This window comes from Gossypium hirsutum, chromosome A08, assembly GCF_007990345.1.
Source record: "Gossypium hirsutum isolate 1008001.06 chromosome A08, Gossypium_hirsutum_v2.1, whole genome shotgun sequence".
In the NCBI taxonomy this organism is placed as follows: domain Eukaryota; kingdom Viridiplantae; phylum Streptophyta; class Magnoliopsida; order Malvales; family Malvaceae; genus Gossypium; species Gossypium hirsutum.
The window spans coordinates 2,456,885-2,526,590 of record NC_053431.1 but is presented as its reverse complement, the minus strand read 5'-3'; the positions used below and the strand labels follow the sequence as shown (position 1 = coordinate 2,526,590).

The 69,706-nt window shown below is 32.5% G+C and overlaps 8 protein-coding genes and 2 long non-coding RNA genes across 18 annotated transcripts; 6 read left to right on the top strand and 4 right to left on the bottom strand.

Moving 5' to 3' along the window:
- Nucleotides 1-6,055: 6,055 nt before the first annotated feature.
- On the top strand, nt 6,056-6,474 carry LOC121204877 (uncharacterized). The gene is made up of 3 exons (XR_005900026.1): nt 6,056-6,093; nt 6,193-6,266; nt 6,355-6,474. It is a non-coding gene; the product is annotated as an uncharacterized lncRNA (long non-coding RNA).
- A 2,487-nt stretch (nt 6,475-8,961) lies between these two features.
- On the top strand, nt 8,962-13,806 carry LOC107926239 (formin-like protein 5). Of its 2 annotated transcripts, XM_016857030.2 has the most exons (7): nt 8,962-9,565; nt 10,301-10,979; nt 11,059-11,770; nt 11,853-12,055; nt 12,244-12,479; nt 12,577-13,449; nt 13,547-13,806. In XM_016857030.2, exons 1-6 carry the CDS (start codon nt 9,398-9,400, stop codon nt 13,420-13,422), a joined length of 2,844 nt encoding a protein of 947 aa, XP_016712519.1. In that variant the 5' UTR covers nt 8,962-9,397; the 3' UTR covers nt 13,423-13,449; nt 13,547-13,806. The 2 variants fall into 2 exon arrangements, with proteins under 2 accessions (XP_016712519.1, XP_016712518.1); XM_016857029.2 differs by having other exon boundaries at nt 12,577-13,806.
- On the bottom strand, nt 13,545-19,419 carry LOC107926240 (rab GTPase-activating protein 22). Its single transcript, XM_041075607.1, has 13 exons — nt 19,291-19,419; nt 18,926-19,120; nt 18,008-18,103; nt 17,777-17,880; nt 17,559-17,698; nt 17,379-17,477; nt 17,154-17,276; nt 16,892-16,980; nt 16,233-16,338; nt 15,855-15,952; nt 15,384-15,641; nt 14,737-14,820; nt 13,545-14,155 (listed from the first exon to the last, which is right to left on the bottom strand). The coding sequence occupies exons 2-13, from the start codon at nt 19,013-19,015 to the stop codon at nt 14,141-14,143; spliced, it is 1,302 nt and encodes a 433-aa protein (XP_040931541.1). The 5' UTR covers nt 19,016-19,120; nt 19,291-19,419; the 3' UTR covers nt 13,545-14,140.
- Nucleotides 19,420-22,147: 2,728 nt separating this feature from the next.
- LOC107926124 (protein disulfide-isomerase 5-3) lies at nt 22,148-34,878 on the bottom strand (the record flags this gene model as incomplete). The annotated part of the gene is made up of 13 exons (XM_041074668.1): nt 22,148-22,460; nt 23,284-23,361; nt 23,953-24,114; nt 25,118-25,339; nt 25,459-25,578; nt 25,689-25,755; nt 26,792-26,848; nt 27,091-27,165; nt 27,259-27,299; nt 27,694-27,751; nt 27,878-28,062; nt 33,733-33,790; nt 34,778-34,878. Coding segments are annotated over 13 exons (1,302 nt in total), but the record flags the coding sequence as incomplete, so codon positions are not given.
- Nucleotides 34,879-35,624: 746 nt separating this feature from the next.
- LOC107926125 (uncharacterized) lies at nt 35,625-38,481 on the bottom strand. 2 transcript variants are annotated; one of them, XR_001692153.2, is made up of 4 exons: nt 37,986-38,481; nt 37,403-37,576; nt 36,815-36,910; nt 35,625-36,322 (listed from the first exon to the last, which is right to left on the bottom strand). It is a non-coding gene; the product is annotated as an uncharacterized lncRNA (long non-coding RNA). The 2 variants fall into 2 exon arrangements; XR_001692154.2 differs by lacking the exon at nt 36,815-36,910 and having other exon boundaries at nt 37,986-38,480.
- Nucleotides 38,482-45,712: 7,231 nt separating this feature from the next.
- LOC107926276 (polyadenylate-binding protein RBP45C) lies at nt 45,713-50,553 on the top strand. Its single transcript, XM_016857085.2, has 7 exons — nt 45,713-46,174; nt 46,429-46,903; nt 48,833-48,888; nt 48,968-49,098; nt 49,188-49,284; nt 49,366-49,533; nt 50,190-50,553. The coding sequence occupies exons 1-7, from the start codon at nt 45,857-45,859 to the stop codon at nt 50,190-50,192; spliced, it is 1,248 nt and encodes a 415-aa protein (XP_016712574.1). The 5' UTR covers nt 45,713-45,856; the 3' UTR covers nt 50,193-50,553.
- Nucleotides 50,554-52,481: 1,928 nt separating this feature from the next.
- Nucleotides 52,482-56,911, top strand: LOC107926313 (heat shock 70 kDa protein 16). Of its 3 annotated transcripts, XR_001692184.2 has the most exons (11): nt 52,482-52,657; nt 53,102-54,372; nt 54,488-54,700; nt 54,777-54,872; nt 54,943-55,053; nt 55,278-55,478; nt 55,568-55,714; nt 55,804-55,932; nt 56,008-56,138; nt 56,243-56,374; nt 56,493-56,911. XR_001692184.2 is itself a non-coding variant. In XM_016857147.2 (10 exons), exons 2-10 carry the CDS (start codon nt 53,203-53,205, stop codon nt 56,316-56,318), a joined length of 2,274 nt encoding a protein of 757 aa, XP_016712636.1. In that variant the 5' UTR covers nt 52,482-52,657; nt 53,102-53,202; the 3' UTR covers nt 56,319-56,911. The 3 variants fall into 3 exon arrangements, 2 of the variants coding, with proteins under 2 accessions (XP_016712636.1, XP_040931540.1); XM_016857147.2 differs by having other exon boundaries at nt 56,243-56,911; XM_041075606.1 differs by lacking the exon at nt 52,482-52,657 and adding an exon at nt 52,763-52,847 and having other exon boundaries at nt 56,243-56,911.
- Nucleotides 56,912-59,511: 2,600 nt separating this feature from the next.
- Nucleotides 59,512-60,873, top strand: LOC121203196 (LRR receptor-like serine/threonine-protein kinase EFR). Its single transcript, XM_041074667.1, has one exon. The coding sequence runs from the start codon at nt 59,512-59,514 to the stop codon at nt 60,871-60,873; it is 1,362 nt and encodes a 453-aa protein (XP_040930601.1).
- Nucleotides 60,386-63,033, top strand: LOC107926172 (probable LRR receptor-like serine/threonine-protein kinase At3g47570). The gene is made up of 2 exons (XM_041075605.1): nt 60,386-62,229; nt 62,322-63,033. Exons 1-2 carry the CDS (start codon nt 60,945-60,947, stop codon nt 62,741-62,743), a joined length of 1,707 nt encoding a protein of 568 aa, XP_040931539.1. The 5' UTR covers nt 60,386-60,944; the 3' UTR covers nt 62,744-63,033.
- Nucleotides 63,034-65,921: 2,888 nt separating this feature from the next.
- Nucleotides 65,922-69,188, bottom strand: LOC107926108 (uncharacterized). Of its 5 annotated transcripts, none has more exons than XM_041075602.1 (6): nt 68,586-68,985; nt 67,356-67,780; nt 67,081-67,307; nt 66,761-66,998; nt 66,492-66,554; nt 65,922-66,110 (listed from the first exon to the last, which is right to left on the bottom strand). In XM_041075602.1, the coding sequence occupies exons 1-6, from the start codon at nt 68,917-68,919 to the stop codon at nt 66,048-66,050; spliced, it is 1,350 nt and encodes a 449-aa protein (XP_040931536.1). In that variant the 5' UTR covers nt 68,920-68,985; the 3' UTR covers nt 65,922-66,047. The 5 variants fall into 5 exon arrangements, with proteins under 5 accessions (XP_040931536.1, XP_040931537.1, XP_040931538.1 ...); XM_041075603.1 differs by having other exon boundaries at nt 67,081-67,289; XM_041075604.1 differs by having other exon boundaries at nt 67,081-67,289; nt 67,356-67,777.
- Between the last annotated feature and the right edge of the window lie 518 nt (nt 69,189-69,706).

The window sequence follows — 69,706 nt, the reverse complement described above, 5'->3', positions numbered from 1 at the left end:
AAGAATGAACCAGAAAATACAGACATTGATGATCCTCCTGTGAGATGAACCAGAACCATTGCTGACATTTACCATAGATGCAATGTTGCTATAGTTGAGCCTTCGAGCTATGAAGAAGCTGCAAGGGACAAATGCTGGAAAAAGGTTATGGAAGCTGAGCTTGAGATGATCAAGAAGAATGAGACATGGAACTTGGTTGATAGGCCAGACCAGAAGAAATTCATAGGTGTCAAGTAGGTTTTTAGAGCCAAGTTCAACTCTGATGGCTCTTTGAACAAACACAAGGTTAGGTTGGTGGTGAAGGGCTATAGTAAGCAATATGGCACTAACTTTATGGAGACATTTACTCCAGTAGCTAGGCTTGACACAATCAAGCTTTTGTTTGCTTTGGCTGCACAGAAACAATAGAAGATTCATCAACTTGATGTCAAATTAGCTTTCTTGAATGGTTTTCTCAAGAAAGAAATTTACATAGAGCAACCAGAAGGCTTTAAAGTCCAAGGACAAGAAGACAAGGTTTATAGACTAAAGAAATACTTGTATGGCCTGAAATAGGCACCAAGAGCCTGGTATGACAGGATAAACACTTACCTGTCTAGGCTTGGATTTGAAAAGAGTGTCAGTAAAGCCACACTCTATGTGAAGAGATCAGAAGATGAACCTTATTGATTGTGTCACTCTATGTAGATGATCTACTTGTGACTGGAAGCAAAAATGAACTGATCAACGAATTTAAAGAGAAAATACTGGAAGTTTTTGAGATGACAGACCTAGGAATCATGACATACTTCCTTGGTATGGAAGTGAACCAGTCTGATCAAGGGATTTTTATCAGCTAACATGCTTTTGCATTGAAGATCCTTGACAAATTTTGCATGGCAAATTGCAAATCAGTGAGCACACTAGTAACACAATAGGAGAAGTTGTCCAGTGATGGGAATGAAGCAAGAGTTGATGAAAAAGAATATCGAAGCCTAGTAGGTTGCCTGCTTTACTTAACAGCAACTAGGCCTGATATTATGTTTAGTGTTAGTCTCCTATCAAGATTTATGCTCTACTGCAATGTGATTCACCTCAAGGCAGCTAAAAGAATCCTCAGATACATCAAAGGGACTCTGAACCATTGAGTCATGTTTAAGAAGGAAAATGAGCTCAAGCTAACAGGATATTTTGATAGTGACTGGGTTGGTTCTGTTGATGACATGAAGAGAACCTCTGGCTACTTCTTTACTATTGGTTCAGGAGTTTTTTGTTGGAGTTCTAAGAAGCAACAAACTGTTACTCAATCCACAGCTGAAGCAGAATACATTGCAGCTGCAGCAGCAGTGAATCAAGCCATTTGGCTTAGAAAGTTGCTATTTGATCTAAATGAAGAGCAACTTGAACCTACTGAAGTCAAAGTTGACAACCAATCAGCAGTAGCTATTGCTAAAAATCCAGTTTTTCATGGGAGAACCAAGCATTTTAAGATCAAGTTTCACTTTGTTCGAGAGGCTGAGCAATCAGAAGAAATCAGTCTTGTTCATTACAGCTCACAAGACCAATTGGCTGACATTTTAACTAAGCCACTTGGTGCAACAAGGTTTGAGGTTTTAAAAAACAAGATTGGTGTATGTTGCATATAGTCCAAGGAGAAGTGTTGAGCATTGGCCTGTATTGCAACATGTAACCAGTAGCAAGACAGCAGCAACTCACCAGCAACTATGCAAGGGAGCAGAACCAAGTGCAACAGCATGATTTGTTCATTTTGTTCATTTTGTTCCTATGTAGCTTAGTTTGGTTTCTTTGTAACTTGTACTTAAAATCAATAGGATTAGAATTTGATTTGAAATTGATGTAGAAGCTGATATGCCAGCTTGTTTTTGTGTGTAAATCAAGTTTGTATTAGACATATTAGTGGGAGAAGTTATGTTAGTAGGTAACTGACTTATTTTCTTTGTAACTTACATGTGTTTTGAATTATTATCAATGAAAATATTGATTTTCTCTTCCAATCTCTTATTGTTCAAACTCATTATTCTCTCATCCATTTTTTTTGCTTCGGTTTCACCTGGTTTTATTTGCAAAGTCAAATTTGTATTATGTTTTTACTGCTTTGTTGCTGCAATGTTCCAACAGCTTCAACTTCTCAACAAAAGGAAACACGTTCTTATCAAAAATCACATGCCTAGATATCACAACTTTCCATTGCATGTTGATATGGTATCTAGTATGCTTCTTAATGTAGAGGCTTGTCAACAAACAGTAGCATTACCAGAGATTATGAGTGCAAAAATGGTTCAGTCTACTCCAAAGCAATCTTTGGAAGGGGCTTCATCACAAACTCAATATTTTCAACCTAGAGGGTTTTACCATATTATTTGATATTTGAGTTTGATTTTAATATTTAATTTAGTATTTTAGTTTTGATTTAAAGGGAAGGAATGTGGGATGGGGGACGATAGTGGTGGGTTGAGTGTTAACAGGGCTGTTGGACAGGAAGATGAAGGAAATACTGCACCTTTTCCACAGAGGGTATGGTTATATGCTTGTGGTTTTGGCTTGTCCATTATTTATGTATTTTGTTTCTTTGGTACTTGCTTGTTGATAGTTGTTCTTGTTATGGTTCCAAGCCACTATATTTTCTATTTAGCAATTTTTTGCCTTTTAACTCGTATTGATAGTTATCTATGCCTCTGTGTGTGTGAATGTGTGTGTGTTAAGTGTTGAGAGCCAATTACTTCGAGCCTTGTTGTCTACCCAACACTACTTGTTAGAGAGGAAGGAAAATGAGGGAAAGGAAAGGGCACTGAAATTGGTTTTATTATATTCATTTTGGTACTGTACAAGCCCATTTTGCCCGGGCCCAAATAACCCCCAAAAGCCAAACAAACCCAAACCTCAATCTGACCCAACTAGCCCAAATTTAAGGTTTTAAAATCTAAAACCCTAAATCACCTAATCCCATCGCCCCAATCACATCGCCAGTGCAAATGGCACCTGCCTCCACCACCGTTCGCCTGCAACATTAAAGGAAGAAAAGACAGTGTGCAGAAAAAGAAAAAAATACTTGTAAAAAGGGGCTATATAAACCACAAAGGGATCGGGTGTAAGGGGCCTTTTTTTGGTTCTTGATTTTCTTTCTTTTCGAAATATAAAAAGAAGAATAACATCAAAAGGCTTCGTGATACAAACTCAAACTTGCAGCAAGGAATATCAAAGACTGATCTAAAGGTCTATTTACCATTTTTATTTTATATTTTTTTGCTTTTTTTTTCGAATTTATTGGCACATATCATTCTATTTTATTAAAAACAACACACATATATTAAATAAATATAAAAAAATAAAAAAGGAAGAAAAAATATACCTTTTGGGAATTCCAGCCACCGCGTGTTGTGGCCGGCGACGGTGGCCGGCGGCGATCCCACGGTGGCTTCCTTGCCGGATTCTGGCTTGGGCCAAAGAGAACAGAGAACCCCCCTTTTTTTTTCTGAGGCAAAGAAAAAATGATTTTTTTTATAAAAAAATTTGCTTTTATAGCACTAAGGAAACAACAGCGTTTTGGGATACCCTCCCCAGATGCAAAACGACGTCGTTTTGGGGAGGGAGCCCGTGACCCGACCCGCCTGGGAAGAGATCCGCGTGTTTTTTTTAGCGGAAGGGTTATTTGCGCATTTAGCCCTTCCGCTTTTTCATGTATCTACAATCAAGTTATTTTTACTTTTAATTCGGCCCTAGAATTTGTCCCGCTTTTCAATTTGGTCCTCAGCCACGCGCTGCATTTTAGGATGGGGGAATATTGCATTTTCAGTACTTCTAGGTTGCGCGCATGTTGCAATTTGGTCGTTTTCTTTTTATTTCTTTTGAAATTAGCCCCAAAATTTGTTTTTGTTTCGATTTTCGTCCATCTTTTACTTTTTCTCATTATTTTATTTTAATTTTAATATTATTCATACTATTATATTTTATTATTGTTATTATTTTTATGTTTTTTTATTTATTAGCATTTCATTATTATTATTTTTACTTAATACCTATATATATATTATATATAGTATTATTAATAGTTTTTGATATTATTGTTTTTGTTAATATATTCGTATGTCATATATACATCCTTTTAAGACATATATATTATACTCCATATTATACACTTGTATATTAATATTATATCACGTATATCATTTTTTAATATTATATTTTTATATATTATGTATATATTGTTAATATCATATTTTTCATACACTTTATTATGTATATTCTTTTATAACTATATTATGTACATATTTCATATATATGTCATGTATATATATTTTTAATATTATATTTTTTATGTATATTATGTATATATCTTTAATATCACATTATTCATATATTTTTTATATTATCCCATGTAAATACTTTCAATACTATATTATGCCTATATTTTCGTCTATATTAGATATATACTTTTAATACTCGATACTATTATTATTTCTAGTACGTATATATTATGTATATATTTTTAATACTACATATATATTTTTTTATTTCTATTATTACGTATATATTTTAATACATCTATGTATATATTTATGTATCGTTATTATTAGTCATTTTTATATATTATTACTGTTTTCAATAAATATCGTATATATTTTTTAATCTAGTATTATATATTTTACATATATATGTTCCCTACTATTTCATATTTACATTATTACTATTATTATCATGTTTAATACCATATGTATTATTATCGTTTTATACTATTATTATTTATATTATTATTATTATCGTTTTCGTCACCATTGTCATTTTTATTTTGCCATGTTTTATTTATTTTTATTTATTTATTTACTTATGTATTCAATCATTTCATTTTCCTCATGTATTTGATTATATTTACATATTACTAGCTTTGCTATTATTTCATCTGTTATAATTGCTCATATTATTGTTTTTGACACTGTCGCACCTATTATGTTATTATACGTATTAATACCATGATTCGCTTTTATCTTTTACTATAAATCACATTATATTTTTTACTCAATACATTAAAATAATTCTTTCATAAAAGTAATATTTCGTATTTGGTAATTTGAGACAATCGTGCCCTAACTTAATGGGTTTCGATTCTTCTCATTTAACCTAAATAACGGAATATTCTTTTAAATCACAATACGAGTTTTAAAAAAAATACTTACTCTCGGAGATACGAGATGTAATGCCTTAACTTACCGGGTATGACATTTTGTTACCTCGAAATAACATTTCTCGCAAGTAAAGGCAATATTCGGTATTTGGGAAATTCAAGAAAACATGCCCTAACTTACTGGGTTTCGACTTTTCTCGTCCACCCTAAACGACCAAACATCCTTTTAAAAAATGGTTTCGACATACAAAGGTTAGCTCATTCTCAAAGTTCGAGATGTCGTGTCCTAACTTACTGGACATGGTGTTTTGTTAATTCGAGACGAGAAGGTCTTTAATATTTGAGCCTTTTTTACAAAGAGGGATCGTATTTCAAAGTCTTTCAAGTCTTTAATCTTCGACACTAAGACACTAATTAATCAACTAGGTACCAATTTTTGGGCGTATCGAGGGTGCTAATCATTCCTCGCGCGTAACCGACTCCCGAATTCATTTTCTGGTTTTCGTAGACAAAAAATTATCGTTTTAGTAAATCTTAACTTTTATTAAAATGATTAATTTAAGGTGACCCGATCACACCTCACTAAAAAGGATTGGTGGCTCCTCTATTCGTTTTCATTTTCAAAATCTAAGTCGATTTTCGTTTTTCAAAAAATAGTTTGGACAGGTACAATAGATGGAAAATGGGAGGATGGAAAAGGATTGAGTAAACATGTAAACGATGTGATTGCACCTGTGGAAGGGTTGAATTTTGAGGGAACGAGAGAAATGTCCACCTATTTTCCCTGCCTACTCCTAAAACACTCTTTCCAGTAATCTCTGTGTCCTACCATTATAATATCATTCTTTTAGTCAGGATAATTGGATAGGTTCATGGTAAAGAGAAAACTAGGTAAAGGTGGATTTGGTCAGGTGTTTGTTAGACGACGTGTTAATGGTGGAAATGAACGTGTAACCGATTCTGCTGCCATGGAGGTAAACCATCTTTTACTGTCTCAAGCCCATAGGAAGTTTCATATGATCATAATTATTTATATTAATATCAGTTCTGTTACTATTTTTGCCATCTTTTAGGTTGCTCTGAAATTTGAGCATAGAAACAGCAAAGGATGTAATGATGGTCCTCCGTATGAATGGCAAGTTTACAAGTAGGTGGCTCTATCTCGTTTCTAGTTGTTCTTTGGAACTCTTCTAAGTCGTGACTATATCTGACACTGTTGATCTTGTTGTGAACAGTGCTCTTGGTGGCAGTCATGGAGTTCACAAAGTACACTACAAAGGGAAGCAAGGAGACTATGATGTGATGGTATGAATTGATCTACAGCTTGTTTTCTATTTGTGCATCTATCTTAAATCCATGCTTGACTTGTACTTGTTCAGTGACATGTCTTATTACCTTGTTAACACTCCATCCCTGCCCTGCTTCCTTTTTCTTATGGTTTGCTTTTTCGGAAACGAGAGATTATAAGAAGAAGTTTAGCTTTGTCATTAGACACAGGTCGAAGAACCAGAAATACTCCCTTACTATTTACCATTTCTTCTTTCCTAAGTTATTAGGCGGTTGCCGGTTGGGGAGCTATGTTCAGGCGTGGAGGCAGAAGTTTTTTTCAACGTGTCAAAATTAAATCTTAATTTTTAATTTTTATGATAATAAAAATGTAATTTCACCATTTGAATAGTTTATATTTTTATAGTTTTTATAGAATTAAATTAAAATTTTATCCGTTTTAAGGGTGATCAAAGTATAATTTTACTTAGGGATTGGTTAATAATTTTTTAAAATTTCAATTATCGGTTAATTTAGTTCGAAATCGAGTAATTAACTAAATTAACCGAAATAAATAATATATATTTATATAATATATTTTTTTATATTAGAAATGAATTTTTTTAACTATTATTTTTTATATTAATGGAAATAAATAATATATATTATATACAATTTATCTTTTGAACTGTTAAAAGAAAACATTAGCAATATATTTTTTATATGTTTTATATTTATTTTAACCAAAAATTAAAAATATATAAATTTAGATTAATTCGATTATCCGATCGAATTAATCGAAATATTTCGATTCGGTCAATGTATTTAAAAAAAATTCAATTCGATTAAAAGTTAAAAATTTTTACATTTCGAGCAATTTAATTAATAGTAATTCAGTTCAATTAATAATTGAACCAACCATTTAAGCACTCCTATTTATCATTAAATTACTATGCCCACTTAAATTAATATTAATATAATAAAAGAATTAATTAAAATTAATTTATATAAAATAAATATAATATTATTTATAAATCGAGAAACAGTTTTGAAAGACAGCCCACCTTTATAAATGGTGAGGCCCACAAAGTCTTAACGCGTCCAAAGTAGGAAAATAAAAAGAAATTACTTAATGGTGAAAATAATAATTTTTAAAATTTAAATTTAAATATATTAAAACGGACGCGTTGCTTTTTCTAGGGTTTTTTTTCTTAATTGCTTTACATTTGTCTTATGAAGGTGCTAAGAAATTAGGGTCAACTTTGACATTTTCTTTTATGAAAAATTCAAAACATTACTTTCTTTCTAGAAATTATAAAATAAAATAAAATTTAAGGAAAAATTAGCTGAATTTTTGGAAAAAAATTAATTAGCTAAATAGATAATTTTTTTTAAAAATTTAGGGAAATGAGTTGTTTTCAAAGAGAGTATAAAATGCGTCTAGATGGGCGCATTTTCTTTTTAATTATAAGAAAACTGTTTAGTTGGTTGTGCTTTCCCTGACATGTCAGTAGGAAAGCTCGTTCAATAGGAGCATTCAAACGGTTAACTGAATCAAATTAGTATTAATCGAATTAACCGAACTTTTTAATCATTTAATCGTTAATTGAACCGTTTTTTCAAAAAAATTAACCGAACCAAAATATTTTGGTTAATTCGGTCGATTAACCGAATTAACCAAAATTTATATTTTTTTTGTTAAAACAAGTATAAAACATATAAAAAAAAATTTTATTTGATCGGATTAACCAAATTAACCGAACTAGTAATAGCCTAATACATATAATATATATAATATTATTTATTAAGTTTGGTTAATTCGGTTAATTACCTAATTTCAAACTGAATTAACTGCTAATTAAAATTTCACAAAACTTTTAACCGACCTCCAATCGAATTAAATCGGTTCAATCGATTAATTCAGTTTTAACCAAAGTTTGAACACCCCTATCGTCCAGTTAGGCGTACTTTCACAAGCTCTCTAAAAAAATAACTTATTTCCCTGAATTTTAGAAAAAAGCAACCTATTTTGTCAAATTAAAGTATTTTTCGACATATTTAACTAATTTAACCAAAATTCAATCCATATTTTTCTAAGGATATTTAGTCTTTAGATTAAATTTAAAAAAATATTTTATCCAAATTAAATATTCTTTTAAAATGTAAGAAAAAAATCATAATGAATAATTTGAACCTTATTTTAATTTCATTTTATTTGAAAAAAAAGTATTCAAAATCCAAATCATAACAAAGTGAGATTTTTTTCTTAAGAGTAAGATATTTTCATATATTTATGGTTAAAAAAAAACTAACCTTGTTTGTTTTAATTTTGAAAAAAAAATCAAATCTTTTCTTTCAACAATAAAATCTAATCTATCCTTCTAAAACAAGTAGTAAAAAAATTTCAAATTAATTTCAAAAATCTCAAAATAAGAAACTAACCTTGATAAAATAATTAAAAAAAATTGTACTTTGTCACCTTACTGTAATAATAAAGGCAAAAAAAAATTTCCCGGTCAACTTTTTTACATGCCGTATAAGTTTTATATGCATATTTCTTTTTTCCTTTCCAATGAGTTGCCTGCCATTGATTGTATATGATTCATTTATGATAAAAAGGACCCATCTTTGTCCTTTTCATGTGTTCAGATCTTGGGGTTTTTTCAATTACTAATATTGAAAAGTTGGTAAAGTTACAGAAGAAATTTTTTTGAAATTCATTGTGTCTTCTTTTTTTTATTTTTCTCTTCTTTTGAGCTTCCTTTTTAGTTTTTCATTCAACATATATATTTCTTTTAGTTCCAAATTTTGATTTTTTGATCCATTTTTTTGGCTTTGTAAAGGAAGATAAATTCTGGGTTTTGTTTGTTCTGATTCCAAGTTTCAATCTTTCATTAAGTTTTTTTAGCAAAATCTGCTTGTTTTCCTAGCAGATTTCAAGGGTTTAAGGTTTGACTGTGGAGAGGGTTTTGGTTATTGATGAAATGAAAAAGAACCCATTTTGTGCTTGTGATGATGGCGAAGATACATGGTGTTGTAAGAACAACTTGTTTAGGGTTTTTGGTAGCTCTGCTTTGTGTTTCATTGACTTGCAGCTTAGATTACAGTAAGGTTAAAGAAGAAGAAGCATTTTTTAACCAATTAGTAGATCCAGTAACTGGAGAGATTGATGAGAATCTGGTAAAGTTAATTGCTTTGCTTTTGTGTTTTACATCAATGTTTATTGATTTGCTTGAACCAATATTTTTTTATGGTCTAAAAGTAATTATACGTTTGTTTATTATTAACAAATAGTTCATATTTTTATTGAAAACTATGCTTTAATCATTTTTTGTTAGAAATGGTTGATAGTTTGTTTAATGGAACCTTGGGGGAATATCTCGGAACCATACTTGAGCATCGAATTCGAGCATTTTAAACTTTGTATTAACATGAAATGATCTTTCAATGATTAGTTTCAGGTATTAAAGTAGTTCTAGTGATTCCATATCGTTTTGTTGTATTTTTTCAGATTACATGTTTGTATGTTGGGTAGAAGCGGGGAAAATGAAAACCGTACCCATATGCGAGTATTATGTGCTTATGAATTGAAATATTTGCTCAATTTAGAGGGTGTTTTCATGAATCGGTAGCTTGAATTTATGGACGGATAGTGCATTCCTATGTTACTGGACTTGGGTGCTAGTGTTTGTAGTTAAAGGATCAAATACGGGTCATTATCTCATACCCATGTCCCGATATTTGTTGGGCATGGCTGTCGCACATTGTTACTTAAAAGAACTTATGCATTAGGTGCACTCTGCATTATTCTTAACCATGTCCCAATATTCTTGGTCATGGCTTATTAACAACATAAGTGAAAATTCTCTTTGTAAGAATTTTTTTTAAAATGACTATTCAATTGTTTGCTTGCAGGCTGAGTTGTTGTGGATAAGTTGTAGACAAGATTTGAATGGTTTAAATGAAGCTTTTGGAGATCCGAACTTATATCTTCTTGGGGAAACGTTCAGTACAACCAACGATATTACTACAAAAGGTTACTCATTAGCAAAAGAAAACAGTCAGTACTTGATTAATGTTCTCCATCCTGAGCTTAAACAAGCTATTTCTGACTGCATAAGAAAGAATAATCTTTTATTCCAAGTATCCGGAGAAGATTGTGGCCTTAAGACTTGGTACATTCGATATATTGATTCACTGTTTCATTGGCATGATGTTCCTAGAAGGACTTTAGCTACTCAGAGCAATGCAATAGCCCCTGCCCCGAACTTAGGCCCATTTATAGCTCCGGCTCCTTCTCCTACTTCTTTTTTTCCTCATTTGAGTCCAGCTTCATTGCAAAGTCCAGCATCTTTATCCTCTCCACTCCCTTCTACGAATAATCTTCCGGAAAGTACAAGTCCAACCAACGTAGATCCGAGCCACAAGGGGAATGATAACAGTAGGACAATTATTATTGCTTGTGTTGTGACTGCAGTAGTAGCATCGGTTGTTGCAGTGTTGTTCTTCATTTTATGCTGTCGTAGAGGATCGGCATCTAAACAAAATGATGAGAGGCCCCTTCTCAGTTTAAGCTTAAGTGATTTCTCCGGTGGTAAGTACTTTCCCCATTCACTGTTGTTTTCTAGAAGCTTTTGAGAAGTTTTTGATTGAAACAAATTTTGTTTTTCCAGGTTCTTCTCATGCATATGCTTTTGGAACTAATAAAGAAGAGAAGCTAGGACATCATCAATCATTAGGAAATGAATCAAGCCTACATAAAAAGACCTCGAGTTACGGGAATGTCTATGTTGAATCTAATGCTCAACAAATCTCCTTTGATGGTGGGAAGTCATCATTCGGAGGTGTTGGTGCTGCCAACAAAGCCTCAATTGAATCTTTTGATACTATTCCACCGCTACCATTGCCTCCAGGAAGGGTCGGTGCTTCCCAACCTGGATTACCTCCTTTGAAGTCTACTCTTCCTCCAGAACCTCCTGCCCCGATTAGAGCTAGTTCTCCTCCACCACCACCACCTGCTGCCCCAATTAGAGCCAGTCCTCCTGCACCACCACCCTCTATGAAACCTGCTTCTGCCACTATGGCCCCCCGACCTCCTCCACCACCTATGCCTCCAGGTGCCAAACCTGGTCCCCGCCCACCACCTCCTCCAAGTACCGGTATCGGTCCTCCTAGGCCACCTCCACCAATGCCCTTAGGTTCCAAGGTGCCTAGACCACCAAGTGGACCACAACGAACAGCAAATGCTATCTCTGGCGAGGGGTCTGGTTCAGTGGACGATATCAACGCTCCTAAAGCTAAACTGAAGCCATTTTTCTGGGATAAAGTTGCAGCTAACCCTGACCATTCGATGGTTTGGAATCAGATTAAATCCGGATCATTCCAGTACGTAACAGTTCTCTTGTTTTCTCTTTTACTCTCTACGCCAATGGATCAGTGTGGGATACATTTTATACTATATTTGCAGGTTCAATGAGGAGATGATAGAAACCCTGTTCGGTTATGCATCTGCTGACAAGAACAAAAATGATAAAAAGAAAGATGCTTCTACACAGGAATCCGTGCCTCAGTACATTCAACTCCTTGATCCCAAGAAGGCACAAAACTTAGCAATCCTTCTGCGGGCATTGAATGTGACCACAGAAGAAGTTTGCGACGCACTCCGTGAAGGTGATTTCAAATCCTCCCATCCTTTTTTGTCCTTTCAAATATGTGCTTATGAGAAACATATGCGTAGAATATGTGTGGCATACATTGTTGGAAAGGGCAGCTGAACAGAGATGAAGAATAAAAAAAAGGGTAGTAATAATTTGTTTATTTTTCAAACATGATATTCTAACCTGTTGTTTTTAAATCAGGAAATGAGCTCCCCGTTGAACTCCTTCAAACATTATTGAAGATGGCCCCAACGGTGGATGAAGAACTCAAACTCAGAATGTTCAATGGTGAAATTTCTCAACTCGGTGCTGCTGAGCGGTTCCTAAAAGTTTTGGTCGACATTCCTTTTGCTTTTAAACGAATGGAAGTGCTGCTTTATATGTGCTCTCTTTACGAGGAGGTTACTTTTGCTAGAGAGTCCTTTGAAACATTAGAGGTGGGTCATTAATTTTACTTTGGATGACTTTCTTGAATCACGATTGATATTTAGGTCCTATAATTCATGGAAAAACGTGTCTTTGCTATTTCGGCAGATTGCATGCAAGGAACTCAGAAGTAGCCGCTTATTCCTCAAGCTCTTAGAAGCTGTTCTTAAAACCGGAAATCGCATGAATGATGGGACATTCCGTGGTGGTGCACAAGCTTTCAAGCTTGACACACTTTTGAAGTTATCAGATGTCAAAGGAGTAGATGGTAAGACCACACTATTGCACTTTGTCGTCCAAGAAATTATACGTACAGAAGGTTTAAGAGCTGCCCGTGCTACAAGAGAAAACAAAAGTTCTCTTCTTGAGGATGTTTCCCCCGATATGGAAGAGCACTACCATAACCTTGGTCTTGAGGTGGTTTCACATCTAAGTAGTGAACTCGAAAATGTCAAGAAAGCAGCATCTATCGATGCAGAAACCTTAACAGGAACGGTTGCTAAACTTGGCCATGGACTCCTAAAAGCACGAGATTTCTTGAAGTCGGAGATGAAAAATACGAACGAACAAAGTGGTTTCCATGAAGCATTAAAGAGTTTTGTGCAGAATGCAGAAGTTGATGTCACGTCATTGCTCGAGGAAGAGAAGAGAATAATGGCATTAGTAAAGAGCACTGGTGATTATTTTCATGGTAACGCACATAAAGACGAGGGCCTACGCTTGTTCGTCATAGTACGCGACTTTTTGATAATTTTAGACAAGGTTTGCAAAGAAGTTAGAAATGCCCCAAGGAAACCGGTTAAAACACATAAAAAACATGCTTCCAATGCATCATCTTCTTCTTCCGAGTCTTGTCTTGCACCAACTTCTCCTGATCCTCATCAGAAGCTTTTTAATGCAATTGCTGAACGAAGGATGGAAAATTTTAGTTCTAGTTCTGATGACGAAAGTTGATACTTGATAGTGTTCCTTTTAAACAAGGTATGCTCTCCTATATGCTGAAACTTAAGATTCATGTGGCCTTAGATTATGTTGGTGGTGAGATCTAACTTCCGGTTTTCTCACCTGATATTAGCAGTTGATGAAAACCGGAATCGATTGAAGCATTTGTGCCGGGATTGTTCGATAAAGGGGATACATTTGAAGTGCCAGAAGAAAAGGGGTTCAAATTCAATGATAAAGTCTCATGAAGCTAACATCAAAAACTGCAGCCGAGACCATTGGTATTAGATTTTATAGTTGATTTTCCCCTTTTCAGCTCATCTTGTTGTGTATTAGTAGTTGGATTATTAAAGATTCTTTCATTTTTTTTCTTAAAATTTATAATCCTTCTGTTAATTCTCTGTTAATAATTTTTCTTTGAAAAAATACATATTATCATCAAGGTGGTTTTGGACCTAGAATTACCATAATTTTTAACTAATATTTTCGCTTTTATGAAAACACCATTGATGTTTCTCATGAAAAAGGGTATGAAGAATTTATACATAAGCAACTGTTTTCTTCTGTATTTCACTGAGATTTTAATGAGCAAACAAATACATTAAATACAACAAAATGGATTCGTATACAGAAATTGGCACGCGACAACACGGAAAATAAACCCAAAAAATAAAAATAATAATTATTTCTTGACTTGAGTTCTGGAAAATTTCATCTGTTTTACCAAATATTACGTCTTCTTTGCCTGTGGTCACAACATGAAACAAGAAAAATCTTAGAAATGCACCATTTCACGACATTGATGTTTACATGCACTTTAAGTTATGTTATCGAGACTCTTCATTCTCTACATGTCTGAAATATGTTCGGACATAGGCATGAACATATGATCCTAATCTTAGAAATGAATGCTAGGCACGAATGGATCGTTTAGTGATAACATTGACATGTAATGCATTTTAGATTCTCGATGTATATATCCGACATGAGTATAGAAAACTTAAAAGAAAACTTTTTGAGGCATGAACTTAGACAACTACTCCCATATTGGGGCCTGAACTGTTTTTTGTTCGAATTAGTCCCTGATATTTCCTTGAAAACCTTAGTTTAGGCCCCAATATCATAATAATTGCCAAGTTTAAGAATTAACTTGGACAAGGAAAAGAACGAACTCCAATGTGAGAACACTTACCAAATTTAGGGACTAACTAAAACCAAAACAAAGTACAAGCTCGAATGTGGAAATTGTTGCCAAGTTCAAATCCCGAATAATGAGATTTAACCTCCTAAATAATTGATGGGAGAATCGAAAAATAAAAGCAATACCTTTTTTAAATATTTCTTATGAAGTTTCATTGCCCCAATGCAGGCTTTCTTGGCATCCAAATTACCAGTCATGTCATTTAGAATCTGATTAAAAAAAAAAGAGGCAAAAGCGTTAAGACAACATAAATAATAATGCTGTTAATATAAATTTTGATATGTTCGTGTTTTTGTCAATGTTTCATGGTTTTGGAAGATGCAATGCATAACGATGGGTAAAAATACCATGGAGGTCCTTATACTAGGAGTTAGACTGCATTTTTCTTTTGCTCAAAAAAGGGCAAATTAATATTTATATATTAGATTAAAGAGTAAACTAGCCCTTCTATTAAAAATTTCATCTATTTCTACTATTAAAAACCGGCTTGATTGACAGAATAACCAGATAGTTAAACGTAGTGTGCTATGTGTACTTTATGCTAACATACAAGGGCCAGTTTTTTAACAATAAAAATGGATGAAATATTTTTGACTGCTCTTTGACCTAATGTACAAGGCCTAATTTGCCCATTTTATGAGTAAATGGGGCAAAATGCAATCCAACTCCTAGTACAGGTGCCTCCATGGTTCTTTTACCCATATCGGTGCTGTTATGGCTGTTATTCATCAAGTAATCAATCTGAATAAATGCTACAAACATGTAAGCTTACCTTAACTACATCATCGAGGCCCCGAGCTTCATGTAGTAGCTTCGAGCTCTTATCTTTTAAGACACTTGCAACAAGGAAAACAGAAATCGGGAGGGAGGCATCGGAGCTTTTAATTTTCATATTTTCTCTCTCGTACTTCCCACATGGACGTCCCGATTTTGGTTTCCCTTTATTAGAACCAACAGCCTTCGTAATATTTGATCCAGGTTCTTCATACAGAGAGAACAAGTCCGGATCATATTCGAGAGCCCACATCATCTGCAGAAAGTTTAGGTAGCAATACAAAGCAACTTTGAGTAGAATTCTTGTGAAAAATGTCAAGACACATAAGTAAGAATACTGTAATACAAACTGATTGTACTTTATCTCAATCTTTTAGCTATATTCCTCGGAAACCAGTCATCCTATAGATTAAAGAACTAAGTGTTTCATAATAATCGTCATGCTAGCATTAGTAAGTGTTGAATATACCTCCCATAAATACAATGAATCACAAAACGAGAACTCTCGACGAAACAAAACCATTAGCATCCGGAAAGCAAAGAGATAGTCACCTCCACCCAGTGTCTCTGTAAAACCGATATAAGAAACAAAACAAATAAGTCCCAACCAAGATGTTCGAAGAACTATGTTACTGGACTCTGGTGCAAGTATTGAACACGAGTATGTGTCCAACAAAGGGATGTTCAATCTTTTCCGAGATTTCCAGATATTTGGAGAATCCTTAGAGAACCATATCCTCAAACCCATTTCTGGATATGGGTCCAACATTGATACTTAAAGCAAAATGAGAAAGAAAGCACAATGCATAAACACCGGAGAATGAAAGAAATAAATTTCATTCCATACCAAAATGGTGATGAAGTTTCGGATCAATGACTTGAGTTACTGCGGCCAAATAACTAAGTTGTTTCTCTACCCCAACAGAATTCCCAGTGCATCTGAAATTTCCTCGCTTTAAGATTGAAAATAGGAAAATATATCACTAGAAACTCATTACAAAGTTCACAGAAAGAAAATACTAGAAAAGGAAAACGAAGAAACGAGTATCGTAAATCACGAAACATGTAACCAATCATACTAAAATACGCTTTTTATTCTGGATATCTATATATATATGCAAGCAAGTATAATGAATCCAAAGGACGGAAAAATAGCATTCTGGATACAAAGCATGTAGAACTGAGTAGAAATTCTCGGACTAGACAATCCCGAACACAAGCAGTAATTAAAGATATAATTGTCACATCCAATATATGTGAATCTCGAAAGGACCATAAAGATATTAGGGGTTACAATTCCACTTAAAAAAAGAAAAGAAACTGATATGCTCTCAACTCTAGAGATATGCTTAAACACATATTTAATCAAGTAGGAGCTCGAACTTAAGTCAGATACTCGAAAATAGACCTAGTGCATATGAAAAAAAATAAGCCATCACATTGCCATAGTTTTGCAATAAACAGAGCCGAAAAGATAAACAAAGCCAAAAAAGAAAGGAAAGGTACCAATCTACGCATAAGACGCTCAAAGCACCAAAATGCATCGGCTTCATCTTCGAGAAGAATAATCATGGGAGAGCAAAGATCACTCATTCCTGCTCAGCATTATAATTGAATTTAGCTTTCAGAATTAGTATTAGATTACAAATGTAGATAAAAAAATTTATTATTCCCTTTGTTACAAAAGAAAATTCGATTGATTGAGGCCGTCAACAAATAGAAACTATAATTATCGTTTTAAAAAGGAAATATTCGTGTAATTACTAACCTTGTCCATAGCCAACATCCGTATCTATCCAGGCATAAACAGAGAGAATATCCCAAAGTTTCGACAAATTATCTTGTTTCTCATAGAATACTAAAGTCCTGTCGGTGCGCATGACATCAAGACCTAGCAGAAACGTAAATACGAGAAACACAGGTCATGACTTAGAGAAGAAAGCAATGAATCAAAGTGAGACATGCATTTAAAGTCGAAAAACAACAAACAAACCTATTTGATGTAACGTAAGCAACCACTGGATTGCTTTCTTATCCAAAGGACCACGAGGGGTTAGCTCCTTCATCATTTCTGTATTATTACCATTCATACCTGAATTATCGATCACGTATGAGTTCCGGGTTTATTTCACTTTCAGCATTATAAAAAGGGGTAACAGTGCCTGTAACTTGCCTGGATTTATCTCTGAAAGTACAAAAGGGTCTTGAATCGGCTGACCATCTTCAGTAATAACAGGTGCTGTAATATATCTGCCACTTCCAATAACGGGGAAGATTTCACGACATTCATTTTTCCATCTAGCATATTGCACCCTTAGGTATAAAAATGAGAAAACAACACTTAGAACAAGCCCAGCAGAGAACTGATACAAGACGGGAACAATTTATTACCTTCTATGTTGCCTTATTTGATCCCTTTCATCAAATGTGCTCTCGGGATCGTAACAGGCAAGTAGAAACTCCCAAACTTCTCCTCTAATTGATGGATGAATCCCCTGTGTTTGCCAACAAAAATAAATATAGCCTTACACAGCTCAATATATGTTTATTTCAAATGAATTACTTCGGAAACTCGAAAACTATTCTACCAAGAACAATCATTCAAACATGACATGAACTTACCCCACGTTGGATTCGATGTAGAGTTTTTCCAATATCCAAATGCCCATCGAGAGAAAATGCAGCTTGCCATTTTCTTGCACTTAGAGTTTTACCCGGCTGCACAAGCAAATAAATGAGAAAAGCATCTTTTATCGAATCAAAAGCACCTCTTTTTATTAACAATTAATGCAAAACTCGAACTCGACTTCATTTACAAAATTAACAAAGACAATAAAGATAACACGAAAAGCATTGACTTGACAACTAATTTACACAGACTCGAGTATCAGTGGTCAACCCAACACATGCCTGAATGTTAAGACTCGAATTTGAACTTGCAAACACCGTATACCAGTGTCTTAAATATAAATATATATGAAAACAAATAATGCAATACCATACATAATAATGTTTATTTACTTCTATAATTAGCCATATAATTCTATATGAACACCAATATCAATCAATATACTTGTTGCCTATTATGCAACTCAATTTTCTATTTTCCTCCCTAATTATTACACATTTAAGCTCAAACAATCCATATGATGAAAAGGATGTACGGATCGAACCAGAGAAACAGTGGACCGATCTTCAACTCAAGATGAGGGTCGGATATGGGTATACCCCAAACATGAATATACTCAAATTTCTCCATTTTTTTGGCTATATTCGAAGATGTATCGGACACAAGTACAACAAAACTAGCACAGCAAAAGAATCATTGTAACAGTGATAAACAATGAATTGATCAAAGATAAGAAAAAACCAAAAATCTACATCAAGTTCATAGCCTAAAGAAAAACATTTGATAACAGCATTTTTGCATATGTATAATTCAATATCAGATCCAAATGAATTGGATAAATTCATTTAAGGCTAAAATTCAATCAAATTAGAATCAATAATAAAGCAAAAAAAAAAAACAACCAAACAAACCTTGATCTTAAATCTGGTTCTAGGAACATCAGTGCATTCAGGTCTGACTGCATAATAAGAATCAGCAGGTTCTGCAGGACCTCCCCACATTTACCAAGAACAAAAAAAAAAATTCTTTTTGTGGACTAAAAAAAAGGATTTTTCTTCTTCTTTTTTTCTTTTTTTGTTTTGCTGCAATATCACCAAAAGCTAGAACTTTTGAAGATAAAAATAAATACCCAGAAAATAAAATCAAAGGAAATGAAGGGTCAGTCCAGTCAAGTCAAGTTCTTTAAAGAACCCAACAACAACAAAAAAAATCCTATATTTTTCTTGGGGTCTTTTTACCCTTTCTTTAAAGAAAAATATAATTTAAAAAATCTTACTTTTTTTGCAGTTAATTATGGGTTTAGTTGGTGGGAGGTGGTGATGACTGCGGCGGTGGTAGCGGTGGTTGTGGTGGTGGTAGTGGCAGCCATGTTGGTTGGCATCTATGATATCTCTTTTAAAAAATAAAGACATTAAATGCGGTTTTATGCTTTTATTTTTATTAGTCTCCCTATTGTTTCTCTGTCTTTTTGTCTAAATTTTAATCACCACTTTTTTCATTGTAATTAAATTAAACTCTAAAAAATTATAAATACTGAATATTATTATTTTTATCCTAATTTTTTTTATTTTTTTAAGTTAATATTATTAAAATTTAGAACATTTTAGTTTGATGCAGTTTAAATATTTTTCTTTATACGAATAACTTGCATTGATCTTAAAGCTTAATATTTTTAAGCACCAATAAAGTTTTGCCACGTTATCAAATTTTAAAGACATTAAATTATTATTATACATTTATTTATATATAAATTATTTTATAGAACCTTCCCACCATCATATTATTCATAGTCATTTTTTAATTATTTAATAACATTTCAATAATTTTTTTCCATGTCATTGATAAATAATTTTGGTAATTTTTTATGTTAAATCTTGAACTCAAACCTGTAACCTCGAACTCTTGAACCCCAAACTTAAAACACAAACCCTAAACATTAAATCTCGAACCCAAACCCTGAATCTCAAAATTTAAGATTTAGAGTTCAAGTTCAAGATTCGAGGTTCAAGATAAAATAATTATCAAAATTATGTGTCTGATATGGAAAAAATTGTAAAAAAATTACTATTTTTTTTAAATTTGGTTGCACAAAAAATAAAAAAATATTAACTTATGAAAAAAATGATTAAAACTTGTAAAAGAATGAAAGATAATTGTTTATAATTTAAAAAATAAATTATTTTAAGTAATTTAATTAAAGTTAAATTAAGTTGGAGAATATATTAAATATAGATGAATATATAATATGATGTTAAAAACTATGGTTTTAAATATGATATCTTAATATAATTTATTTCCTATAAATAATGTAAAAAAGTGCATGGAATAATAAAAATAAAAATATTAATTTAGTAAAAAATTATTTAAAATTAGAAAATTTTATTATATTGATATTTTAGTTTTTTTAATAATTTTATACACAAATTTAAATTAAACAACTAAAAATCACTGTTTAAAATAAATAAATAAATAATCTAGAAATCGAATTTAAAATCGATATACATTATTCAATGAATTGATGAACATAATTTTTATATAGTAAATATTTATTTATATCTTATAGTATATCTTGTTGAATTAGTGTTACGGATTAAATTAAAAATAATTTAATAAATATTTTTTTTAAAATTGAGAAATTACTTACTTAAAAACTACAATGACATTTTTATCATTTATTATTTTAATATACAATATTTAAATAAAATAATTAAAAATATCTAAACATAATTTAGTATTAAATCAAGTAAATATTCTTAAAAATATTAGTTAAGTACGGAGAAAAGTATTATAGAGGTTTCTATATTAAGAATCGAGTTATATTTTGTCCCCTTAAAATATAATAAATTATTCCTTACATATTAGATCAAAGAGTAAATTGATCATTTCTGTTAAAAAATTCGATCATTTGTACTGTTAAAATCTAACGCGGCTGATAGAATAACTAAACAATGACATGTAACATGTCATGTGTACATTATACTAATGTACAATGATTAATTTTTAACAGTAGAAATGAATAAGATTTTTAACAAAAAAATAAATTTATTTTTTAATTTAATATATAAAATTTAATAAATTTATTTTTTAATAGAGAAAATAAAATATAATTTAATGTTTAATGCTAAGATGTCTATAATATTTTTACCACTTATGAATGCATATTGTGGAAAGGTGTTGACCATTTCTTCTTGGAGCCAAGTCAATAACCATTCTTCATGACCAAGCAAAACTGGTGAGCTTACCAATGAAAAAAAAGTAGTTGTACCTAAAAAAAAAAAAAAGTCAAAGGCAGTCTCTTCAAATTTGTTTTGAAGTTCAACATTATTAATGTAATTTTCCTTTGAAACAAACAGAAAATTAAAATTCCATTATATCTTTTTGAATTAATTTCTGCACAATTTGAAGATATTCATAAAACACTTGAAGATGAGTAAAATTTACATCAGCTTGATATTTTCATAAGAAGACTATCAATAAGTTTATCTGTCAAAATTAATTCCACCAAAAAAATATTATTAATATAAATTTTGAATCTAATTTAATTTAATTGATGATATAATTAATCAAATTCAAAATATTTATATAGAGTGATTTATATTTGAAATATTTCAAATTTGAAATAATTTTAAAAAAGATTTAAATAATTTGAATTAAAATAATTCGAACTTGAAATGATTTAAATATGAAACAATTCAAACTTAAAATTTAAAGTTTCTGTTTATTTCGATTTAAGGAATAATTCTGGATTTGAATCGCTTTGAGTTATAATTATTTTGAGTTTCAAATCATATTTTTTAAGTTAAGTTATTATGAGATCGAATTGTTTCAAATTCCGATTACTTTAAATTTATATCATTCTAAATTATTTAAATTTTTCCGGATTTGAATTGTTTCGAATTCAAATCATTTAAAATTCATATCAATTTTCTATTCAAGACAATTTGGAATTAAATTACTATAGATTCAAGAATTTGAGTTATACGAATTCGGATTGTTGCTCAGAAATGTTGAATATGAGTTAAAATTAATCAAATTAAATTTTCAATTTTGAGAAAAAACTTGTTCGAGGATAAGAATTGTACCTTCGGGTTGATTTCCCAGCAAATCAATGAACTTGAAGAAAAAGAAAAAGGTAAGAATCAACAATATTTTCTCAGTAAAAAACCATACATGGATTACGGTTGGGGTTGATTTCCCAGCAAATCAATGAACTTGAAGGCAAAAGTAAGAATGAACAATATTTTCCCAGTAAACAAGCAGAAGCTAAAATGGTTACATTTCAACTGTGTTTTTCCATAAAATCATCCTCATCACTCGTTACAAATCTTTACATAGTAACAAAATTGTCTCTCTTTTTTTGCTTGCCTGTCAAATGTTTTTGCCTATCTCCATTTTTTTCATCAGCCTTATTGTATTGTATAAGATTGAATCCAAAATCCCAGCAACCTGCAATCCGTGGAGAAGATTTATGAACACTAGAGTTAAGGTTGTAATTGAGTCTAGCTCAACTAAAATTTCACTAGAAATTTAAACTTGACTTAAATTTAATTTAATTTCATTTTTAAAGCTTAAACTTGGTTCAGATAAAAATCGACCTCCCTCAAACAGGCTGGATGAAACTCGTTTACCTATTAAAAAACCAGCTTGATGTTCATGCTCAACTTCAATCTCTATAGTTCACTAAAACCCAAGCTAGACTTCAAATTGAGATTTATCTAGAATAATAGATTAAATAATTCTCAAATAATTTGTTACTTTATTTTTATAATGTCATTAGTTAATTCAAATAATTAATATCAATAATTAATGATATTTGAATCGGACCGGAACAGTTAGTTAGACTAAAAATCAATCAATGTATCAGTTCAAAAAATGACATTAAACTGTTTGAATTAAAAACTGGTACGAATCAATTGAATTGAATTTTAAAAAAAAAGTTAATATTTTAGTCGGACTGTCGAACCAATAACTTGATTAGTCGACTACTGATCTGGTTCTAAAAACATTGCCATTAACTATTTTGATTAAAATAATAATACAAGTTTTCTTTTCTAAAAAAGGTCCTTTTAAATCATCCTACTAAAAAAGATTTATTGTTATTAAGAAAAAATATAAATTTATATTTTAATTGAATTAGTTAATGATATTAATTGTTTAGATAAACTATTAATATTATAAAATAGATAATCTAAATTTTAAACTAGAGTATAATAGATGAATCAAATAAAAGATTCCGAAAATGATCCAAGAAAGACTGTAAGATACTAACCGTGAAAACACCTCCAATTATAGCGCAAACATTGGTGAGAAAGTGTGACAATGATTTTGGGTTTTCGGTTATTAAAACCTGTGTAACAAAAAGGAAAGGAATATGTCAAATTTTGCTTCTTCTTCTTTTTTTTTTAAATTTAGTTTTAATTTTTTTGAGTTAAATTTGACATTCAATTTTTTAAAAAGAGTCGAATTTGATCATTAATCTTTTAAAAAAAGAGTTGAAATGATGTTTTTTAACAAGAATACAACTAAAATGTTAAATTTTTAAACACAGCAACTTAGGTAATACTCCACGAGTACTTCATACTAATTTATTTTGAATTTTTATAAACATTTTATGTACCTAAATTTTGATTTTTATAATTTTTGAATTATTTGTTGATGAAACCATGACGTGCACTTGAACTGTTATACGAGTTGTCAAGTCAATAACATTAAAAATTAATATTTTAGAGATCATTAAAAAATATAATTTGACTCTTTTATAAAAAATTAAAGGTCAAAATTAACTCAAAAAAGAATAAAAATCAAAAAAAAAATATAAACGTTGAGGATTAAATTTATTATTATACTAAAAGAAAATTATCCAACTAAAGAAAAAACCAGAAGGATTGAAGGTAAAAACCTGGTTAAATGTAATTAAGCAGTTTTGAAGAATAATTACCTGCATTGGAGATAACCAGAAATGAAATTTGGCAACAGGCATGTTTACGCTTTGTGCCAGACTGCTGTGTGCTGTGTACTCGTATTGCTCGATTAACGAACTTTCATGAGAAGATTTGACCGTAACCACCTCTGTTTTCACTACTTGAAGGTAATGTTCAATCTGAAAAAAGTAATTAAGAATGGTGATGCTTGTAAGTTTAAAGAGTTTTCTTCTAGTTCCTGTGGCTTATCTTTCAGATTTTACACCATATTACAAGGTTTTTTTCAAATCTATTCATTCTAAGTCTTTAATTTAATTCTAAAATTCAATCAAATCAATCAAAATACAAATTTGATTCAATCCAATTTTATTTTTAAAAAGTCAACAATTTAAATTTGTCTAATCTAAACTTGAATTAATCCGAACTCAAATTGTTTCAAACCCTAATTTGATCCAAATCTAACACAACTTGAATCTAAAGCGTTTTGAACCTAAAAGACATGAACATATAACCTGAATTAGAAGAGGGGACTAGAACATTAAATATCTGACTTATCATGACTAAATTCGAAAAACTCAAACCTCAAACCTAGTTGACTTGAATCTAAAAAAAATTAAATTCAAAACGATTTGAACTTGAAAAGATTTGAATTTAAAATTCACTCAAACTTGAAATGATTCAAATATGAGACTAACCAAAATGAAATGACCCGGAAAAATTAAAACTCAAATTGGATTAATATAAATTGGCCCGATTTGCCCAATTGATTAATCTAGTTTTTCTAACGGCTTAAGCTAAATTCAAAATGACTTAAACTCGAAAATATTTAAATTTAGAAATAATTCAAACTTAAAATGATCCAAATATGATACTAAACAAAATAAAATTTAATTTGAATTAATATAAATTAGCCCGATTTACCCAATTGAGTATCTAGTTTTCCTAATGGCAATTGCCATAATTTCTGCTGAAGAGTCACGCTATAGATTATAGATTCCTAACGAGTTCTTAGAATACAATATTGTTATTGTGGTTTAAATATGCACTTAGTATCTTACTCCACCAATTGATTGCTTTGTGGAAAAAGGTAGATAAAAAGAAGATTCACGGTCAACACATTGGCACTTAAAATGGAAAACGCGCAATTGAAACAGAAAGTATCATATGAAAGAATGAACTTACTGTAACATTTGCGTCTAAATCCTGGTGATTAATGAATGATAGACCGTTCAACTTGTCGTGGCTTCTACCGAGATACGGTATTAGTCGCTTCACATCACTTAGTACTCGGGGTGAAATTATTTTACCAAAGGAAAGATGGCCAATGACATGAGACATGTTCATTTGAGAAGAGTCAAAAGAATGGGCTCCTGAACGAGACGAAATGATAAGGTTGCCAGGAACCTGCATATTGCAACACCAAGTGCTTTCAGTTTTTAAGAAATAAATAAATGATTGGACAGACAAATAATACGTAAAATAAGTCCAATTGTCAGAATCTAATCTGGGATTGTAATTATCACCTTTTTCACACGCACGTATCCTTCAATTCTGCATCCTCCTGTCAATGGTGCTGGTCTATTCTTCTCTAAAGCCGGCTTCTGGTTCTCCAATGGAGTAGGTGAGACCAGTTCTTCCATTGCCTGGAAGAAACGACGATTGCAATGGTTCATGCATGCACCTTCATCTAATATGGTTTCTGAAACCGATCAGTAATTGGAAATAGCCATTTTAAATCAAATTTTAGGTGTACCTTAACCAGTGAGTCTGTATCACGATCTCCATAATAAGATTCATGTTCATGGTGTCCATCGTCATCCCTAAAGTACTTACAAGTCAGGCAAGGAAAATCCGCATACAGAAGGTTCAGCCTCATTAAATAGCTAGGAAGAAATAATCTTCTAGAATCTAGAGTTCGTGGTCAAATGAATGTGGAAGGTTAAAATAGGACATATACGAGCTTCATATACTCCTTTTTGGTTATTAATGCCTCTGGCAATAGTGGTGTCCGATTATTCCTTACAGAATCACTGCATGTGGAGAAAGTTGTGGAACTAAGCAAAATTGGCTAGTAAGATTTTAAGGCTTGCTCGATGAGATGTTTTGGAGAGTATGACTTGAGGCTCATATACAGATACTGTTATGAATTCTACTCCTTAACCCTTATCCAGAGTACAAGTGCTCTTTTTCTCTTCCTTTCCTCATTGATCAAACTATGCACTTACAATTAAGTTTGCAAGTATAGCAATTTTTTACAAAAATGAGTTATATAAGTGTAATTTCCATGAAACTACTATTATATCTACTATCTTCATAACTTCTCTCCCATTATACACTACAAATAAATGAACATGATTTCGTTCACTCTCATCACTCATAATTTATAACATGTTCTTGTGAATTAACCTATATTCCTCCCGTCACTTGTTTTATAACCATTCTTTGGGGTTAACTATTTTGGAAAGGCTATAGATAGAAGATTCAAAATTTTAAATTTTATTTAGGAGATTTCTTTTAATTGTTTAGCAACCTTAACACTCCAAAATTCTTTCTACAGCGTTCTTTTTACAATTTACAATAACCAATGTAATTCTTATCTTTCTCAGCCTCTTATTTGCTTCCATCATCACTGCCTGTCACCTTACTTATTTTTCATAAACTGCTCCAATCTTTCTCCATGAAATCTATTTTACTAAATTGTAACGTTTCGTACCTCTACCGAAAGAATCCTTTACAGTTTGTTGAGTAACAAGCAACGGTAAGAAAAGACAGAACCGGGGGGGGGGGAGCGGGAACAGGACATTAAGTCATTGACATAAGGCTAGCAAAGATATGTACAATAATATTATCTTTTACCACAAATCACTGCCTTTTCGGAAAATGCGAATGGATGGATACCCTTGAACGTGATGCCTGTAATGAAAAGAACACAGAACAAGGAAGCACACAGTAATTAGAAAACAAGAGAGAGAAAAAAAAATTAAACTTGTAGGAAAGCTATGGATAAAATACAACATTTGAAATAATTCTATATTAGAAGCAAAACAGTATTGTTTAAATAAATGAAGTGGTACCTCTAACACAAGTTAGTGGTCAAATAATGACATATAATCATATTCTAAGACAAAAAGTGTCAAAACAACAAAAAAAAATACCTCTTACATAAGTCAACTGCTTCGGTGCAATCAACTTTTGCCAAAATAATACGTCCATCCTTGTCTGGATCATACCTGTAAAAACAAAGGGCGCAAATTTCTGTGCTAAATCAAGAAACTGTGTACACACTAATTCTTTTGGAAAAAGAAAAATACGCCTGTTCAGACCTTTCTTTAATTATCTTTGCAGCTTTCTCCCACGATGATCTCTGAAACCAAAGAAACATTGTTGAGGAAACTTATAATAAGCTAAGAAGACACTCGAGCTCAAAATCCTAAAAAGGAACAGCTCTATGCTCATTATAAAGGAACAAGAACAAAAAACTAAGAAACACAAGAACAAAAAACTAAGAAACACCTTACATCAGAGAGGATAATAGAGGGTCATTACAATACTCACTTATCAAAAAAGGAAAAAAAATATATAGCTGGTCATAATATAAAAGTACATAATCACAACATTAGTTAATTGAAACAGAAGATATGGCAACTACATCAGCATCCTGTACAAAATTAGTTATGAATGATTCCTACACACAGCTGAAAAGCTAGACAATAATGCTTTCAGCTAGTACTTCAAGACAAAGATCATGCATGGATTACCAGGCGAGTGCTCCAATAGCACCAAGGAGCAAAAAAATTGACGACCAAAATTGGATGCCTGCAAGAAAGACATTAAAAGCAAGTAGATAGAGGTATTACCAAGATTAGAAATTAACAAAGAAAGCACCAAAGTGGGAATATACACACATAAATTAAATGGCTTGCGATTTTGTATTCAACTTACTCCTGTGAAAGTTTGGCAAAGCTATCACTATTCAATGATACGGAACCCTCAACAGCTTCATCATCAACTTCATCTCCGTGCTGACTGACGTGTGGAACAGGTTCTGAATGAAACTCAATAGCCTTGTGCCTTAATTGTGGATCTATAGAAAACTTTCGAATCGTTTTTGTTATATTCAACCTGTTCTGAAAACAGAAAGCACAAATTTAGTCATATGGACCGAAGTTTATATGTCAAAATGCCATCGAGGAAAAACATTCAGGCCTCTTGAAGAATGGAGTATGAATATAAATATTGACAGGAAAATATTTAAAAAATACTCAGGCATAGGCGTGTGGTATATTTCGTTTTCTTTAGCATAAAAATATTACGATATAAATTTACGAAAAAAATATAGGGAACAAGAATATAGCTTATCCAAAATTTTCCAGACATAATCTATGCCAGGCATTTGAACTTTGAAGTGCATTATTAAGTTTCCAGCCGGTAAAACATTTTGGAGCAAGGGCAAGATCCATCTTGTTGCGCGGAAGCGTGTGAAAGAGTAAAATTATTGTACTGAAAAATCACACTAAGTTCAATTCCCAGGAAAGAGAGGTGGATCACGAGGATCGCTTACATACCAGATCTTTCCTAGCCAGAATATCCCTCTATCGTAATTTAATAGCACAATAAATCACTACAATGACACTTGCAAAATATGCAGAACAAAAATAAAGAACACTAGAATTTTAACGAGGTTCAGCAAATTTTGCCTACGTCCTCGGGCACTACCAAATATATTTCACTCCAAAAATACAAGTGAAAGTTTACAAATAGGGAGAGAGAACAATTGCCTTAAGTAGAGAATGGCAAGTGTGGGATGAAGAAAGTAAGAAATGGTTAGGCTTATTTATTGTTGAGGTTCAAGGATCAACTTGCAATGTCCCTATACAATTAGGGACCAAAATTGCAATTATCCCATGCCAACTTTTAACCCAACTTGCCAACCAATTTTACTTTCTACTTTCGGTGCCCACCCTTTTTGACTTTTCAAACAATGGGTGGGTTCCAATAATCTCCACCTTGAAGATTTGATTAGGATAATCTTATCTTTACACAATTCTTTCTGCCTTTGACAACAATACTTGATAGTGCCTTCTTCAACTGTTAAACTTGCAGGATATTAATCAAGTTCAAACAATGTTCGAACTTGGTTGCTGTTACCACCTTGGTCATCATATCCGCGGGATTATTTGCAGTCTTGATCTTCTGAAGACAAATTTTCCCCTCTTCAATAATTTCCCGCACAAAATGGAATCGTACGTCGATATGTTTTGTACGTGCATGATAGACTTGATTCTTTGCTAAATGAATAGCACTTTGACTATCACAATACACGTTAATATGCTCCTGAACCAACCCCAAGGTTTTAGCCATACCTTGTAACCAAATAGCCTCCTTTACAGCCTCTGTTACAGCCATGTACTCGGCTTCTGTGGTTGGCAATGCAACTGTAGACTGTAGTGTAGACTTCCAACTTATTGGTCCTCCAGCAAGTGTAAACACATAACCGGTGGTTGATCTTCGCTTGTCCAAATCACCGGCATAGTCAGAATCAACGTACCCAATAACACCTTTACCAAGTGTATTATCCTGCTTGAACAGTAATCCAACATCCACGGTCTTCTGAATATACCGTAGAATCCATTTCACAGCTTGCCAATGTCCTTTTCCAGGATTATGCATATACCTGCTCACTATACTAACTGCCTGTGAAATGTCGGGTCTTGTACACACCATTGCATACATCAAGCTACCCACTGCATTAGAATACGGAACTTGCAACATGTATTCTCGTTCCGTATTCGTCGAAGGAGATAGTTGTGCAGAAAGCTTGAAATGAGAAGCCAACGGGGTACTTACAGGTTTGGTCTGCTCGTTCATGCTAAACTGCTGTAGTACTTTCTTCAAATACTGCTTCTGAGACAAGCTAACTCTGCCATGAGCTCTATCTCTACATATTTCCATGCCAAGAATCTTCTTAGCTTCACCTAGATCTTTCATCTCAAACTCGAGATTGAGTTGAGTCTTCAATCTCTCAATCTCAACTTTGCTCTTAGATGCTATCAGCATATCATCAACATATAAGAGCAAGTATATGAAAGTTCCTTCTTGTAGCTTCTGAAAATATACGCAATGATCAAATTTACTTCTTGTGTACCTTTGCCCTTTCATGAACTGATCAAATCGCTTGTACCACTGCCTCGGAGATTGTTTCAATCCATAAAGCGACTTTGTCAGTTTGCAAACCCAATTTTCTTTATCAGCAACATTGAATCCATCAGGCTGAGTCATATAGATTTCCTCTTCCAAATCACCGTGTAAAAATGCTGTCTTCACATCAAGCTGAACTAGTTCAAGATCATATTGCGCAACCAAGGCTAGCAAAATCCGAATAGACGAATGCTTCACAACTGGAGAAAACACTTCATTGTAGTCTATTCCTTCTTTCTGAGCGTAACCCTTTGCTACCAATCTAGCCTTGTATCGAATTTCATTTTTACCAGGAAATCCTTCCTTCTTTGCATATACCCATTTGCATCCAATTGCCTTCTTTCCCTTGGGCAGTCTCACCAACTCCCAAGTCCTATTTTTATGAAGAGACTGCATTTCTTCATTCATAGCTTGCTTCCACTTTACACCATCAGAGTTACTTATTGCTTCTGTGTAAGTGGAAGGAACATCATCATCTGCAATTGGAAGTGCATAGGCCACCATATCATCAAAGCGAGCAGGCTTACGAATCTCTCTTCTTGGCCTCCTATATGCAATTGAATCTTGTTGCTGTAGAAGTTCTTGGGTCGAAACTTCTTCATCATTTGTTCTTTCAATATTAGCTGGATCATCATTAACCTTTTCAAACTCCACCTGCTGCAAAGTACTACTGGTTTTGTCATCCTTTTGTGAATCCTCGTTCTTCATCATGGTTGATTCATCAAAAGTTACATCTCTACTGAAAACAATATTCCTTGTATCAGGACACCAGAGACGGTATCCTTTTACACCACCAGTTATACCCATGAATAATGCTTTCTTTGCTCTTGGGTCTAACTTAGATTCTTTTACATGATAATATGCAGTGGAACCAAAAACATGTAAAGAATCATAATCAGTAGCAGGTTTACCAGTCCATATCTCCATAGGAGTTTTTCCATTTATTGCAGCTGATGGCAATCGGTTAATTAGATGGCACGCATATGTAACTGCCTCAGCCCAAAATTCCTTGCCCAATCCAGCATTGGACAACATACATCGAACTTTCTCTAGTATAGTCCGATTCATGCGTTCTGCCACCCCATTCTGCTGTGGTGTATCTCGAACAGTGAAGTGTCGCACAATGCCCTCATCTTGACATACTTGTAGAAATGGATCATTTTTGTACTCAGTACCATTATCTGATCGAAGTCGTTTGACCTTTCGACCTGTCTGAGTCTCCACCATCTTCTTCCACTTCAGAAATGCATCCAAAACTTCATTTTTTCTTTTCATTAGATACACCCATACTTTTCTTGAATAATCATCAAGAAAAGTGACAAAATAGTGCATACCTCCCAAAGAAGCCACTTTGGTAGGTCCCCACACATCACTGTGAACATAGTCCAGAATTCCTTTCGTATTGTGAATTGCTGAACCAAATTTTACCCTCGTCTGCTTGCCCAGAACACAATGTTCACAGAATTCCAATTTGCAAGAATTTGCACCTTTCAACAAGCCTTGCTTCGCCAAAGTCTGCAAAGCTTTTTCACCAGCATGTCCCAATCGCCTATGCCATAACCTGGTAGCCTCTGAATCTGCATCTTTCGCAGAAGCTGTTGATGTTGATCCAATAACTGTACTTCCATTTAAATAGTACAAGTTATTTCTTCTAGTGCCTTTCATCACCGTCAATACCCCAGCTACTACCTTTAGTAATCCATCTCTCAAAGTGATTGTGAGCCCTTTAGATTCTAGGGCCCCTAATGAGATGAGATTTTTCTTCAGGCTGGGTACGTAGCGAACATCTGTCAAGACTTGGATTGAGCCGTCGTGATTCTTCAATTGGACTGTACCCACTCCCATTGTCTTACAAGCACTATCATTGCCCATAAGAACAATTCCACCTTCTAGCTCTTTAAGACTAGAAAACCAGTCCTTATTAGGACACATATGGTAAGTACATCCTGAATCCAAAATCCACTCATCCGTTTGACATGCCATTGCCATGCCAACCAAGCTAAAGTCTGACTCCTCATCATGCTCCGCTACACATGCATTAGAAATAGCCTTGCCCTTTTGTAGCTTAGGACAATTCTTTTTCCAATGCCCTTTCTCACCACAAAAGGCACATTCATCTTTGGCGGGTCTCCCTTTGGACTTACCCCTTCTACCAGGTTTGCTGCTGTGTGAACGACCTCTTACTGTTAAGACTTCTGCAGTTGTATCTCTGTGATCTCTTTTATCTTTCTTTCGAGTCTCAGATCTATACAACGCACTACAGACTGCATCAAATGTGATTGAATCTTTCCCATGAAGCAATGTGGTGGTAAGATGATCATATTCATCAGGAAGGGAATTCAACAACAATAATGCATTGTCTTCATCTTCAAATTTCTCATCCAAATTTAGCAAGTCTGCTAAAATTTTATTGAATGAGTTCACATGGTCATTCATCGACATACCGGGTGCATACGTGAACCGAAAAAGTTTCTTTTTCATATAAAGCCTATTTTCAAGACTTTTCGTTAGAAACTTTTCTTCCAATGTATCCCACAGCTTCTTCGCTGATGTCTCCCTCATGACGGAGTACTTCTGCTCTTTGGCCAAACATAGGCGGATTGTACCACACGCCTGTCTATTGATCTTGGCCCACTCCTTGTCATCCATCTTGTCAGGTTTTTCTTCAAGGGCTATATCCAGCTCTTGCTGACATAAGACATCCAGGATCTCACACTGCCACATACCAAAATTATTGGTACCGTCAAATTTCTCTACTTCAAATTTTGCATTTGTCACAGTAGTCCTTGCTGATGACGATGCTGCTGCCATTTTTCTCCTCAGTCCCAACTACTGTATACGTGAACAGTCCCGTATACGTGAATAGTGCCGTATACGTGAATAGTACTGTATACGTGAATAGTGCCGTATACGTGAATAGTACCGTAAACGGTCGTATTCCCCAAGTACGAACCTGGCTCTGGTACCAATTGTTGCGCGGAAGCGTGTGAAAGAGTAAAATTATTGTACTGAAAAATCACACTAAGTTCAATTCCCAGGAAAGAGAGGTGGATCACGAGGATCGCTTACATACCAGATCTTTCCTAGCCAGAATATCCCTCTATCGTAATTTAATAGCACAATAAATCACTACAATGACACTTGCAAAATATGCAGAACAAAAATAAAGAACACTAGAATTTTAACGAGGTTCAGCAAATTTTGCCTACGTCCTCGGGCACTACCAAATATATTTCACTCCAAAAATACAAGTGAAAGTTTACAAATAGGGAGAGAGAACAATTGCCTTAAGTAGAGAATGGCAAGTGTGGGATGAAGAAAGTAAGAAATGGTTAGGCCTATTTATAGTTGAGGTTCAAGGATCAACTTGCAATGTCCCTATACAATTAGGGACCAAAATTGCAATTATCCCATGTCAACTTTTAACCCAACTTGCCAACCAATTTTACTTTCTACTTTCGGTGCCCACCCTTTTTGACTTTTCAAACAATGGGTGGGTTCCAATACATCTCTTATAAGATTTAGTGATAAACAGGAGCATAAGTTATCCTTTTCAATAAAGTTAAGCAGAAGAAACACATCTGATGATAGATTCTTACAGTTCCCAAGGCATCACTCACGTCAACAGATGCAAATTCACATGAAACAGCTGGAAAACTGGAGATCAAAAAGAATTGTCAGCCAACCTAATTATCTATCATTAAAAATAAAGCTTGAAAAATGTTAAAGGATATTGAAGAAATAAACATACATATTAAGATCACTGAAACCGTAGCAACCTATGACAGCTTTGAAGAAAATCAATTTAGTCATGTTCAAATATGCATGCATGGTTAATTGGCACGTAGCAACATAAAGCCAACGGTTACCAAAAATCTGTCTAGAACTCTCAAAAGCAGCAAAAAGTACCCCCTGGAACCACAATATGATGTAATCTTATCGTTTATTTGCTAATCAAGCAAGAATAATACAACAGTCTTTTCTTGCTAAGCTAAATTGACACCAAATATGAGATCAAGCGGAAACTTAAGTATCGTCATGTTCTCAACACCTGAAATTCAATACTTTTCAAGCCACTACTGCCCAGTACACTGTCTATAAAAGTATATATACAAAGAAATAAAAATTTATATAACCACCTGTTCGATCTGCAAAGTAAAAATCCCTCTGCTTCTAATTTGACGTGAAGTTCACTTGGACCTTTGATATAGTAGCAATAAACAGCTATTATCACAGTTCAGCCAGGAATCATCCATGTACATGTACATTCACATATAGTGTATATATATACACTAATAGATATACTCAACCTATTCTTTCTTCTTCATTTTTTAACTTTTTAAACAAGACCGGACAAACAACCATGACAGGCAACATGATGATGCCTGTCAAAGTACAAGGCTAACTCTCACAGGACAAAGATTACCTCAACTTATTCCTATTATCTTTAATAAATGAGATAAAGATGATGCATCCATAAAGGAAATTGGGGGAAAAAAGCCAACAGCAGCTGTTACTTCAAGACCCAAGATCAAGACTGTATGCTAGGACACTGCCACATAAACCTAAAGACTTTAACTACATAGAGGCTTTCCAACCTAATGAGAACATCAGATGAATTCAATGTACAGAAAATGAATGCACCTGATGTTAAAATCAATGCGTAAAAAGTCCCCATCAGAACTATTGTCAATAATAATAGATGTCGAGGTGCTGACTGTTAAATATTTATTCAGTTCCTGCAAAATATATATCGCAAATTATAATTAAGGGGAATGGCAACGACTACTGAGATAAAAATATGTCAGATAAATGTTGTTTGGATAAAAAAAATCAACTCTACACACCAACCACGTCAAATCAAATCGAAGTTGAAGAACAGAAAAGCTGCCTACCATTCCAAATAAAAATATCATAGCCAATGCAGTTGCAATGGACAACCATCACTACACCAAAATAGGCTTTTAGCGGCGCTTTTTTAGGCCTTTAGCGGCGCTTTTTAGCGCCACTAAAAGTATTTGCGGCGCTTGTGAATGCCGCTATTGAACACGTCGCTAACTTTTGCGGCGCTTCTCCCACAAACGCCGCTAAAGACCATGTTCTTTAGCGGCGCTTTTCCCATAATCGCCGCTAAAGACCATGTTCTTTAGCGGCGCTTTCCCACAAATGCCGCTAAAGACTATGATCTTTAGCGACGCTTTTTATCTCAAACGCCGCTATAGAACAAACCTTTAGCGACGCTTCTCGCAAAAACGCCGCTAAAAACATATCATGCAAAAAAATTATTTTAATTAAATAATATTTATTTTTATGATAAATATTATATTATGTTTTATTTTTTTAATTTGAACTTTAAATATACTTTTAAGGATAAATAAAAAATTTATTTAAATTAAATTTTCTATGAAAATGATAAAAGAAGGCAAATAAAGAAAGTTTAAATAATAATAAAAATTAATAAAAGTGAGAAAATATAAATAATTAATAAAAATTAAAAATTGTAAACCTCGAAATTTTAGTAAAATCAACACCAATGCAATTCAAGCCATTGTTGAGTCTAATACAAGTGAAGAAACTAAGATCCTAAGAAGAGAATCCTATTTTACTAACAGCAGTAAAATATCCATACTTTGTCCAGTATTTATATCGAAAAATCAGATCGGAAGAAGCAATCTCTTTGCACACCACTTCAATTCCTAGTAAGGCCTTCGAAAGTAGTTGATGAAAGCCGGCATACACATCCGATCAATCAGCTTTTAGTTTCAGAATTTCCTTGGCGGTCCTTAAATGAAAATAGGGAACATTCACAGATTCCTCACCAGTCCACCACCTATCGAAATCAACCACAAGTCGTGCGGTCCCTAAATTTTCTGGCAGTATGGGAAAGAAGGGAAGTTGGTTTTCTGCAATTAAAAAAATTTTCTTTGCTGCTCATAGCAATTTGGTGTGACTTTGTTTTATCGCTAAATTTGCTGCTCATAGCAATTCGATTCATACTTTAAACTTTACTATGTATATTTGTAAAGTTGATAATCACATTCATTCATACTTTGCTGCTCATAGCAAGCACCTGCTACAAGACACTTTAATGAGGAATAAATCAAGGAAAATATAACAAAGGTATCCACTTACGATTCTTCTAAATCAATAACTTTAATAGCAACTTACTTGTTCAGTTCCTTGTCAAACCTGAAAATCAGGAAAGGCATCAGCTATCCATCTCATTTTCATTAATCATGATTCACGATTTAAAAAGCCAGAGCATATGCAACATGATTACAGGTAAGAAATGGGCATATAGATGTGTTGCAGTACAATTAGAAGTAATATTGCTGAGTACAAGGGCTAAATAAATCATTGAACATTCCAATTGGCCAAGTAGATTTTACACCAAAGGAAGGTAAACCATTGCAATCACAATTCACAAGTAAAACATAGACAACAATAAAAAAATTCCAATTTTTGCTATTAAAATTCCAGACAATTTCTTTACATGATAAACAAGAATGCTAAATCAAAACATAGCATCTATGATAAGTTAAAATGTTAAAAGAATTATTAACACTAGAACAAATAGATATTCAGATGAATCACGTGTTACGAGACCCGATTCCTCACAAAGTTAACATAAGTTTTATCACTTAAAAACGTAGTTAAAAAACCACCAAGAGAAGCACACACTTGTTGCAGTTCAGCATGTTTCATTAGAAGCATTAAATCCCCATACGAATGAGATGTTTGTACAACATTGAGAGCACTTGCCATAGCTTGACCAGTCTGCCGACAAACATACAACTTAATCAATAATCTAGAAAACCCGACACTACATATTTTAAATCATCTAATAAAATTATTAATTTTTCAGTATTATTAAAGTAGAAACCATTTTAAATGCAGAAGTAAATGGTTTCAACTATAATTCAGACAGAAATTCAAATTTTCAGAGAACACATGAGAAAACAAAAGGACAAAAGAAAAAAATAAAAGAGTCAAAATTCCCAAGAACGAAACTTAAAATCTTCTCTTGACTACCCTTAAATTCCATTCTTTTATTATTAAAGTTGAATACCCAGTATGAAAAAAAAAGAAAATAAAAGAAAATGACAAGCAATAATTTGAGGAATATTTATTTTTCATCAGTAAAATTGAACACCCAAAAAAACCAGATTTGTTAATAAACCAAACACACATAAAGAAACAGAACACAGCACAGTTCTGGAAATCTAAGAAGTAAGGGAGAATCAACTTTCCTTTAAAAAGAAAACCAACCTTTCCAGCTTAAAACAATACTATTTGTTTTGTCCGTCGGAGGTAATTGATGACATTCTGCAAACCAGAATCACCATGTGAATCTGGAATAGAACTTTCAGCAAGTGCAGAACCACGGTCTTTCTCAGCAAACTGAATATGTATAGCTTCAATCCGGCTGTGTAATATCTTGTTCTGAAGAACATATGACAAAAGATCATATTAATAATCATAGAAAACTGCATTTTTCTACTCTTGCATTAAAATAAAACTACAAAATATATTCTGGTTTGCAAACAAATCAAGACTGCAAAAATAAAATAAAATAAAACATACCCACTATCACCTAGAACAATTACAGAAAATGTAGAAATATAACTTAGATAAAAACCAACCATACTCTCGAGCAGGATAATTTGCAGAAGAGATTTCAGCAGTTCGTTTTAGATTGTCTGAATGGCATATAGCTATAGGCTTGCATTTAATTTGTTTTTTTTTCTAGTTTTCCACGAAAAAAATGATCGGTTATTTCCAAATTTTTTCTTTCACTGAAAATAATCTCAAAAAAATATATACTGAAAGCAATAGAAATAAAAAAGAACACCTATTGAACAGGAGGAAGTGCGGCTCTTTTTAGTTTTTCTCTTGACATTTTCCCTTGATATCCTCTTTCACTTCTTGTTCTTCAATGGAAAGAAAGTACTGATTTTTCTTCTTCTTATTCAGAAGGATCTGATTTCTTTTTCCTTCTACTGATTTCTTATTCAATGGGAAGTTTCAGTCTTCTCTTTCACCTCCTCTTCCTCCGGTTTCTTGCCATCTAGGGTTTCCGTCGCCATAGAAATCACCAGTAAAATTAAAAGGAAACTATACATTCCCTTGAAAGCCTAAAATTAAAAGAAACCTTAACAGATTGAGAGAAAAGGAGTAGCGATGGTGAGTGAATTCAGTGCAGTGAAATGAAAAGGAAAAAGAAGGGTGATTGGCGTAGGTGTATTGACTTGGTGTTGCTGGAAATGGGAAAGTTGGGGGCAAATTTTGAGATAAAAAGGTAAAAAGAATTAAGTACAATCTTTTATTTGGGGGGCGCACGGAGATGAGAAGAAGAGGAGTAATGAGCGGGTAACCAAAATAATTTTTTCGGAATTGGGCGGGATTTTAATTAGTTTTTGCGGCGTTTTTCATAAAAACGCCGCTATTTTTTATCTTTTGTACCATTCGACAAAAATAATCTGTGAAATATTTTTTGTGGCGTTTTTAAAAAAAACGCCGCTATTGCTAATCTTTTGCGGCGTTTTTCTAAAAACGCCACAAAAAATTATTTCATTTTGAATAAAACGCCGTCATTTTGTTCTGTTAAAATTTTTTTATTTTATCAGCTAAAAATTATTAGTTAAGTAATTTTATAAAACATTTATTATTATTATTTATAAATTGATTTTTTATAAAATAAAAAAAACTAAGTACTCTCAAAATAAATATTTTATATTTTAATAAGAAAACAAATAATAAAATAACTGTAATTAATTATTAAGTTAGAATTATCCAATGTAAGCAATCACTCTCTCAAATATCAAATTTCTATTAAAGATTGAAACGTTAATCATGATTTCAAATTATTATTTTCCAATCTAATCTCCATTTTATTAGATATATTTTTTTCTAACTAAAATATAATTACTATTATTTTGCTTTTATTTATTTATCAATATAATTACTATTAATACTAACTAAAATATAATTACTATTATTTTACTTTTATTTATTTATTTATCATTATTTTTTAAATCTAATATTTAAATATATAAATTAAAAAACACCAATTAATCCTAAACCCTAAATCGTAAAATAGAAACTCTAAACCCCTAACCCCTATCTCCTAAACCCTAAATCATAAAACAAAAACTCTAAACCCCTAACCCCTATTTTACAATTATATAAGAACTTAATTGATATATAAATTAAAAAATACTAATTAATCTAAACCTTAACCCAACCCCGAATATCTAAACCCTAAATCACTAACTCTTAACCTCTAACATCTAACCCCTAACCCCTAACTACTAACCCCTAAACCTTATTTAATGCTAAAATCAATTTTCCAGTTTTGTTATGCTAAATTTTTTTTATAAATTAATTTTTATAAAAATAAAAAAAACCAAGTACTTTCAAAATAAATATTGTATATTTTAATAAGAAAACAAATAATAAAATGGTTGTAATTAATTATTAAGTTAGAATTATCCAAATTAAATAATTAACTATATATCCATATCATTTTTATTTTTGTATTTTTTCTTATAATTTGGTCCTCTCCAAATAAATAATTATACTTAAATATCCATATCAATCTATTACTTTTTTTAACTTATTTATTAATTCTATTTAAACTAATATTTAAATATATCAAATGGTTTAGATTAATTTTTTTTAAATATAAAAGCATTAATTAATTGTATAAAATTTTATCATTTAACAAATTTCAAGTAAACCTTAACCTTAAACCCTAAATTAACCATTCAATACATATAAAGTCTATCTATTATATATCTCTTAAATAATTTAAACTATATACTCATAATTTCAATATATTTGATTTATTATTATCTCTTTTACAATTATATAAGAACATATTTAAAATATAAATTAAAAAATAAATAATCTAAACTCAAAACCTTAACCTGACCCCGAATTCCTAAACCTTAAATCTCTAACTCTTAAACCCTAACATCTAATCCCTAAACCCCTGACCTCTAAACCTTAAATCCCAACCCTTAAACCATAAACGCTAATCCATAATCCCTAAATCCATACTCCCTAAACATTAAAATATAAACTCCTAAATCGGCCTTAAATCTTAAATTAATCATATACCCTAACTAAAAACCCTAAACAAATTTATTATTATCTCTTTTACAATTATATAAGAACATATTTAAAATATAAATTAAAAAAATAATTAATCTAAACCCAAAACTCTAACCAGACCCCCAAATCCCTAACTTTTAACCCCTAACACGTCTAACCCCTAAAGCCTTAACCCTCTAACCCCTAAACCTTAAATCCCAACCCTTAAACCATAATCTCTAAACCCATACTCCCTAAACTAAAAACCCTAAACTATAGTGATAATTAATTCAATATTTTAAAATTAATACTATTTCTTTTACGATTATATAAGAAAATTTTTAATATATAAACTAAAAAACAATTAGTAATCATGTACCCAAAAAACTTTAAAATTATTTTAAATAATAGTATTTTAATTTTTCCATGTGTTTTATTTCAAATTATTTCTATCTGTCATTATTTTTCTGAAGATTTTAAATATTCAATTAGAAATAAATTGAATTTCATTTAATATAAATAAACCAATTAAGATAAAATGCTTTTAGCGGCGCTTCTTAAAAAACGCCCCTAAAGACCAGAGCTTTAGCGGCGCTTCTTAAAAAACGCCGCTAAAGACCAGAGATTTAGCGGCGCTTCTTCAAAAACGCCGCTAAAGACCAGAGCATTAGTGGCGCTTCATCAAAAACGCCGCTAAAGACTAGAGCATTAGCGGCGCTTCTTAAAAAACGCCGCTAAATCGCTAAAAACTCACGAAAACGACGACGTTAGGTTTAGGTTTTTGCGGCGCTTTTTGTAAAACGCCGCTAATGCTCATTTTTAGTGGCGTTTTTAGAAAAGCGCCGCTAATACTCGATCTTTAGCGGCGTTTTTTATATAGCGCCGCTAATGATTGATTTTTAGCGGCGTTTTTTATTCAAACGCCACTAAAAACGCCGCTAAAAGTCTGTTTTTGTGTAGTGCATGCACTCGATACCGATGCCTCTGTCAAATCTCTAGGGAATTTCCTGCAGAAAAAGAAAATAATAATTGATGAAAATCATACTACCACGACACTTAACATTTACTTAACCATACAATAGATATCCTTGAAAAAAAACAAAAAACAAAAACAAAAAAAACTTTAAGAAAAGGAATTTTAACCAAGAATTTCAGCAGATGACTTATGCTATAATTGGTAACCTCAACGTGAAATTGAAATTTGAAATGCATGTATAAATTAAGGTTAAATTTTGAATTCATTGCTTAATGTATATATTAATGAATTTAAAAGGTAAACATAAATGTTATATTTACGTATATTTTATTACACAAATTACACTATTTTGAATTTGAAATTTAAGCTCTCAAAAAACTTAATCAGAGAGATAAACCTCAATATCTTTGAACGAAGAATTTCAGCTCATACGTCACATTACTAACGAAGTCTTAGCAACCAAACAAGAATTCATCAAATTCATTGAAACGGATAATAAACCGAAGCTAGCAGGTAGCTTTCATTTTCCAGTACATAAATAAATAAAAAAGAACTTTCAAACCTTATAAAATGCTTAGATCCATAAAAAAATTTCAAACTTAAATTAATTCGCATCAATCATCGTAAACTTTTAAAAGAAAGAATGCGATCTACGAACCTGTAAAAATCAACGGCTTTGAACTTGCTTGAAGAAATCATGGCTGATATTAATCATTCAAAATCAGATTTCAAAAGAGAAATATTTTTGAAATGAATATATATATATATAAATTAAAAACAGAAATTTAAATTCCAAGAAATCTGGCAATTGAAAAAGAGCATTCTTTCCGAATGGTTGTACGAGGGAGAAGCAATAGCGTTTAAGTCTCGTTCCTTTTATACGTGGATTTCTTCTTCTTCTTCTTCTTTTCATACTTTTATTATTTTATCTTTTTTTTAATACAGGTATTCTTTTATATAGCTAGCACTAATTAGACCGACTGGATTACCCATTCAAACCTAAATGTCACTCCAAATTTGATAAGGTTTGAGTAAAAATATTATATCAAAAAAATAGATTTGAGAAAAAAATTAGGTTCAATTAAAATATGAGTTAGACTCAAGCTTGAACATTTAAGATCCGGCTCGACCCATTTATAAGTTTATAATATTTTATATTATGCAATTTATGACACATTAAAAAAACCTATACTAAATACAAAATATTACTCTAATATAAACATTAAAATAATATTAAGATTACTATATAAAAATTTTCAATAAATAAAAAAGGTATAAAATTATTAAATATTAAAATAATATAATATAAATACTTTAAAAAATAATATGGACGAGCCTAAAATAGAATTAGGTTAGTCTTTTGCAAATATAGACGAGTTTGGGCAAAATTTTTTGCCCATGTTTTGGATCAGGTCGAGTTTGGACAAACATAAAGTATGTTATTCTCGTACTTAGGCTCGGCTTGAACCCGTCTCAACCCGGCACACGAGCACCTCCAACTGTAATTGACTACAAACAAGGCTAGCTACATTTTGCAGGAAAATCAAAGTGTTGTTCTTTAAAGTATGCTATGTAAGATAAATGAGGGCAAATATGAGTAATAATTTCTTTTTGAATATTTCAATATTTATTTAGGTTAATTATTAATGAAACTTAGTAAAAAAAAGATTATTAATATTTGAAAGGTAATGTAAGAGGTTGAGTTAAGGTAGTTAGTATTCTATTGATGGCTACATTGTTTTTTATAAGAATCAGTGCCTATCATATCGATCTGTTTTGCTGTATCGTTTTAAATTTATCGATATTTAAAAAATAATTAATATATATAATTAATATTTACAAATATCAAATGAATGATATTAAATAAATTTCAGATGTAAAATATTTATGCGTCAGTTGATCATGCACAATGTTCCTGACGGTGTAGTCAAAATTTGACAGAATGGGCCGGTGTGACCGACACAAGCCGAAATCCTCATTGGTGTGGAATAGAGATCAGTTGGGTGTTTTGTTTTACTACTTGAACAGTATGCATCGACAAGTGCAATTAAAATCGATGCAGAATCGATTACATTACGGTGAGTACTCGAATTGGGTTGTTGAAATTACTAAATGAAGCCAATACAATACAGTGGTAAAGCAAGGAACTTTGTATTGGAGGGTCGAAATGAAGTTAAAAATTTTTGGAAGGGCCAAAGTTAAAAAATATTTATATTAAAATGGTTGAAACTGAATTATTAATATTTAAAGTGGCCAATAATGCAATTTTTACATATAATTAAAAAGGGCAATATTGAAATATCTCTTATTAAATTAATTAAATTTAAAATATTTACAAATTTTTTTCTTACTTTTTCTTCTCTTTTTCTTCTTTAATGTCACATTTATTTTCTTTTTATTTAATAGGAAACATTGAGATTTTTTTTTCCTAAAAACCGGTAAATACATTTATTTTACTTCTCATTGTTTCTATATTTATCTATTAATTATTTTATTTTATTTTATTATTTATGATATATATATAAAACTAATTATTTATAATTTTTACTCAGTAAGTATCCATAGGACTAGTATTTTATTAAAAATAAAAAAATTAGGCCATAAATAAATATATTACTCTAAAAATAAAAATTGTGAAAAACGATATACCAAAATTTATTGATGTCGATAAGTACTAGTATTAGAATAAAAAAAAATATGTCCACCAATATAGTGTTAATAATCTTGAACACAAATATTTTAAACAAGACATGACGAATTATTTGGCTCTCAAATTTTACAAAAAAAAATATTTTAGCTCTCTATTCAAATTATCGCCTTTTTTAGCCCCTAAATATGTCTTATTTGTCAAATCACTCCAAAATGGATGAAATACTTAACTTTAGAATGTGGCATACATGTGGACTGCCACATGATGACATGTCAACATTTAAATGATTTTTAAAATTTATAAATTTCAAAAAATTATATTAAAAATCATTAAAATTACTTAAAAAGTATAAAAAATAAAAAAATATTTTTTAAATTTTTTAAAAATTCATTAATTGCTAATATGGCATGCACATGATAATCCACATATATGCTACGTTAGCAATGTTAACAAATGCTAATTTTTCTATCCATTTTGGGGTGATTTGACAAAAATGCAAATTCAAGGGTTATAAGAGGCGAAAAATTAAATGAAATGGCTAAAATTACTTTTTTTTGTAAAGTTAAAGGGTCTAAAAAGTCATTATGCCTATAAACAATTGTATGAACTTTCAAACAGACCTGTTCAAGGGAGAAGTTGCCTGCTTAAACTTGAAGGCTTGCTCGAAATTTGAAAGGGATCGGATAAAACTATTAAGTCCAAAAGATGGGGTTGGCCTAAAGATTTTAGCTCATTTAAATTATGGGTTGGACTCAAACTCCAACATTCAAGGCTTGAGTTCGGCTCAATCTATTTTATATGTTTATAATATATTATATTATATTGTTTTTATATATTACATAATTGGTAAACTACACCCATGGTCTCTCTAATATAGGATTTGTTCTATCTTGATAACTTCAATTTTTTTTCCAATTTAATCACTCTAAATAAGATAATTATGCAAATTAGCCATTGCCATTAAAATTTCCGTTTTCTTTTAACGGATTGTTAATGTGGGACATTAGTACATTGAGTGTCTGATGTGTGACATTTTTTTGTTGACTTTTGGCTAAAGTTTAAGGACCTTCTTATAATTAGTCCAAAACTTTTCCCCTAAACTTTATAGAGAGGTCTCGAAACTTTAGTCAAAAGTCAAGAAAAATACCAAGTGTCAGATACTCAATGTGCTAATGTGCCACATCAACAATCCATTAAAATAAAATGAAAAAAAATTAACGATCGTGACTAATTTGCATAATTAACTTATTTAGAATGATTAAATTGAGAGAAAAAAATTGAAGTGAACAAAATATGATAGACTCTATTATACTAACCAGGGGTGTAATTTACCTTTACGTAATTTATAACATACAAAAATTAAATCTATAGTAATGTACCATATTATAAGGTAAATATTTAAAAAATTAAATAACACATAGAAAATTTTAACAAATAAAAATATATATAAAATTTTAAAATAAAAATAATAAAAATATTATTTTAAAATAAAAATATATTAATATCATATTTAAACCTAATTCGATCTTTATTCGGCCCATCATCTCAAAACATTATCGGATTGGCTGAATCCAACCTAGATAAAGAAATTATTCTTTGGGTCATTATTTTGATTTATTCAAGTCGTTCTTATATTAACCTAAAAGAATAAGTAATATTGTGGTTTTAGTCTATTTACCATATTGAAATTTGACAATTTATTTTTATATTTTAATTTAACATAAGCATTTTCAATAATAAAATTAATTTATATAAATAATAAATATCAATATATATTCAAATTTAAATTTAAATTTAAAAATATAAATTAAAACTCAAATTTAAGTATACAAGAAGGACCAAACTTAGAATTTATCCAAAACAATAATTTAAAAGGAAACAAGAATCGCCTGTTTTTAAAGCAACCCTCGTTATAAAATTTCGATTACCAAATTAAAATTAATCTAGGGTTTTCCTCTTCTCTTCGTAGTCTCCCAAATATCTTTCCTTTGTCTTATCGAATATGATGCAACAACCAGCAGCTGGAGGCGTGGCTCCGCCACCTTCCATGGCGGCCGATCAGTCTCAGACTCATCAGTACCAGCAACAACCGCAGTCGCAGCCCTGGATGATGATGTCTCAACAACAGCAGGGTGGTCAACCGGTTCCTCCACCTACCGGTTGGACGCCGCAACCTGTTCCTCCGCCCACTCAGATGCAGCAGTACTCCGCCGGTTCTGCTGCTGCTGGCTCCGGTGAGATTCGATCTCTTTGGATCGGTGATCTTCAGCCGTGGATGGATGAGAATTACCTCATCAATATCTTTGCTCAAACTGGAGAGGTAATTGATTTGTTATTGATATATATATTTGAATAATTTGAATAAAAGTGAAAAGTCTTTTAAGTAAATAGAAAAAAAAACATGTTTAATTTAATTTAGTAAGGAGGTGCGGACATGCCATAGGACTCTAATATTTTCCGTAGAAGTCCTTCTGTATTTGAATGAATTTATTTTCTTTTGATTTTTAGGTAAAGCTTAAAAGTAAATAGAATTAAGTTATAATTCAGCAAAACTTTAATCTTTGGGTTTTTTAGGTGGTTTCGGCTAAGGTGATTAGGAATAAGCAAACTGCTTTACCGGAAGGATATGGGTTTATCGAATTTGTGTCCAGTGTGGCAGCTGAGAGGGTTTTGCAGTCTTATAACGGGCTGCCAATGCCAAACGCTGAGCAGAATTTTAGGTTGAATTGGGCATCACTTGGATCTGGGGAAAAGAGGCAAGAAGAGGGTCCTGAGTACACAATCTTTGTTGGGGATTTAGCAGCTGATGTTTCGGATTACATGTTACAAGAGACTTTTAAGGCTGTTTACCCGTCTGTTAAGGGTGCAAAAGTGGTTACTGATAGGACCACAGGACGGTCAAAAGGTTATGGATTTGTGAGGTTTGGTGATGAATCTGAACAGATGCGTGCCATGACTGAAATGAATGGGATGTATTGTTCAACAAGGGCAATGCGGATTGGACCAGCTTCTAATAAGAAGCCTGTCACTGGTCAGCCGTATCAGAAAGGTACAATCTTGTGGTTTATATAGTGTTCAGTCTTCATCTTGGTTTCCATATGAATTTGCTTGGTTGTGTACAGGATTCATTGGCCTTGATTTATGCTATGGTACTTTGACTTGCCACGTTGAGTGCTAGTTGGTTAACTTTTTCTTGTGGTTTTTACTTTCATAAGGTGCAGTTACACTTAAAAGTTCAAATTCTTTCAGTTATGCACTTGAAGATTGGCTGAATTTACAGAAATTCATTTCATTCCAGTTTTCCTTTGTAAACTTGGGCACATTTAATTATATTAAAATAGGCATAAACTTATATAAAACTCATGTTGTCTTAAAGCAGGACATCGAGAGGCTCTCATTTTGGGGGGCCTGGAACTGATATCAGCTGAAATGATTCCACTTTAATGCGTGGCCTCATTTTAGGTCAGTTACTTTGTTTTTGTCGTAAGCTTCTTTTTCTCGTGACAGTATTTGTCCTACGTTCGCAAATTAATTTTCCAGTTCCTTATTAACTTTTCCAGTCAAGTTCAATTTGTTTCAGTTTCCCAACATGTTTCCTTTATCTCTTGTTTTACTTTTTTTTTACAAGTCTTGAAACTTTTTTCGTCATGGATCAGTTACCTTTCTATACTTGCATATGTTTACACACTCCTTTTTATTTCCTTTGAAGTCAAGCTGTAATGCTCAAAACTAGGTGAAGCAGCCATCTGTAAAGTTGTCATGGATGTCATCATGCACCATTCTATTAATTAACCTTGGCGCAAGTTTTGTTCTTTTGCATTTCAAATTTGTGTTGGTTTTTAAAATTTTAGTAACTTCTTTGTCCTTATTCTATTGTTCTGTTGCACTTGAGGACAAATTCAGTCAGGAAAGAAACCCAGAATTTGTAGTTAAGTCCTTGCCCAGTTTCTGGGTTAAAATGGATGTGGATCAGTCATCTGTCTATATTGCCTAAGCCTAACTAATGGAGCATCTGCATATAAATCTACAGTATTATTAATTGCATTTTTAGCAGATATTTTTCCACTTGTCATTTGAGGTTGTTTATCATTTCAAGTTTAGAAGAATCTCGTTGGTTCTTAATACATGCTTCATCTTGCCATTTTTTGGCTTCTAATACTCTAGGTTTATGTGAATGCAGAGAATGACAAAAGTATTTTTAGAATTTAGGATTAGTTTAGGAGATAGGTTCTTTCTAGTTGAAAGTAATTATTGAAGTTGAACTTGTAAATCATTCAATTGAAGCACCAGCAGCAATCTCTCTTCCCTCCCCCTTCCAAAAATCTGGTGAAAGGAAGAGAAGATTTTCATGTCAATTAAGGAGAGAAGATGAGTCTCTGATTTTATTTCCTCATATCCCCCTTTCACCCTGAGGTTAATAAAATAATGGAACTTTAGTTATTCCTTGAGTTTAATATGTAATTGATGTTTTCTTTTTCAGCTGTTAGTGGATTCTGTTATTTTAATACTTATGATTTCGCCTGGTGATGGTAAGCCTTGATGTAACCCAGAGGATGTTTATAGTTGCAATTGTAACTGTTTGAGTGATTATGTGCGGTGGTTTGTATTTTTGTTCTTTTACATACCATGGAGAGAATTATTTTGAAGTGCTTATTGAATTAACTTTTTGTTACCATTAGCCTGTTACTTTATTTGAATGTGTTATATTTCCTCAACAATGTCTAATTTGAGTTTATAGAAGCAATGATGCTATAACTTTATTACATGACATCTGTAAACAGGCTTGGGGTTTTCATAGTTAACATGAAATATGTAGTTTTAGGAGAAAAAAAAGGAAAGAAAAAAAATTGTTGAATCAGTTATGAGTTATTGTGGCAATATGAAAATGTTAACATTCAGGGATGGCACCACCTTTCACTATTACATGATCCATTATCACCTGATCCTATGGTAGTTTAAACGTGTTTGTGATTTGCAGCTACTTACCAGAATGCTCAAGGAAATCCTGGCGAGAATGATCCGAGTAACACTACAGTGGGTAGCTTTTGCTCATATTTTGATCTCCATTATTTCATTTTATGGCCAACTGAAAATCTTACACGCTTAAATGCAGATATTTGTTGGTGGTTTGGACCCCAGTGTTTCTGAAGACCAATTAAAACAAATATTTAGCCAACTTGGCGAGGTAGTTCATGTAAAAATTCCTGCTAACAAGAATTGTGGTTTTGTTCAATATGCTAACAGGTAAACATTAAATACCATGTTCGATTTTGGTATATGAAGTATCAAATATTATTTCATGGTATTAACACATTCTGCTATATGTACTTTAGGGCTAGTGCGGAGCAAGCTTTATCGGTTCTGAACGGTACCATTTTTGGAGGAAGAAATGTTCGTCTTTCATGGGGACGAAGTCCTTCAACCAAACAGGTTTTGTATATAAACTAATAGTTCGTTTGTAAATAAACCCAAGCTACATGCAGCAAATTAAGAAGACTATTTGAGTTTCAGGCTCAACCTGATCCAGCACAGTGGAACAGCGGATATTATGGATATGCTCAAGGATATGAAGCATACGGATATGCACCTCCTCCCCAAGATCCTAACATGTACTATGGTGGCTATCCTGCTGGATATGGGAATTACCAACAACCAGGGGCTTATCAACAACCCCAGCAGGTAAAAATGATTTCTACCGCTCATTATTATTTTCCTAGTGATTTCTGGAAACGCGGACTAGATCTGCTATCCATTCAACAAGTGGTTTAGGGTAAACTAAACTTACGATTTGATCACTCAACTTCAAAAAGTTGCAAAATAGTCATTCAATTATTCAAAAGTTTTCATTTAAGTTACTAACTAGACTGTTAAGATTGCTGTTGTATGGCTTTATCTGTCGGTACCTTTTCCACCAATAGAAAGTTCTCTTTCTCTTTTATAATTTAGTTTTTTTCATAAAATAATTTTAGATGTTATGAATTTGCGAACTAAAATATAAACAGCTTTTTTCTTGATCTCTAACATTAACCTTCAAATCAAGTTGGATTTAAGGAATGCTCTTTTATTCATCGAGGGATACTAATATACCATATAAATCGTCGAATCGTCGCTTGGGGTTCAATAGCTGGACTGTAAAAATTAAAAAGAATTTAACAAGCTAATGACTTCAATAAAAACTTTTAAATAGTTTAGTAATTTAATTGAAAACTTTCAAATAATTTAATGATTTAAATTAAAATTCCTGAATAGTTTAGTGAGTTTTGAGTTTAACATATCCCGTGATTTATTATTTACAACTGTGCTTAATTTGTTTTATTTTCATTCTACCTTTGTAGTGAGTTGCACTCATTTCAGCATCTTTCAAAACTGGTTCAGTTCGGTCCAGGCCACAGTTTGGTGTTGGTTTGATCTTGACATGTTTCAAGGTTTGTGGATTTTCTTAGTTGTTGTAGAATTTGTGGTGGCTGGCATTGGGAGAGTTCTGTTCCTTATTTACCCTTTTTTTCTATATATAATATCTACATATATTATGGTTGTTTTACTTTACCTTTCTCTTAAGCCTCTCTTCTTCACAGTTCATCGGTCATGCACTATTAGTGGAGTTTTCTTTTCATAATATATATATAAAATATTTATGTCATAGCAGTTGTATGGAATGATGCTTTTTAATGGTTACTATATTTATGCCGTGTTTTAATTTTTTTTTGTGCTATGCTTAAATTGAATTGGTCATATTCGACCCATGTTGTTTGTTTCTCCAAATAATTTGACTAAAAATGCAATACATAAATTATTTTTCTCTTATAATAATAATTTGATTGAATACAGCAGTTGATGCTTCTTCAAATGGCTTAAGTATAGTAAAATGATTCTTTTTTATACTTGTTAAATCTGATTTAAAGATTTTTTTTCCTCAAATTAGTTTTATTTCATAAATTAAACAATTTTTAATTTTTTAAACGTTTTAGCCTAAATATAAACGTATTAAATTCTCATGTGTTGGGGCATTAACATATAAATTATCAGTATCTTAATCACTGTCAAATTTTAAAAGCAAAGTACCAACATATCATAAATCATTTCACATACATCCCAATGGTTCATCAATTGATATGTTTTCAACGTTAAATTTCAATTTCTTGTTCTGTTATCTTTAATAAGTTCATTTATTAAGTACCAATTAACAAACTTACAAAATCTTTTATCGGATCCCTCGAGCATTTTGAATTTCTAATTTCTTAAAAGAGATCATATTTTTTTCTCATTCTTCACCGAATCATGTTATTGAATCACATAAAATTTACCTTATGTATGAAATATGAGATGAGAGAAGAAAAATTATATTTAAATTAAATTTAAAATTATAAAAAAATATATTGGTAAATGTCATTTAGTCATATAAAAAAAATTCAATTTCTATCAATATGATTGAATACTAAAAATAGCATCGCCCTTTGTGATAATCAACACTAATAAATTCATTGATCCACACAGTTATTTATGTTCCAGTCAAAGATTCAACAACTTCCACAACTCTACTTCCTCATATAAAGCTCTGGGTTAAGGAGTTACTCAGAAGGCAACCAGTTGAAGAATATTTCACTCTTGAAATTCCATCACACTAATGATAAAGACCTAAATCAAACCTCACGCAAGGATGTTTGCCAAAGCTAAGCTAAGCTCTCATTCTTAATGTTCCATGTCACATTAATCTTAATATTAGTCAAATTTTGATTGAATTATTAATGTGTTGAGCTATTCAAACAAACAACGTTTAGGTCAAATTATTTAATTTGAAAAATAAGTTTAGATAAAAAAATTAAGTTCATTTAATATATGATTCGGATTCGAGTTTGAACATTCAAGATTTGGATTCGGCTTAGTTTTTTTTTTCTTTATATGTATTATGTTATTTTATATATATAGCTTACTATTTGGTACATTGATAGTGTGTTTTTTATTCCTATATATTTATTTTTAAAATTTTTTTGTTCCCCTATTAGACACTTGTCAATCCTTTTACTTATGGAATCTAAAAATTCCATTGACTATACCAAATAATATCCCTATATATTAAACAATTTATAACACATACAAATTAAATATAAAAAAAATTAAGATGGCTATGTATAAAATTTTAATAAATGAAATACATATAAAATTATTAAATTAAAAATAATATAAACATATTTTTAAAAATTCAAAAAAAAATAAACGAATCTAAAATGAACTTTGAGTTAGCCATTTACAAATATGGACAAAATTTGACAAAATGATAGACTCATATTTTAAACAAAACATGACTTAAACAATCATAAAATATATTAATATTATGTTTAAATTTGACTCAAACCTAACCCGGCCCATAACATTTATTCCAAGCTTTCCAAATTCTCCCGATTATTGTTTGTAAGTGGCCATTACCTCATTCAAATGATTTATTATAGTATAAATATAGATAAGTATCGATTAATTATAATAGACAATGATTCACACATCACAATTAAAAATGGTAAAACTTAAATCCATTATTTAAAATTCGTGATTGTAAATTTTAAAATTAAATATTTATTTTGAAAGCTTAAAAATTAAATATATATAAATTTTGAAATATCAAAAATTAAATATTGAATTTTCTCAATAGCAGGTTATGTTATTAGCCTTAAAAACTTAGTACTACTTAGCGAGAAAATAGGAGATTTCCTCTCTATACCATCCCACTTCGTCTTTCAATTTCTTTGGGTTCTTTCAAATCCGAATTTCTCTTTTTTCTTTTTCTTGCGGCAGATTTTTCCTCTATCAGGTAAATTATGGTTTCCTTTTACTTTAACCCGAGACTTTTTTAAGAAAAGGAAAAAAAAAAAAACTTTGTTGGGTTTGATTCTTTTTTCCTGTTTAATTTTGGCAGAGATATGGGTTTTATTTGGTTTCTGATTAAATGCAACGAAAATGGAGAATTGGGTCATTGGGACTTGTTAATTTATAGCCAAAAGGTTGCAAAGAAGCATCAAACTTGGGGGTCTTTATGTTTCTGTTGAAATTTGATATAGATTTTTCTTTGTTTCTGATTAATTGGAAAGAAAATGGAAAATTGGGTCATTGAAGCATTGTTGTTTTGCGGCCAAAAGCTGCAAAAAATGCTTTAAATTTGGGTTTTCCCCCACATTTTATCTTTTGTTTTCTTAGCTAATGGTATCATAGAAAATAAAATTTTTTTATGGTCTAATCTTGGTTTTCCTTTTTGTAGCTTCTGCTGGTGATGCTTTGAGGAGGAAATTTTGAGAAATTTAATACAATTTAAATTGAATCCAGTTTTGACTCTAGAATTGTTGTTTTTAGTGAGTTAAAATGAGCGTTGTAGGTTTTGATATTGGAAATGAGAAATGTGTAATTGCTGCTGTAAAGCAAAGAGGTGTAGATGTGTTGTTGAATGATGAATCGAAACGTGAAACGCCAGCTTTGGTATGCTTCGGAGAGAAGCAGAGGTTCCTCGGCTCTGCTGCGGCAGCTTCTGCCATGATGCATCCGAAAACTACTGTATCTCAAGTGAAAAGGTTGATTGGTAGGAAGTTTCAAGACCCTGATGTTCAAAATGAGTTAAGAATGTTACCATTTGAAACTTCAGAGGGTCAAGATGGTGGCATTTTGATTCACTTGAAGTATTTAGGGGAAACACATCGATTTACGCCTGTGCAAATTATGGCCATGCTGTTTGCGCATTTGAAATATATGACGGAGACGAATTTAGGACTTCCTGTTTTGGATTGTGTTATTGGTATTCCTTCATACTTCACTGACTTGCAAAGACGTGCATATTTGGATGCTGCTAAGATTGCCGGGTTGAAACCTCTTAGATTAATGCATGACTGTACTGCGACCGCACTTGGTTATGGGATTTACAAAACGGATTTCTCCAATGCTGGTCCGACGAATGTTGCTTTTGTGGATATCGGTCATTGTGATACCCAGGTCTCGATTGTATCATTTGAGGCTGGACAAATGAGGATACTATCACATGCTTTCGATAACAGCCTTGGCGGAAGGGATTTTGATGAGATTTTGTTTGGATATTTTGCAGCTTGTTTCAAGGAGCAGTATAATATAGATGTGTACTCTAATGTCCGGGCTTCTATCAGGTTAAGGGCAGCGTGTGAGAAACTGAAGAAGGTTTTGAGTGCTAATGCAGAGGCGCCTTTAAATATCGAGTGTTTGATGGATGAAAAGGATGTCAAAGGTTTCATTAAGAGGGAAGAATTTGAGAAGTTGGCTTCCGGGTTGTTGGAGAGGATTAAAATTCCTTGTACTAAAGCTATAACCGATGCAGGGTTAACTGTGGGGAAAGTCCATGCTGTCGAACTTGTTGGATCGGGGTCCAGGATACCAGCTATAACAAGACAGTTAGCTTCTTTTTTTAGGAGAGAACCCAGTCGGACAATAAATGCAAGTGAGTGTGTTGCACGAGGATGTGCTCTTCAGTGCGCAATGCTCAGTCCAATTTTTCGGGTTAGAGATTACGAGGTTTGTAGCAACACAAATTCACTGCATGATGATCTAGACCATTTGAGAAACTGTTTTTTTGCTTATTTTTATGCATCTTGCATAGAGTAATGGAAAATTTCCATGGCTTTTGTAGGTTCAAGATTGTATTCCATTCTCCATAGGGTTCTCTTTGGATAAAACCTCAATCTTGCAAGGGTCTAATTATGTGTTGTTTCCGAGAGGCCAGCCAATTCCTAGTGCTATAGTTCTACAATTACAGAGAAGTAGTTTGTTTCATTTGGAACCCTTCTATGCTAATCCAAACGAACTGCCTTCTGGTGTACCCTCGGAAATAAGTTGTTTCACAGTATGTCTAACCTTGAATATTTCTTGTTTCAACGGAATTGAGCAGCTTACAGATTGGTGAACATTTGGTTTTGCAGATCGGCCCTTTCCAAGCCTCCAATAGTGAAAGGGCAAGGGTTAAAGTCAAAGTTCAACTAAACCTTCATGGCATTGTTACTGTCGAGTCAGCTATGGTAACTAGGGATTTCAAATTCTCTTCTATCATCTTATTGATATTTAGTTTCTGAGAGATTTTGCCTTCAGCTGATCGAAGAGCATGTAGATGATTCCGAATTGAGCACAAAGGAAGCCCGGCATGTAACAAATGGCAGTGAAGATGGTACATATATGCAGTCTAAACCATCAAATGCTTCAGTAAGTTTGTATCATCATTATATCATGTTCTTTATGCGCCATCTTTATGGTTTAGGGTTTAAGGTTTTAGTATGTTAATTATTCGTATAACATAGTTTTCAAGACATCCGTGTTATTGTTTCATGTTGTGTTCATGTCATGTAATCTTGTCATGTTTTTATATAGTTTGTGTTCTTTAGCTGATGTAGATTCAAAGTTCATTCGTGTTTTTCTTTTTGATGCAGGCTGATGGTAAGACCAATGATAAAACAATGAGAAGGCTTGAGATACCAGTTAGTGAAAACATAAATGGCACGATGACAGGGGTTGAGCTTATGGAAGCTCAAGATAAAGAACTTAAGTTGGCGCAACAGGACCGAACTATGGAACAAACAAAAGAGAAGAAGAATGCCTTGGAATCTTATGTCTATGAAATGCGGAATAAGGTAAAACACTCAAATCTAAATGATAAGTGGTATATGTTTGTCTATTATTCTTCATATGCTGACGTTTGTCTAATAATATTTATGCAAAGCTTTTCAACACATATCGTGGTTTTGCATCTGATGAGGAAAGAGATGGCATTTCCAAAAGCCTGCAAGAGACTGAGGAGTGGCTTTACGATGATGGGGAGGATGAAACCGAAGGCGCTTACACTTCTAAATTAGAGGCTCTTAAGAAGGTCATAATTTCTTCATTCAATCGTAGAAGTTTACTCCATTGTTGCTCTCTTCATCTTGCTTCACCGCGCCATCTTTTTTTATCTTGTAGTTGGTGGATCCAGTTGAGAACCGGTTTAAAGATGAAGAAGCGAGAACACAGGCTTCAACAGATCTATTTAGGTGCATCGCGGATATAAGAATGTCGACGAAATCTTTGCCAAATGAGGATAGAGAATCGGTATGATAATTAGTGATTTTTACGCATTATAAACGCAATATTCAGTAGTGTTGGAACTGATTTGGTTTTTTTCAGATATTGAATGAGTGCAACAAGGCTGAGCAGTGGTTGACCGAGAAAACTAAACAACAAGACTCTTTACCGAAGAACATTGACCCACTGTTATGGTCAAGTGAGATTAAGAAAATGACTGAGGATCTAAACATGTAAACAAAAATATGTTCTTGCGCTCTGAAATTCCGGTTCTGATTCAGATTTGAGTTTGGCTTGTTGGAACAATTGTACTAATCTTTGTTTTAATGGATTTCAGGAAATGTATGCATATAATGTCGCGGAAGGCTTCTCATCGGAATCTAGACAACAAGGGCCGGGACCAGCAAGGATAAAGATTAAAGGTGTACGAAGCATCGACAAGTTTACAGTTTCGCACATCACACTTAGGGTAAGCAAACTGATCATAGACAAGACCTCATCCAAATATACAATTGGCTTTTGAGACAGTTCAAACTCATTTACAATTGTTTATTATAATTTAATGGAGTTTTCCATTGCAATTTCAGGCTGCTTTTTGTTAGATATACATATATACACAGGAGGAATGGTGTATGTAAGCATCAGAGTATTAATGGTTCTCAAAGACTAGTGTATTACTAAACATTTTCAGAATTACAGAACACCCACAGATATAAACAATGATGAACAAGAAGTTGACATTGAAATTTAGATAACAAGAACAGTTTTAAATGTATGCAACGGTACTTCAAACATACTCAGAAATACAGAACACCCACAAATGCACATTTAGAAATTGTGATGAAGACAAAGGCACTCATAACATCAAACCTTGAACAAGTAAAATCTAGGCATCTTCTAAATTAAGAACACCTCCACTGATTTTTATTCAATTTTAGGGTCTGTTAAACCATACAATCTTGTAATTCCTTATGTCATGTTTGATAGTATAAACTATAATTCTTGAGTTCGTCATCTGAATTCGAATTTGCACCATTAAGATTATCAGTATTTCTTTCTTTCATGTACTCTTCGGGGTATAGATTATCTCGATTTTACATATAATTCAAGTTATGAAATATTCGATATGCTAATACAATTTAATTTTTTTATGCTATACTAAGATAATACTGTTAATATGAAAAATATTTTTTTAGAATAGCAAATGTTTAAACCACATTTTAAAATCTTGAATGTTTCAAATTAAAGAGTTCATGAACTATTTACGGTGTTTGTGTTTGGTACCATTCTCTTAAATGGTATCATATCTCATGATATGGTGCAAGAGAACCTTTTGTAATTGTATAATTAACATTGACTTTATGATATTTAGGTTCACAGTCTAAATAGTTTGTATATTTAATTATAAAAACTTTGGTAAACTTAATTTGGAGAAAAACTTATTAAGTTATATCTCTTTTTATAACATGTAAAATAAATTTTATAAAAAAAATATTTTATAAATTGTTCATAACATTTCATATAAATAATATAATTTTTTATAATAACTTTCCAAAGTTATTTTTTTATAAATAAGTTATGATAAAGGAAAAAACTATTTATTTATTTTTATAGTATATAACATAAACACATAAATAAGTAACCTTCATATTTATTGGTCATAATTTTTTATAAATAAATATTTAATAATATTTTTATAATGTGTAAATTAATTTTTTTATAATAAATTTTTAGCCAAAACTTTATATATTTTTCAGAATTTAAATAATATAAAAATTTGCTATAATTTTATAAAATACATAGTTTTTTATAATTTGTATAATTTTTTTTAAAAAATTATTTTTACGTGTAATTATTCTAATTTTTATTCTCCCCTACGAATTACAGTGGTTATTTAAACGTGTTATCATTGTATGATTACAAATAATTATACTCAAATCTAATTTCTAGGTTACTTTCCAACACGAACTTAAAAGAATTTTGAATTTTAATTCATTATTTAAAAAATAATTTCTCATAAATTCATATTGACTTATAAAATGGGATGGACTTTTGGAGGTCATTAACTGGGAAATGAAGAAAAATAAGAACCAAAATGATATAGAATTTTATGGTACAATTTAAGATTTTAATTATAAATAAATTATTAAAATAGTCACTTTTGTTTGCTTCAAATTATATTTTAGTCACTTATGTTTGAAATGTTATATTTTAATCACTTCTATTATCGTTTTGTTACAAAATGATCACTCTGTTGTTAAGATATGTTACCTCCCAAACAATAGTCTGACGTGATAGTTTTAAATGCCAATATGAATGTCCATTCAAGTAAATTAATTAGTTTTTTAATTAATCAAATTTTCTAAATTAATTAAAGGAAACTATTAATTTGGTTTTCTGAAATAATCAAAATCAATGCATCAAATTAATCATTAAAAAAAACTCTTGGTCTCCTTTTTTAGTTATCGTTTAAACTTTGACCAAAAAGCAATCAATTTTCATAACTATCTTTGTTGAATCGAAACAATAAAAATCAAATTGAATGTTCCATCAAACGGTTGGATTTTTTGTTCAAAATGAAAGGACAAAATATCGATTCAAGGGAGAATCCAAGTATAAATTACATTAACGGTTTTTTTTTTTCTGTTCTTTACATGAGTTTTGGGTTCAGATATTATAATTTTTCTTGCAAAAAGGTGGTCCATCTTTTTATGTTTTTTTGTATATGTGGCTGACAACAGGACATGCTTATCTTTGTTTATTGGTGTATTGTGGACAACCACAATAACAAACAGGTATAGAGGTTGATACTTCATTTCTTCTTCTTCTTCTTTTTCTATGTTGTTATGCTTTTCTCTTCTCTTCTCTTATTGTAACAAAAAAAAACCCCAATTATTGCTTGTTTTTAAACAGGAGAAAATTGTGTTTTAGGGTAAAATTTTGTATTCTATTTTCATAAAAAAAATAATTTTTATCATTCCATCTATAGATTCACGTTGCCATTTAAAACTTATATTAACTATCACATCAGACTGTCATTTGAGATGTAATAGTGGTAGAGTAATCATTTCATAACAAAATCATAATCTAAGTGATTAAAACATAACATTTTCAAACATTAATGATTAAAATATAACATGAGGCAAACAAAAGTGATTATTTTGATAATTTACCCTAAATATTTCTTAAACCAATCAGGCCTCTAACCAGTGACTGACTCGGTGGGATTTTGTTGAGGAATTAAAGGCTTTGAATGTGGGTTTAGATTGTGACTTAGGTTCCAAGATTATTGGTGTATGAGTGAAGTCTATCCCATTTTAGAGGTTTATAGGACTGACTTATTCATATTTTCTTAATTTCCCATTTCAATTCTGTTACAAAATTACTTATTGCTGGTTGGTGGTCACCAAAGATAAGAGAGGTTTCAGCAAATGTGAAAGTATTGGTGTTGAAATTGACCAGGAAAATGCTCAGCTCCATTGACAAGCAAACACCCCCATAAAGTCTTTACCTTATTTAATAATACCTTATATACAAATCTATATAAATAAATAAAAGTATTGTATGTATTGAGCAGCATCCTTCTTTAGCTTATTGTCCTTGAAAATGGAACCACAAAGCATACGTTTTTCATTCAGCAATGTGGTGTCTCTACTTTGGTGTGCCAGCTTGTTGCTGTTAGGATGGTTTCCAGCCACTGTTGCTAGAACCACGTATGATGACAATGAGAGTGATCTCAAAGCATTGCTTGCCATTAAGTCACAAATCAAACATGATCCATTTGGTGTCACGAGGTCATGGAACAGATCTGTGACCCTGTGCCAGTGGCCGGGTATAACTTGTGGGCGTAGGCATCGAAGGATCACCAAGTTGGACTTAAGCCAGCAACGGTTGGGAGGCACCTTATCTCCCTATGTGGGGAACCTCAGCTTCCTTAGGTTCATCAACCTTAAGGACAACAATTTCAATGGTGTCATCCCCCCTGAAATTGGTCGACTTCCAAGGCTGCAAAGTTTGATTTTGCATAACAATTCCTTAACAGGAACAATACCACCCAATTTGACCCATTGTTCTAACCTCATTCAGTTCAAAGCTTCCCGAAACAACCTGGTTGGAAATATCCCATCGGAGCTTGGCAATTTGTCGAAGCTCGAAGAGCTGAACATTGCTTACAACAATTTAACAGGACAACTGCCAACTTCCCTTGGGGATGCTTCTTCTCTCCAAGAAATCAGCTTTAAATGGAACAGTTTGGAAGGAAGACTGCCACATACATTAGGCCTTCTAAAGAAGTTAGCTTGGCTTGAACTAAATGGTAACAACTTCTCTGGTTTCATTCCTCCTTCGTTTTGCAACATGTCTTGTTTGGATTCCTTAGCTCTAGGACACAACCAACTCTCTGGAATTCTCCCAGTTAACTTAGGCTCGAATTTACCAAACCTGCGAGGAATTTACATAGGATCTAACAATCTTAGTGGAACTTTACCAGAGTCATTATCCAATGCTTCAAAGCTGGAGACGTTAGAAATCTCCAATAATCATTTCAGTAACAAGGTGTCCATTGATTTCCGAAACACTCAAAATTTGTCATGGTTAAATATGCAAAACAATAGTCTGGGAATTGGCGGTGCCGGCGATTTAGAGTTTATAACCACCTTAACCAATTGTAGTAGATTGCAAATGGTTAGCTTATTAAGCAATCAGTTTGGTGGTTTGCTACCTAATTCCATAACCAACCTGTCGATAACACTTGGATATTTATACCTTGGGGATAATAAAATAACTGGCAAAATACCTTTGGGAATAACAAACCTTGTAAATTTATGGGGACTTGGTTTGGAGTACAACTACCTTAGAGGCACCATTCCTGAGTCAATTGGTAAGCTTAAAAACTTGCAAGGGATGTCATTAGGTGGCAATGCTTTAACAGGGAGAATCCCAACCTCTATGGAAATCTTTCACAGCTAAGCGAGATTGGCTTGGAAGAAAACCTGTTGGAGGGTAGCATACCTGCTGAGTTGGGAAAATGTCAAAATGTAATGAAGATGGCATTACATACAAATAGGCTAACAGGTGAGGTTCCAAAAGAGATCTTTAGCATAGCATCACTGTCAGTTTTCCTTGAGCTGTCCAGAAACCTTCTAACAGGCTCCATTCCTTCAGATGTGGGATACCTGAAATCTTTGGTAGATTTGGATTTGTCTGAAAACAAATTTTCTGGCCAAATTCCTGCTGCTCTGAGTAGTTGTACAAGCTTAGAGGGTCTATATTTGGGGAGTAATAATTTTTATGGAAGTATCCCAGCTTCTTTGAGCTCCTTGAGAGGCATTCAAGAGCTAGACCTTTCAAACAACAATTTGTCAGGTCAAGTTCCAGAGTACCTTGCCAAGTTATCCTTCTTAACTTTCCTGAATCTCTCATACAATCAGTTCGAAGGACAAGTGCCAACAAAAGGAGTTTTCAGTAATGCATCAACCATTGCACTAACTGGGAATGACAAGCTTTGTGGGGGAATTGCTGAATTGCATCTTCCACTATGCCATTTCCTCCCGTCCAAGCAACACAAAACAAGTGATCCCCTCAAACTAATCTTGATTGTTTGTGGGGTTATTGGAATTCTTATGTTGTCCATCCTTTTCTTGTGGTTAAGGAAAAGAGGAGCGAAAACCGAGCTCTCCTCGGCTGTTCCTTTGGGAACTGCTTCGATTTTGATGGTTTCTTTTCAACAACTCCTAAAAGCTACGGATGGGTTCTCCCCAGCAAACTTGATTGGCCAAGGAAGCTTTGGGCGTGTGTACCGAGGTGTTTTGGACCGAAACCAAGAGCGAAATGTAATTGCAGTGAAGGTGATGAACCTACAAGAACAAGGTGCTTCCAGGAGTTTCCTCACGGAATGTAAAACCTTGGGAAATATAAGACATCGAAATCTTGTTAAGATAATATCCGCATGCTCCAGTATTGATTTCCAAGGCAATCCTTTCAAAGCCCTTATCTATGAGTTCATGCCTAATGGGAGCTTAGAGCGATGGCTGCATGATGCACCAAATGAAACAAATACCATCCAACCAAAGATGTTAAACTTTGCTCAGAGATTAAACATTGCAATTGAGGTGGCCTCAGCACTTGATTACCTCCATCATCACTGCGTGGTGCCTCTTCTTCACTGTGATTTGAAGCCAAGCAATATTCTACTTGCCCACGACATGGTTGCAAATGTTGGAGATTTTGGACTAGCCAGGTTTTTCCCAAAATCCATGAACAAATTTTCTGGAAATTCTACCAGCACTGTTGGCCTAAAAGGAACTGTTGGCTACGCTGCACCAGGTAAATCAATAAATCTACTTCTTTCTTGTTAGGAATTGGATCATTCTTGCTCTTCTTCATCATCTTAGAAACTCTAATCTAATATTCAGCAGAGTATGGCATTGGAATGGAGCCAACAACAAGTGGAGACATGTACAGCTTTGGGATTCTCCTGTTGGAAATGTTCACTCGGAAGAGACCTATTGACGAGACGTTCAAAGATGGACAAACACTTCATCTTTTCGTGAAGACGGCATTGCCCGATCGAGTACTTGATGTTGTTGATCCCTTACTTCTAGCTGGGGATAACAACCGCCAACAGGAGGCAAGCAGCAGCAGAAACCCAAGGAGAGCAACCATGGAATCCACAAAAATGAAAGAGTGCTTCATTTCCATCTTCAATGTTGGAATTGCTTCATCTGTTGAATCATCTAAAGACAGGATGGACATTGTGGATGCAGCCAAGGAACTGCATTTCATTCGGAACAAATTTTTAGGGACCGGTATTCCAACACCAAGAGAAACACGTGTTTAGAACATATGGAGTTTGGTTATCTTTGTCGTTTGAGCGGGGTGTGCGTCTTTTATCTAAGGAACTTAAGGCTTTAAATGTGGGTTTAGATATGTTGAAATTAGTGGTGATTATATAGGTTTTTGAAAGCAACTTCTACTGTATTCTAAGGTGTTTAGATATGTAGAAAGATTTGGTTCTTAAAACGAGTTAAAACGAAGGTTGAGTATTTTTAAACTCTTTCTTGAAAATTGTTCCAAAGTTGAATAAAGGCTTACGGTGTTTTAACCATAAAATCAACCGATGCTTCTAAGTTTCTGGGAATTAATAATATATAGTATCCATAATAAAAATTGAAATTTTTTGTATGTTGGTGACATGGGTTTAAATAATTTATTGGTCAAATATTCGCAACGGTTAATAGTTAGTTTAGTGGTAGATTTTACTTCCTATCTATTGTTGGTCCTTTTACCCGTGGCTCGGCTCGAAAGTTAGTTTGAAATGTGGTAGGGTTTGGACAAAAATATAGTCCCGAAAATAGGCTTGGACAAAAAAAATATAGCCCTTTTAAAAAATGGGCCAAGTCTCGGGTAAGGTATTTTTTGTCCAAGCCCAACTCGGCCCGGCCCGAATCCGCTAAAAGATAAAAAAATTATTTTTTAATATTAATTTCTTGTTGTTTTCTTCTTATTTTGCTACCATTTTACTATTATTTTGTTGTTATTGTTTAGATATGGTATAAAACTTATTTTATTGATAATTTTGTTATTATTTTAAAGACATTTGTTAATTTTGTTATTATTTTAAAGATATTTATTTGTTAAATTATATTTATCTTAATGTTATTTAAAAATGCATAAAAAATATATAAAAATTAATATGAGCAGACTGGGTCGGGTTTGGGTAAAATTTTAGGCCCATTTTTTGGGCCAAATAAAGCCCAAACCTAACAAACGGGCCTAAAATTTTAGTTAAACTCGACTCAGCTCATGCTCACCTTTATTGGTCTAGAGGTCCTAAAGACAATACAGGTTTGAGGAAATGTGAAAGTATTGGCGTTGAAATTGGCCTGGAAAGTGCTCAGCTCCATTGAGACACAAACACCCACAATGTCTTCTTATTACACAATCAATTCAACCTATATAATACTTTACAAGACTCATTATCCAATGCTTCAAAGTTGGAGATAGCTTAAACAATTATGAACCTAATTCAATGGACTCTGAGGGTAAAATGAATATATATATATATATGAGAAATTAACGAATATTTTAATGTGTATTAATATAATTTTTTTAAGGTTTTATTCATCTCACTTATATTATGATCTATAAAAAAAATTATTAATAAATAAATCTCAAAAATACAATGAAACTCAATGATTGTTTATATTTTGCATTAATAGAAACAGTCTATTGAGCGGAGCATAACAAGGATATCAATTTTTATAAAAAAAAATTTATAATAATTCTTTGTAAAATAATTTAGGAATATAAAAAAATTGTGAAAGAATGAAAATTAATTCCTCTTTATCTATTTATAGGAAGTTTTATATCTCTTCATAGGTACATAACTACCCAAATGGATAGTTATTTCTTTAGCAATAAACATAATTATTTAATAGATATTTATTTGAATAATTATAACTATTTGTTAATAATCAAGTGACATAACTTCTGAATTTAAGAGAATAACCAAGTGATATAACTGTTGTCTACTTATCACTTTTCATTTTCAATACTATTGAAATGCTATATATATATATACTGAAAATGTTCCAACATTCAAGTTATTGCAAAGAATATGATTAGAGTTGCCGATTGAGTCTTAGCTCGATTGGTATTGATATTGTTGCCAGTTCAGGAAGACATAAGTTCGAGTGCGTTGAAGCTTATTACCCTCCAATTTCATCTTCATTCTCAATCTAGTCCCCATCATTACAACTTGTCAAAAGAAGGGAACTTTAGAACCTTCATGTTCCACCACCAATGGTGTAGGCGATTGGCCTCCTCGTGGTTGACGCATATTTTTTGAAAGATTTAACACTTCGAGAAATATCAAATTCATCATTTGAGAAGAAATCCTGCCACTGAGCTTGTTTGATGAAAGACAATTTTTTTAATTACATTGCTACAACAAAATTAACCTAAAAAAGGTTTATATTGTTAATAATTGGACTTAGATAGATATTGAATTATTAACGAGGGGATTTTGACTTATGTGATCAGTCATCTTGAAAAAAAGAAAAATTTATCTTGTTTTACACACTAATAACTTCAACAAATTATTTAAAATCCATAATTGGAACATATCCGTATACAACAATCAACCTAAGCTTGAGTGAGTATTTACACTTCTATGACCTATATCCAAGTCAGAAACATAGTTCACCAAATGTGTACCCAATTCTTCATAAGAATGTGATTGGAGCTTGATTAACTTATCTACTATTCCTCCTAATGCAATGCTCTAATTTCATTCATATACTAACATTCATATTCATAGATACCCAACGTATACATCAGAACAACTCTTCTACGACAATACTTTTTACAGCATTGTGTTATGTATATAGATATATATATCGTAGAAATAAAAATAACACACATCTCTTCATCGAATAATAATAATTCATGATGAAAAGATACGTCATTTTCATTAAATTTCAATGAAAAATCCTTTCATTACCACTAATCTCAAATTTCCTCTCCATCCTCGAGTAATCTTCATGTTTTGGCCTATAAAAGGACCTTCCATTGTCTTCTACTCTCACAAGTTTTCTACAACATAAACATACATAGTACAATGGTTAATTTGAATGGATAGCAAGTGGGAACCAATTACAGGGGTCTCTGAACTCCAAACTTCAAAAGGAAGGGATGGTAGGGTAGCTGCCAGTTCATGAATGCCCCTGGATGCATACATTAGTATGCACTGATATCGGAAGCCAGGCCAAGGATGCGCAGGCTAAGGGTTTGCATGAACCAGGAAACATTTTTACCTTGGATCTTTTTCGGTATTGGAGTGAATGGATCTCGGTTGCTGTTTTCTCCCTTGCTTTTCTGGGATTTTGATCTGCAAATGATAAATAAACTTGCCAAGCCTTCTTAGGAGATTAGTAAAACATATTGTCCAATTAATAACTCAAAAGAATTGGTGTAGAATGGGATCTTTTCTAATTGAATTGTTAAGAAAAGTAAAATTTAAAATTGCATCACCATGTTATTGAAGGGATAAACAAGAAAGCAAAGTAAAAACACACCATTGAAACATGTATGTTACAAAATTTACAGCACAAAGTGGACTAAACTAAACACAATAGCCTTCTTCATCCTTTCTTCTTCTTCACATTGCTTTTCTTTTTTGACTTCCTAAGGCCACCTCCACTCTCCTGTTACAAACAAAAGTCGATTTAATTAAGATACCAGCATAAACCAATGTTCTGGTATACTATATGAAACCACCATTAGATGAACTGGCCAAAAATAAGCCGGCCTAAGACTAAACAGTAGCTATCATATTTAATATTTCTTTAACACTAGAGTAAATATCATTGAGAACTTATCAGTTGACTGAAAACCAAAGGCCAAACCAGTTTGGCATTTTTAGCCTTTGCATAAACTTCAAGATTAATTTCTATAGAACATCAATGCCTTTACAGACCTTGGCCCATGGCATTGCCTCTAAGAAAAGAGGGAAATTAATGGTATTCAAACTAAGGGCAGGCCAGGGGCCTAAATTTCAGAGAAGTAGAACTGTTTCAATATGTTACCTTCCGATAATGCCTATAGGCCATTTGACCTGACAATTCCTGTCCAGTCCTGGTAATGTAAACCTGCCGCAGAGTACGAGAAGATTAGAATAAGATTTACATTTATCAAAATGAAAATAATGAAGCAAATTTGGTCAATAGAGTTAAAAACGTCTCTTCAAATGCAAATGATTGGTAGTCATAGGTGCATGGGCCACGCATCTATGGTTAGCCATTGATGTGTTACAATAAGAGCAATAAAAATTGAACCGTTAAGAGTTTCAACATACCTTCCTCCCCTCTGGAGATGTATACCAGTGGCCAGCAGGTTGACCGCTAGCATGAACTCTTCTCTTCCCAGCATTCTTCGGAACAGCTCCACTGGTTTTTGGATTTACCCATCCTTCGAAAGCACCATTTTCAGCATTTGGCTTCTTTGATTTGCTGCTTCTACTTATTGAGCAATTCTTGCCACTGCCTTTCCGAGATCCTCTCTGTTTAGATGATTCTCCTTTGTTGAATTGATTCCTACAGTGACATTAAGCCTATAATGAATAGTGAACAAAGCGAAGTTCAATATAGAAAAACCAATGCATGTAAAATTACTCACTTAAAATCCATAATTGAGACAGTAGGTTGTTGATGTCCTCCATTGTCAACCATGCTCAAGGGGGAGAAGAAGGGTAACCGACTACGGACTAAGTTTTGGATCCTTGGATCAGCATGGAAAAAGTAGCGATGTGCTGGAGGCAAGGGATCATCCAAATCCTGAAGCTGCTCCGTCTTTTGGCTCCCGAGTTCCTGTGAAGATAAATCTGCCTTTCGGCTCCCAAGTTTCTGAGAAGCATTCTTGTTGTTCAAAGATTGAAAATATTCTTTGCATACCTCATCGAATGCAGGTGTTTGAACACAAGAACTATTCATTAGAGAGATATCTTTCCATAAATCCTCATTTTGAGGTGTACCAAATGATGCCTTTCTCTTTCTATCACTGGCTGTAGATTGTTGTTCCTTAGACAGTGGATCGCTTTTACAAGCTCCTTTGCCAGTAAACTCACAGTCAGAGGGATCATCATCAGAGTCAGAGTCAAGTAATTGGAATCTTCGAAGAGGACTGATGGTTAACTTTGGAAATGTCAACCCATCATGGCTGGCCTTTAAACTTGCAGAAGCAGAGGCAACTGATGCTTGTCCCGCTTTCCTTGAACTCGATTGGCTGGAAGATTGAGTGGTTAAAAGCCCGAGTCTCTTCAATGGGATCTTGGAACTGCTACATACAGAATGATACTGTGTTGATGAATCAACATCTGCTAATAAAGATAAAACTTTATAAACTCAGCAAAAATCCGAGTATATAAACAGGGAACACACGCACAAATTACTAATTTACAAACAAAAGATTGGAACCCGATATAAACAGTGAAAATACATGCTTCAAGACTATGTTATCTGAACTCTTCTTTTTTCTTCAAATACCGCTTTCGAGGCATACCCATATCGGACACATATAGGTATACAAGAATCAACAGGAGCTCAAGTAACATAGCTTTAAAATTACTCAACTGCAATAGTAACTACACTTCTACGGACTACTTCCTAGTTAAAATAATAGCTTAAACAATTATCAAATGCTCATTATCCTATGAACCGAATTCAAGTTATTGCTAAGAATGTGATTAGATTTAGATCAACATAGCGACTAATCCTCCGACTGAAATGCTCTTTCACAAATATACTAACGCGCATACCATAGATAGCCTCAGGGAAATCCTTATCGTCTCCATTTATTGACAGTCATTCCACCATAATCAATCTCGGAATATTAGCAGAATAACTATACTTACAACCCCATTAAAATTAAGATATATTCTCTAATCTTTCTTTTGATTCTCAGAAAACTTTCTTTTCCCTTACTCTTTTAATTTCACATTACATCTCTTCTATCTCCACTTTCCCTTCCCAATTTAATTTCCTACTATAGATTACGTAATAAGTCTAAAAAAATAGGAACCCAGAAAATTTAGCTTTAAACGCAAAATGAAAAGCACAACCCACTTTAAATTAAGCAACATATCATCAAAATGGAAAAATTTGCTAATAATAAGAAGAAATTACCATTTTTTTCCTGGGATGAAGAGAACTCTTCAATGTCATCGTCCCCGTTATCCCAAACCAACGTCTTTTCTGATTCTTTCTTCGTTGCCGAAGATTCATCGGCGGCCCGACGCAACCGCTTTAAGACGCGAGGTGGGTCGGGTCGAGTATCCGGATCCGAATCCATAACTTGTTCAGACTCGAACTCATCAGCATTTTCTTCGATAATGTTGAAGCTTGCAGAAGGATTCGGAGCAAAGATAGGTTCGAGATGGTCCTCGGCCGGTAACTGGGGCTCCAAATCGGCGTCGAAATCAAGCCCAAGAGAGAACGAAGGAGCATCGAAGTTCGCCATTGAAAGAGCGAAAAATGTTTTTGAGGGTTTTTGGAGGGAGTTCTTAATTTTTTATTTGAGACAATTAGGTGGGAAAATTATTGATTAATAAATTAAATTTTGAGACATTTATTATACAATTTTTAAAAATTATATGTGGAATATAAAAATATTTTATTTACCAAAAATCATATTAACAAAATTTATTTTGTGTATTTACAAAATTAAAGATTAAAAATGTTCATATTTTTAAATTAAAATTGTAGATTAATTATTATCGTCATTGATATGAGTATCAAATACAACTATGTTTCATATTTATACGTTTTTTAATGTACTTAAAGAGTTCTCAAAAGATCGTATCCTCACATTCATATCCAAATTAACATTAGACAAAAGAGTTAACACATGAACTTATAAAAAAACAAATAGTCAGATAAGAACTAGTCTCAACTCCGGAGCTTTGTTCTTGTCATCAGAATGTGAAATATATATATATATAATGAAAATTATTTCTTAAAATTTATTCAACAATCATTATAAGTATTGTGATAAAGAATTTGTATATAAATTTTATTAAATACATAACTATGGTTTTTAGTTGTTTTATTTAAACATTATATAAAAATAATGAAAAGATAAAAATATCATTATAATAATATTAATTATTATTTTAATAAATATTTTATTCATTGTTTGGCTTCTGAATTATACCTATTTTCTTATATTGGTAATTAAACTTTTTTTGTCTTATTTTCTCGTATTGGGTATTAATAAACAAAAAAAAAAGTAACCAATTGGATCTTAA

What these genes read in the sequence shown, in the direction of transcription:
- LOC107926239 (XM_016857030.2), top strand. Translation starts at nt 9,398, where the DNA reads ATGATGGCGAAGATACATGGTGTTGTAAGAACAACTTGTTTAGGGTTT. An exon ending in ATTAAATCCGGATCATTCCA is followed by an intron (nt 11,771 to 11,852) that starts GTACGTAACAGT and finishes CTATATTTGCAG; the next exon opens with GTTCAATGAGGAGATGATAG. An exon ending in AGTCCTTTGAAACATTAGAG is followed by an intron (nt 12,480 to 12,576) that starts GTGGGTCATTAA and finishes CTATTTCGGCAG; the next exon opens with ATTGCATGCAAGGAACTCAG.
- LOC107926240 (XM_041075607.1), bottom strand. Translation starts at nt 19,015, where the DNA reads ATGTGGGGAGGTCCTGCAGAACCTGCTGATTCTTATTATGCAGTCAGA. An exon ending in AGCGTCTTATGCGTAGATTG is followed by an intron (nt 16,339 to 16,891) that starts GTACCTTTCCTT and finishes TCAATCTTAAAG; the next exon opens with CGAGGAAATTTCAGATGCAC. An exon ending in ATTCATTGTATTTATGGGAG is followed by an intron (nt 15,642 to 15,854) that starts GTATATTCAACA and finishes AACTTTCTGCAG; the next exon opens with ATGATGTGGGCTCTCGAATA.
- LOC107926276 (XM_016857085.2), top strand. Translation starts at nt 45,857, where the DNA reads ATGATGCAACAACCAGCAGCTGGAGGCGTGGCTCCGCCACCTTCCATG. An exon ending in ATGATCCGAGTAACACTACA is followed by an intron (nt 48,889 to 48,967) that starts GTGGGTAGCTTT and finishes GCTTAAATGCAG; the next exon opens with ATATTTGTTGGTGGTTTGGA. An exon ending in TTTGTTCAATATGCTAACAG is followed by an intron (nt 49,099 to 49,187) that starts GTAAACATTAAA and finishes TATGTACTTTAG; the next exon opens with GGCTAGTGCGGAGCAAGCTT.
- LOC107926313 (XM_016857147.2), top strand. Translation starts at nt 53,203, where the DNA reads ATGAGCGTTGTAGGTTTTGATATTGGAAATGAGAAATGTGTAATTGCT. An exon ending in CTAAACCATCAAATGCTTCA is followed by an intron (nt 55,054 to 55,277) that starts GTAAGTTTGTAT and finishes TTTTTGATGCAG; the next exon opens with GCTGATGGTAAGACCAATGA. An exon ending in AATTAGAGGCTCTTAAGAAG is followed by an intron (nt 55,715 to 55,803) that starts GTCATAATTTCT and finishes TTTATCTTGTAG; the next exon opens with TTGGTGGATCCAGTTGAGAA.
- LOC121203196 (XM_041074667.1), top strand. Translation starts at nt 59,512, where the DNA reads ATGGAACCACAAAGCATACGTTTTTCATTCAGCAATGTGGTGTCTCTA.
- LOC107926172 (XM_041075605.1), top strand. Translation starts at nt 60,945, where the DNA reads ATGAAGATGGCATTACATACAAATAGGCTAACAGGTGAGGTTCCAAAA. An exon ending in TGTTGGCTACGCTGCACCAG is followed by an intron (nt 62,230 to 62,321) that starts GTAAATCAATAA and finishes AATATTCAGCAG; the next exon opens with AGTATGGCATTGGAATGGAG.
- LOC107926108 (XM_016856911.2), bottom strand. Translation starts at nt 68,919, where the DNA reads ATGGCGAACTTCGATGCTCCTTCGTTCTCTCTTGGGCTTGATTTCGAC. An exon ending in TTCATCCCAGGAAAAAAATG is followed by an intron (nt 67,781 to 68,585) that starts GTAATTTCTTCT and finishes TATCTTTATTAG; the next exon opens with CAGATGTTGATTCATCAACA. An exon ending in GTCTCAATTATGGATTTTAA is followed by an intron (nt 66,999 to 67,080) that starts GTGAGTAATTTT and finishes ATGTCACTGTAG; the next exon opens with GAATCAATTCAACAAAGGAG.